This window comes from Lygodium microphyllum, chromosome 12, assembly GCF_053477565.2.
Source record: "Lygodium microphyllum isolate KBCC chromosome 12, Lygodium_microphyllum_v1.1.10, whole genome shotgun sequence".
In the NCBI taxonomy this organism is placed as follows: domain Eukaryota; kingdom Viridiplantae; phylum Streptophyta; class Polypodiopsida; order Schizaeales; family Lygodiaceae; genus Lygodium; species Lygodium microphyllum.
Window position 1 is genome coordinate 64,321,950 of NC_141146.1, and position 72,089 is coordinate 64,394,038.

Below are 72,089 nucleotides of genomic sequence, written 5' to 3' on the forward strand. Positions count from 1 at the left end.
CCGCTTCAGGCAGGTGCAATTTGACCTTGTAAAGGCTGGCCATGCTGCAGAAGGAGAGGTTACATCCATCAATCCTGTGTACGTGAAGGCTGGCACACCTTCTCCCACTGGATTTGTCATGAACATGCAACCATCTGAAGCAGAGGAAGGCTTTGATATGGGAGTCTCTCCTTTTGCTGATCTAGCAGCCTTGCATGCGAGGATGGAGTATGAATGGGCACCTGCCTGGAGGAACTTGTCTTAGAGGTTCACTCAGAAGAAGTCGTTACTATCCAGTCAGGGTATCTCTCTCATCACTACTGCAAATGAGTCAAATCCATGGTGGCACCTATTGAAAGAGGTTGTCTTGAGGGCTGGAGGTGAAGTGAGGGAGCCCGAGATTTTTCCTGCTACCACTAATAGCCGCTTTGTGAGGGAGAAAGGCATTCCATGTTTTGGGTTCTCTCCCATGGCTAATACACCTATTCTACTGCATAACCACAATGAGTTTCTGAACAAAAAAGAGTATCTGAAAGGGATTACAGTGTACGTTTAAATCATCAAATCCTTTCTGTCGTCAGATGAAAATGGAGCCTGGCCAGATCTATACATACTCAAGTGCATTGGATTGTGCCATCAAAACAGTGAAGGCAGAGGGTCCCATGGCAATGTACAAGGGCTTTGTACTGACGGTAATGAGGCAGGGCCCATACACAGTAGTTCTGTTCGTGACTCTAGAGGAAGTTCTATGCATACGGCATCTAAAGTTAATACACCATCAGATGAAAGCTCATCTCCCTGCAGGTCCACTTCATAGCATCCTTCTTCATCACCGGTTGAAAATGAGCTGCCATTTTTGTCTCCTTGCCTCCATATTTGGCCAAGCTTCCTACCATAGCTCCCGTGTGTCTTCCAAGAAAGCTGCCATCTCTCCCTGTGTACTTGAAAAGTAGGGTTTATTGTTGGAAAATGAGACTAGATTTGAGGGAAAGGAGAGAGAAAGGAAGGATCAAGAACTAAGCTCTGATACCAACTGTAATAAAGGGGACCTAAAAGAGAGAGAGAGAAGGAAGAAGACTGCAAAAGAGAGAAGAAGAGACTAGAGGAGAGAGAAAGACTAGGAGAAGAGAGAGAAAGACAGGAAAAGAGATAGAAAGAGAGAGAAAGAGGGGAGAGAGAGAGGGGAAGCCATGGGAGCTGAAGGTGAAGGTGAGGAGACAGATTTGTATTTATCAAAAAATGGTACCCTAATCAGGTTCTTGTACACCTTAAATACCCCATCATTGTAACCGGGTATTCGCATGTGCTAACCGCGTGTTAACCCCATGTAAGACCCTCTAATCCCATTCTTTACAGATGCTTTCAAGTTTGATGCTTTTGTCAATTCTTGCTTCACATCCTCGAAGGATACTTCACAGGGATCACTCCAAACAAACAGACAGTTAAAGGACAATAGATTCATCAATGGTAATGTCCTCTCAGCTAGTGCATTAATAAATCGTGGATAATATTCGAGTGACGATAGAAAGCTATGTACTTTTTTAGGAGTACGTGGTGGACTTATAGCGAGGATAACCTTTATCTTTTTAGGATCAGTTGCAATACTAGCCAAACTATATACATGGCCCAATAGTAATCCATAGGACACTCCAAAGATGCACTTTCTTGGATTGAAAGCATTGCATAACTGTCTACACTGCTCGAAACATTTTCTTAGAATAATCAGCTGTCTCTTCTTTGTAGTGGCTGCTCTCAGATCATCAATAAAGACTTTCAGCTCCTTTGGGGAAATATCACCAAAAGTTTTATCAGTCGTACCTTTCCATCTTTTCTGAATTCATAATGTTGATGGAGGATATTGGTCCACAATGACATGATCCACTAATATGCCACTGACATATGCTACCACCCTTGGGCAATTCAAATTGATCGTAGGTGTACTAGTTGCACCTTGACTTCCACCGATCAATGCCAAATTATTTTCAAGACCTAGACTCGAATCTAGGTTTTCCCTAGATACGTAGGCCGCTTGTAAGCGCAACTCTACCTCCTCTGCTCGTGTAATAGCATTGTTTATATCAGTAAGAGCAACACTACTCAACTGCACTTGGATATTGAAGTCTAATCTATGTAAAAAGTATTGCAGTTGGGCAACATGTGAAATAGGAATAGAGGTTTGCAATTTGTGAAACACCTCTTTTAGTTTCTTGGCATAAGCCCAAGCATTCTCATGAGGCTCTAGACGTGTCACCTTTAAAACACGCAGCCAATACTGACCACCTCTCTCAGGGGCAGACTCTCTTTGAAAGGCCACAAAGATGATGAATGTAATATCATGATGCTTTACCATTTTAGTTAGTGTCTTGGTCATTGTCAGTCTTATACACAAGATTGTGTTTATTAGTCCAAGTCTCAATCTTGGAACCTAATTCACTTGTGTAACAGGTCAAGTCTTGTTTATGTCATCATGAGCTTAATCTTCCTCTTCGATCCACCATAGCCACTGCCATGCTCTAGATCCCGCATCTTTTCACATGGTATTAGAGCTCAGTTGAGCATGGTAGTGCCTCTCTGGTCTCTTCTCACCTCTGATCATCTCTACCCAGCTCACATCCAACTTAGGACTTTATTTTTAACTTCATCTTCATCTTGACCTTGAGTTTGCTATAGCTAGCCTGATGTGATCACTGACTCAGGGCGCTTCATTGTGTTACATAAAACCATGAGATTGCTGCTTCGTCTGCTTGGCATTGCGTGAAATTCGTTGTGCTGTTCAGAATTGCACCCGTCATTGTCGTACTGTTGGTGCGCTGCGTGTAGGCCGCGATTCAGTGTGCTACCATGGGGCTTTGGTAGCCTATCTACCAAGCTTCATTCCCATATAAAAAGCTTTAAAAATGATCAAGTATCTAGCTCATACAGAACAAAAAACCAGGGCTGCCCAGAAACCCTAATTGCAGACTCCATAGCTAGTGGAACTCAAGCTTAAACTTTCTTCGTTTTCTTACTCCTCTTGGTACACTGAATTTACTGCCACTTTGATTTGAAGATTCCAACAAGGATTGCTCATCAAGGAGGGAAATTTGTGAAGACTTTGAAAGATTTGGAGACGGCATCAACACCAAGTTCTCCATTGCTACTGTCTCAAGCTCATTTTCCACTACATTCTCTTAGCTCAATCTTTGCCACTCAAAGATCTGCTGCAACACTCAAGCCTCTAACCATTCAAATCTGAAGGTTTAGCAAGCTCAATTGCTAGAGAAGATTTGGATTTGCAAGGATAGAAGCACTCAAGTTCAACAAGAGTGCAAGCAACAATCATCATAGTATCTCTTGATACTACATACAAAGTGTGCCTTCACACTACTATCTTGTGTCCTTTGACACACTCAAGATCAGCTCATTGCTGGTTACTCTTAGCCTTTTTAAGCTGATCCTCACTAATGAGAGTACCAAGCATGAATAATTTTAAATGGATATCTTGTTCGAAGAGTAACATTACTCTTGTTGCTCATTTCAAGCACATAGAAGATGTGCTTGTCTTACTTGCAGGGAATGATGGAGTTGTGAGCATTTAAGTGCTATCACTATTTGAAAAAATGCCTTCTACCTTGGAGAAAGTGCAAGAGTTTGAAGTCATTTCCACTGCCTCAAAGATGATACCTTTGCTTGAGGGGGACATGGACATGAAGACTAATGCAACTAATGCAAGCAAAGTCAATAAAGAAGAAGACTAGGAGAACCTAGAAGAAGAGGACCAAAAGATCAAAGTGGTGGACATTGAAGTTGCAAGCAAAGTGAATAACAAGTACAAGATCAAGCTGGACTACATCAACAAGAAGACCTGCAATGAATTGAATATCTATGTCAAAAGAAATGCTGAAAAATACAAGGTCCTGATGGTCCTTGACCCAATTTTTTACTAGACTTTTTCTTGCCTTGTAATGCCTAGCCCAAATGCCTTTATCATAAGCTTGTAACCTCCTCATGTAGCCTTGTACTACAGCCTCCGTACACTTTGTGAGGCCCCTGTTATAGCCTCCGGATGATCTCCATGTTTGTTGTACCGACACTTAGCCTTTTCTGCGACACCCTCTGGTGTTTTGCCATGCTTATGGTGTGCCCACACTTTGTAGGTGTTGCTTTCACTAAAGCCTCTACACACTTTGTACTTTCTGGTTGTGATTGAAGAGGGGTGTTGAGATTTACAATCACACCCACTGTGGCCTCTTTGTATGAGGCATTTTAGGCTTAGAACATGCAGGCAGACTGAATCCCATATGCACAGAAATGAGAACTGCTACACATCCAACAACTATAAAGCATTGTACTTGACTACCACTTTAATATATGATGAATGCAATATCATGATGCTTCATCATTTTAGTTAGTGTCTTGGTCATTGTTAGTCTTATACACAAGATTGTGTTTATGAGTTTAAGTCTCAATCTTGAAACCTCATTCACTTGTGTAATCGGTCAAGTCTTGTCTATGTCATCGTGAGCTTAATCTTCCTCTTTGATCCACCATAGCCACTGCCACGCTCTAGATCTCGCGTATTCTCACAAAAATCAGCATGGGATGTACTTGAGTGTATGTTTGCAACAAGCAAAGAGGCCAGGATATTGTATTTCGGTAGAGAGTTGGCCAATGTGACCATGGATGAAGGTAATAGCATGACAGAGCACCTTACTCACATACATGATTTGTGTGAGCAGCTACTCAATGTTGATGAGGTCATTCAGGATGCTAAATTGGTAAACATCACACTGAACTCTCTTCTAGAGTCATATCTTGGTTTCCACACCTCTTTGATATTGTCTTTGAGGGGTTGCAGCAGCCCCTTATATTTGTGGAGTTGGAAGGCCTCTTGTTGCAAGAGAAACATACTCGGAAGAATGTGACATTGTGTTCGGGTGATGTGGCTATGCTTTCCAAGTTCAAAGGCAAAGGAAAAGTCAAGAAAAATGTAAAAAATCAGCAAAAGGGTGATGCTGGATAGCCATCAAATAAGGTTTTCCAAGACATAGAAAATACTAAAAAGAAGGGAAAATGTAAACGCCCCGAACAACGTAGTATGCTTAACAATTATGATACTCACTTGTTTTCGAGATTTAATATAAAAGAGAATGAACACTTAAAGCTGAAAATGAAAATTACTCACAAAATTACAGCCATGAAAATGTAAAAGTAAATGGAGACAAGATTGAGGGTTGAAGATGGGGAACCCCCCCTCGAAGGAATGTATCTGCTCAACCCAAGTCCCTTAGGGAGGAGCTCAGTTACAATCAACTTGAGAGTAAGGAGAAGTAATTCTCACTCTCACAAGATCATGCAAAGATGTACAAACACACATGCGTTATCTAGTATGCAATGATAAGGACTGATTTCTTTACAGTATGAGAGAAGAAAGAGGAGAAATCAGTCTTTCTCCATCGTTGATCAGCAGTACATGGATAGAGCTTGCTTCTTGTTGCTAAAATGGAAGGAAGAGCTCGAGAAGGAGGTGCTGTAATGAATTTACAGGCTTGCTGTCCTGTAAAACAACAGTGATAGAAGAGGGAATATATATGAATTTGATGATGGAGAAGTGGGGGATGATGATGGGGATGGATGGGGCCAGTTTCTGGCTATCTGTGGGTGCTGTACATGAGTTTACAGCAAAGAAAAATGATGCTGAATGAAGAAAAACGAGCTCTGATTTATAGAAGAGGGAAGAGCTAGTACAAAAGGGGAAAGTGGAGTAGCACAAGACAAGTGTCGAGCCACATGTCATGAGATGTGACAAGTGATGGGACACTTGGAAACTTGTATAACAAGTGTCTTGACACTTGTCTTTTCTCTATGGCCTTCCTTTTTGGGCTGAATACTGTCAAGAATAGAAACAACCAAATTTAGTAAGCACAGTCAGAGTACAGAATTTACTATTTTTAGAATGACATTCCTATTTTTTAGGACTAGAATTTTTAGGCTAATTCGAGGCTCCTAAAATTTAAGGACCTCCTAAAATTTAGGGACCCCCCAATATGGGTGTCATATGAAAGCTTTTTCCGTGTACATCACAAAAATGGTATCAGAATCTTCATGTGACTTTCCTATGCAAAGAAATGTGCATTTCAAGCTTTTAGACCACACATGCACATTGTACAAGTATTTCATGATCATGCCATCTTGTTGATTGTAACTATCTGTTCTGGCGGATCTAGCCCACACTTTAAGGCATCAATCCTTTTTGTGTGCGAGTCTAACCCTGATATGCGTGAGTTCTGGTCACAGGCGCCCAATCGGCCCATATAGGTGGAAGTGTGAACTATCTTTTCTCTAACCCACCGTGTGGGTCCACCATAACCTGTGACCACTCATCAGTGGCTAACTCCAATGCACTTTTCTTTATATCTAATTAGTGCAAAGGAAACAAATTTAATAAATCATTATATAGACAAATTAATGAAAAAGGATACAAATTCTGTTTCTATAGAGTTCTGACAGCCCTCTGGCTTTTATTCAGTTGTCCTCAGCTGAAAAGCTTCTTGATATGACTGAAGAATATCTGGGTAATCCTTCATGAATTTTTCATCTACCCACTGTGCATCTGTTGTGGGTAGATTCTTGAATTTTAGTAAGAATTTTCGTGTCACAAGGCCACTTCTCGTAGTGCGATCCTTGTGAAACAAAATCTGTTCAGGTTCCAAGAGTTGCTCTGTTTCTTCAACTTCTGGGTGATCTTCAGTAATGGGTTCCTTTGGTTCTGGTCCTATGTAAGGTTTTAGCAAACTTACATGAAAAGCATTGTGTATTTTCCAATGAGCAGGAAGCTCAAGTCGATAAGAAACTTCATTTATTTTCTCAATCACTTTGAAGGGTCCAAAGTATCTACTGGAGAGCTTTGGAAAAGATGAATTTTGACCGGAACCTTGTTTGAGCCTGCTTTTATCAAACTTTAGCAAGACATATTGACATTTTTCAAAAGCCAAAGGTCTTCTTCATTTATCTGCTTGCTTCTTTTGTCGCTCTTGGGCAACTTTGATAGTTGTTCAAACTTGATCCATTGCTGTTTTTAAATCTGAAGCAAACTCATCAGCAGCAAAAATCTTATCTTTAGTGCGAATAATTGGAGGAGGAATTACTTTACCCTATACTATTTCATTTGGAGCTTTCCCTGTGGATGAGTGCACTGTATTGTTGTAAGCAAACTCCAATAATGGAAGATATTTCTCCCATTGTGAGTTATGCTCACTAAGATAAGCTTTCAACATATCCAAAAGAGTGAGATTCATCACCTCTGTTTGGCTGTCAGTTTGAGGATGAAAAGCTGAGGAGAACTTTAAAGTGGTTCCCAAATTCTCAAATAAAACACGCCAAAAGTTACTTGTGAATTTGGAGTCTCTATCTGAAATGATCTCAGAAGGCATACCATGTAATCTGAAGATATGTTGAATGAAAAGTCTTGTAGCTTGTGCGGATATCAATGTTTTATGATATGGAATAAAATGTGATTGCTTGCTGAATCGATCAATTATGACCCAAATCATATCATGACCTTGAGGTGTTCTTGGAATACCTGAGATGAAATCCATTGTGATAGATTCCCATGGATCTTTGGGCACTGGAAGAGGTTGCAACAATCTTGGAGTCTTCCACCTATCATACTTCGATTTTTGGCATACTAGACAAGCCTCAATGAACTTATGTGTATCTCTTCGTAATGTTGGCCAATAAAAGTAGCGCTCAATTGCATTTAGAGTAGCTGCCCTCCCTCTATGCCCTGCATAAGGGGGTTCATGATTTTCTTTAAGCACCTTTTGTCGAACAGGAAGAGTGACACAAAGGCGATTGTTCATGAGAAGGTAACCGTCTTTGATGGAATAATCTTGATGAGAACCTCCTTGCTGTAAATTTGACCAAATTGCTACAAAATCAGTATCTTCATCATAAGTATTCTTCATCCTTTAAAAATCTTCATGATGAGTCACTGTAATAGTTGCAATGTGAGGCACTCTAGAAAGTGCATCAACAACTATATTTTGTTTCCCTGGAGTGTACATAATTTGAAAATGAAACATAGACAATAAATTTTTCCATCTTACATGTTTCTCCTGCAAATGCTTTTGAGTCTTGAAATACTTCAAGCTTTGATGATCAGTTTTAATAAGGAATTCATTGCCTAAAAGATAATGTTTCTATATCTTCAAAGCATGAACCAGTGCTAAGAGCTCCTTTTCATAAATGTCATACCTTTTCTCCACATCATTTAGACGACGGCTTTCAAAGGCTACGGCATGGCCTTCTTGATTTAGCACTGCACCAATACAGTCACCGCAAGCATCTGCTTCCACCACAAATGGTTTTACCAAATCTGGAATGATAAGAACAGGTCCAGAAGTAAGAGTTGTTTTCAGCCTTGTGAAGGCTGCCTTTTCTTTTTTCTTCCATTGGAAAGAGGTCTTCTTCTTTGTAAGGTCATGAAGTGGAGAAGCCATATGTGTAAAATGCTTGATGAAGTGGCGGTAACAAGCATAAGCCAAGAAAAGATCGCACCTCATGTACATCATAAAGATGAGGCCATTCTTGGATTATCTTGATCTTTTCAGGATTCATCTGAATCCCTTCAGAAGAGATGACATGCCCAAGGTAATTTATTTTATACATGAAAAATTCACTCTTTTTACCATTAACCAAGAGTTGATTTTGTTGAAGTAATTGTAGAACAATCTCCAAGTGCTGATGATGCTCCTCTTCATTCTTGCTAAAGACAAGAATATCATTAAAGAAAGTACCGACATATTGTCGATGCTCTCTAAAGATGCGCTCCATTATTCGATTAAAGGTGGTTGGTGCATTGGTTAATCCGAAAGGAACCACCAAGAATTCATAAAGATTGTATGAAGTGCGGAAATCAGTTTTGTGTACATCTTGTGGTATTACCCTAATTTGATGATAACCACTCTTTAGATCAATGCGGCTGAAAACCTTTGAGCCTCCTAGACGATCCAAAATGTCGTCAATTTGGGGAATAGGAAACCAATTCTTCACAGTGATTTTGTTGAGGGCTCGATAATCAATGCACATTCTGAATGTGCCATCTTTCTTTTGAACAAGAAGAATCGGTGAACAAAATGGTGAGCTACTTGGCCTAATTAGCCCATGGTTGAGTAGTTCTTCGACTTGCTTTCTGATTTCTTCTTGTTGAGACGGCTCACACGGTATGGTGCTATATTAGGAGAAGAACTGCCCGGAATAATATCAATATGATGGTCTTCTGGCCTTTCTGGGGGAAGCTGATAAGGAAGATTTTCCGAAAAACAATCTTTATACTTTTCCAAGAGCTGAAGTCGCTCATAGGTATGGTGTCTCCAGAAACTCCAACTTGGATCTTGTACTTTTTGCCTTTGTTGGTGAGTTCTACCTTCTTTTTCTGAGAGAAGATGATTGAATCTACTCTATGATTCCAAGGTATGCCAAGAATCACATTGCAACTATCAAGGTCTTCGATACAGAAGGTATCTTCGTCACTGTAGCCTTGAATTTGAAACTTGAGCTTGCCAATGTAGGGTGTCACAGTCTTCACTGTGTCACCTTCATCGGCATTTAAAGCTTGGCGAACTTCTGCCGGAGTGTCCATCTCTTCATTCTTTAATCCAAGCTTTTTAGCTAATTGCAAGGAAATGACATTTTCATTCGCCCCAAGAATAGTGCTTGCTTACCTTGCAACTATCCCCAAGCTTTTAATAATTTGCGCATCTCTGGAGTATGAGTTATATTTGCAACTACATCATTGATAGCATTGATTTTCACTGGCGACTTAGGCTTGTTGTCAGAAACCTTGCGTTGTCCTTTGTTTGGACATTGCTTCGCTATGTGGCGTGTTTGTCCACATTTAAAGCACTTCCCTTCTTTCATGAAGCACTGCTTTTCTTCTTCGAAAAGTTGCTTTGCTTGTGGGTATAGATTGGAGCGAAATTGAGGAGCATTAGGAGGTGCATAGGGCTTTATCTTCTTTTGATTTGATGGCTGCTTTTGCCGTTGTTTTTGTCCTTCATTTGGGACTGAATACTTCTCATCATCAACTACTCTTTTCTTATCATTCTTTTGGAATGATTTGTTGCCATTGTGCTCCATTTCCCATGTCTCAACATGGTCAATGAGTTCCTTGAGACTAGAACAATGATAATGATTAAGAGCAGTACGAAGTTTAAAATGCAAACCTCCTTGAAACTTCCTAAGCTTTTCCGAACTGCTGATCTTCTTGAAATGTTGGACCTTCAAAAGTAGCTCCCAAAATCTCTTGGTATAGTCACCAGGTGACTCATTTTTCCTTTGCCAAAGCCGGTCCCATTCCATTTTTACATCTCTTTTGAAATGAACATGAAGAAATTGGCTTTGTATCATGCGAACAAAGGATCGCCATGATTTTGGGGCAGCATGATCATATTCCAACCTCATCTACCAAGTATGGGCTAAGTCGGTCAAATGTAAAGCTGTAAACTTAATCTTTTCTTTTTCTTTATACTTGTCACGACCATACAAAATTTGAAATTGACGAATAAACTTCAGAAGAAGATCAGGATTTCGGGAACCATCATACATATTGAACTTGATCTTCTTTTCAAGTTGAGATAGTGACTTAGTCTTCTTCTTCTTCTTATGCCTTCGTCCATGCCCGGATCTTGAGGTTGAAGATGATGAAGTGCTTGATGGGGATGAAGATGGAGACGAGGGTGAAAAATGTCGACGCCTTTGACGATGATGAGGTCTTCCACGAGAAGGGTGTGACTCTTCGTCACTAGAAGAGGGTCCATCAGAGTAGGCACTAGATGACTTTAAAGAAGAGGATGAGCTTCGACGCGATCTCTTTCTTTGTCTTGAAGTAGAATGGGACTGCCTCTTAGAAGTAGTTGGACTTCTTGATCCGCTCCTTTCATTGGTATGGCTTTGTCTCCTTGAAGCAGATGGGCTTCTTTCCTTGAATTCTTTGGGATTCTCAACTTTTTCTAGTTTGAGAAGTTGCTCACGGATTTGCTGATTCTCCTCTCTAAGACTTTGAATGGCTTGAAGGATAGCACTCGACTGATCCATTGAGACTCTAAAAAAAAAAAAAAGCTCAAGCACTCAATGCAAGGGTTGAAAACAAACAAACATATAATTGTAAGCACTACTAGTGTTGGGGTGAGGACCGAGCCAAAGCTCTGATACCACTGTAAACGCCCCGAACAACGTAGTATGCTTAACAATTATGATATTCGCTTGTTTTCGAGATTTAATATAAAAGAGAATGAACACTTAAAGCTGAAAATGAAAATTACTCACAAAATTACAGCCATGAAAATGTAAAAGTAATGGAGACAAGATTGAGGGTTGAAGATGGGCAACCTCCCCCGAAGGAATGTATTTCTGCTCAACCCAAGTCCCTTAGGGAAGAGCTCAGTTACAATCAACTTGAGAGTGAGGAGAAGTAATTCTCACTCTCACAAGATCATGCAAAGATGTACAAACACACATGCATTATCTAGTATGCAATGATATGGACTGATTTCTTTACGGTATGAGAGAAGAAAGAGGAGAAATCAGTCTTTCTCCATCGTTGATCAGCAGTACATGGATAGGGCTTGCTTCTTGTTGCTAAAATGGAAGGAAGAGCTCGAGAAGGAGGTGCTGTAATGAATTTACAGGCTTGCTGTCCTATAAAACATCAGTGATAGAACAGGGAATATGTATGAATTTGATGATGGAGAAGTGGGGGATGATTATGGGGATGGATGGGGCCAGTTTCTGGCTATCTGTGGGTGCTGTACATGAGTTTACAGCAAAGAAAAATGATGTTGAATGAAGAAAAACGAGCTCTTATTTATAGAAGAGAGAAGAGCTAGTACAAAAGGGGAAAGTGGAGTAGCACAAGACAAGTGTCGAGCCACATGTCATGAGATGTGACAAGTGGTGGGACACTTGGAAACTTGTGTGACAAGTGTCTTGACACTTGTCTTTTCTCTATGGCCTTCCTTTTTGGGCTGAATACTGTCAAGAATAGAAACAACCAAATTTAGTAAGCACAGTCAGAGTACAGAATTTACTATTTTTAGAATGACATCCCTATTTTTTAGGACTAGCATTTTTAGGCTAATTCGAGGCTCCTAAAATTTAAGGACCTCCTAAAATTTAGGGACCCCCCAATATGGGTGTCATATGAAAGCTTTTTCCGTGTACATCACAAAAATGGTATCAGAATCTTCATGTGACTTTCCTATGCAAAGAAATGTGCATTTCAAGCTTTTAGACCACACATGCACATTGTACAAGCATTTCATGATCATGCCATCTTGTTGATTGTAACTATCTGTTCTGGCGGATCTAGCCCACACTTCAAGGCATCAATCCTTTCTGTGTGCGAGTTTAACCCTGATATGCGTGAGTTCTGGTCACAGGCGCCCAATCGGCCCATATAGGTGGAAGTGTGAACTATCTTTTCTCTAACCCACCGTGTGGGTCTACCATAACCTGTGACCACTCATCAGTGGCCAGCTCCAATGCACTTTTCTTTATATCTAATTAGTGCAAAGGAAACAAATTTAATAAATCATTATATAGACAAATTAATGAAAAAGGATACAAATTTTGTTTCTATAGAGTTGTGATAGAAAATGCCATAATTTCAAGAAGCCCAGTTACTATATCGATGAATGTAGAAAGAGATTGGCCAAAGAGAAGAAAAAGAACTCCGGTTTGGCTATCCAAGAAAATCAGCCAGCAAATCTATTGATGATGATACTTCAGCCAACTTTGTAGAGGAGGACTATGCATTTCTCACATGCAGTTATGGTTCTTCAATGACTAATTCAGCATTTAATGTTGCTGAAATGCAGTAAACATGGTATTTTGACAATGGGGCGTCAAACCACATCACTTCCAGGAAGTGTTTGTTTATCTCTTTGCATTCAACCCCTGCTGGGAAGCATGTTACATATGCGAACAAGAACAGTTATGATGAATGTGGCATTGGGACAGTCACTATTATAGAAACAGATGGTTGTGATTTCATGCTTCTAGATGTCTAGTTTGTACTTGGCATTACAAAGAACTTATTTTCTATCTCTACTTTTAATAAGCATGGCTTTCAGGCTATCTTTGAGGATGACAAATGCATTGTTAGAGACAGAGAGATGGATTATGCACTTAGGCTGTCCGGCACCCTGCATAAGGGTCTATTTTTGTTGGATACATATGACAGACAGCCTTGCATTGCTTTAGCAGGCACTACTCTTTCGCCCACTATGCAAAATACGGAGCTATGGCATGCTTGCTATGGACACATGAGCTTTGGAAGTTTGATACCCTTTAGAGGTGTCATATGGTAGATGCATTACCTCTAGTGGAGACTCCACCACCTCATGCATGTGAGGGTTGTATTTTGGGCAAGATGCATAGGTTTGCCTTCAAAAACGATGGTGTAGTGCGTGCTGTCCGAAAAATGCACCTTATTCACTTTGATATTTGGGGTTCCATGAGGACACGTGCACTTGGAGGTCATCAGTACTTTGTTACATTTATTGATGACTACTTTTGGTATACATGGGTGTATGGGCTGAAGGAAAAATCCGATGTGTTCATGCATTTCAAACATCTTGTTGGAAAGCTTGAAGTTGAATCTGACTTAAAAGTGCAGACACTTCGCACAGATAGAGGGGGGGAGTACATGTCTCGTGCTTTAGAGACATATTTGCTTTATCATGGCATTACGTATCAAGCCACTATTAGAATGACTCCTCAGCAAAATGGTGCTGCTGAAAGGAAGAATCGGACTCTTATGGAGATGACTCGTTGTATGCTAAAAAGCAAGAGGCTACCTCATAAATTTTGGCTAGAAGGCCTTTAGTGTGCAAATCATGTGTTGAATCATGCACCCACTTGTTGAGAAATAGACAAATGATGTATGCTCTAGGAAGAGATGTCCTGAATCCCATATGCACAGTAAGGATAGTGGAGAAGCTGGAAAGCTATAAAAGCATGTACTTGGTTCACTTTTTAATGCAATGCTATTGTACTTTGTACTTAGAGTCTGTAACTCTATCCACTCAAGAATGTGTTTATGAGTCCAAGCTAATCTATCTTAGAACCTAATTCACTTGAGTGAAAGTCTGGGTCTAGTCATTAGTCTTTATGTCTCTTGCTTACGAGTTCAAGCCTCCATAGCTAAATTGTATTCAAGATCCATGTTTGTCAATATGGTATCAGAGCCATGGTGAGCTCAGTTTAGCTCTTCTCCTCTCCCTACTTCTCCAACTTCTCATAGCTCGGCTCCAGCTCAGGACAAGTGTTTGAGTTCATCTCCTGCTTTATTCTCACACACCTCTTCTTGGCCACCATAGCTAGATTGCACCTACCTTCAGTTGATCACATTGATTTCATCGTACAAGTGATTTCAGCTCAAGGTGTCTTCAGGGGAACTCTTCATCTACTCCCAGCGCAGCTCCCTATCACATCAAAGTGTGACATTGTTCACTGTGGAGCCTAGTATTACAAAAATTTGACCTTTAGGTCGTACAGAGATCCGTCTCCTATGTTGCGCGATCTACCCTGTGAGCATATGGCTTTTGAAGCTCACTATGCATGCCTACTCTCCATGCAATATCTTGTGCACAAGTTGAAAGAACAGTTGGCTGTTTGAAACCCTAGAGAAAGCCATAGCCAGAAACTTGAAAATCTTGGCAACCTTGTTCCTTTTCACTGCCATCATCAATAGTGATTTTGATCACTTTGGCATTACCTCTGAAGTCTAGAAGTTGTTGGGTATTTCACTCACGCCTCACTTATGCCTACGCTCACATAGGAGTGTCGGTGATCAGTAGGACACTGGGGCACTTTTTACTCTCAGTAGGAGAGTTTTTTTCCCCCAAACTTATGGTATTATTTCATATGTGCTTATGGCACACACTTACGGGCACTTATCGTGTTCGGGTGTGAACACCCCCTACAACCCTAAGGTTTAAGGGTTGTACCTTGTACTTTCAGTTTACACTCTTTCAGTCTATTGCATTGGGTGTCGTGCTTCACTCACACACTGTCTATTGAGTTTCTGTACTGAGCTTCAATGCTGTCTTATTCTCACATTTGGTATCAGAGCAACATTGGCTTTGTTCAGTTGAAGCTCAGATTCTCCTCAGCTCCACTCAGCTTTGGGAGCTTTTGTCTCTGTTCAACTCTGCCCAGTCAGATTCTCCACAACCTACAGCAGCTCGATTGCTTCTTGTGCCACATGCTAGTCTGCTGTACTGGCCACGCCCTGACAACATATACGTCAGTCTCACAGTCTAAAGCGTCAGACGTCAGTTGCTGCCCCGCCAGTCCAGTCTGCCACGCCACCCACAAGATGTCAAACCCGCCAGTGTGCAGCTCGCCAGTGCTGCCCGTTAACAGTCACTAGCGCTGCCTGCCTGCAGTCGTCACGTCCAGAAGCGCCGTGTGTCAAGCCTCCTGTCCGTGCCCTATGTCATGTCAGTCTGTTTGACGCCTCACATTCGCCCGTCGGCTGTGCCCCTGCCCTGCACCGTTTCGACCCTGCATCCACAACTCAGATGCCCGCTAGCTCGCCTGCAATGTCCTGCTCGGTAGTCCTCATGTCATTAGTTGCACACCCCGCTAGTGCTTGCCAGATGTCTCCTGTGCCGCTCGTCAACGGTTCACAACTGGTCCGCCTGCCTAACGATTGTACCCGCCTAACACCTGCCTGATGAATCTGCGCCAGTCAACCCGTGATTTCTGTGGTAAACATTATTTTTTTAATTTTTTAGGTCCAGCATAAATTTCTGGAAGCAGAGGTTCCTACACAATAGACACAGCATTCAAAAGCTTGTCTGAGACACATTGGATGCAAATTTTTTGACACAATCATAATTTTTTTTGGGGATTTTATGTTTTTTGAGGACATTGGCATATGTACTGCAGTTACAGTCATTGAAAGACTGTTTTGAATAAATTTGAGGCAAGAAATTTTGGGGATTTTGCTGGTACAGTGTTGTTGAACACTGATTGCACCTTGGATTGCGGGCATTAGAGACAGTTTTGACAGAGTGCACCTCTGTATACTGATTGCAGAAAGTTATTTCCTGCAAATTTTGGGAATTTTCAGATTTCGAGTTCGGTCTCGCTTTGACATTGCTCTTTTGCTTTTTTTTTTGGTAATTGATAATCATGGCCAATTAGGGAGGAGATGTCTTTACCTATGTATCTAAGGAGAAGAGATTGGATGGAAATAACTATTCACTTTGGTCCTTCATGATGAAGAATGTATTTGTGGTAAAAAAATCTTTGGGATTATGTCAGTGGCGAAGAAGCTAGACCTGGAGTTGTGGCTCTAGCTACTCCTCCTCTAGGAGGATGTGCACAACGGGTACCTCAGCCTACTCCACTTCAGCCACTTCCCCAAAGAACAATAGCTCAAAAAGCATGGGATACATGGGACGCACAAGCTTTGTTGTTGATTGCATTGGTAGTTTAGCGGTCAATTATTCCCCACATTCGTTGAGCAGCTTCTTCACGAGAAGCTTGGCTAACTTTGGAGCAGATGTTTGTAGGCAAAAATGAAACTCGCATATCTTTCTTAAAGAAAGAGCTAGAGACATTGAAAATGGATAAAGGTGATTCTATTCAGGATCACTTGAACAAAATTCAAGACTTGCAAGAGCAACTCATGAATGTTGATGAGTATTATTCAGATGCATAGATGATATCTATCACTTTGAACTCATTACCTCCTTCGTACTTGGCTTTTCATACGGCCTTAAACCTCACCATGAGGATTGTCACGCAGCCAATCACTTTTCTTTAGTTAGTCAGTTTGCTTCTAGAGGAGGAGCAAACAAGAAGAAATAGTGGTGTGGATGCTATAGCCTTTGGGCAGGCTTTTATGGCTAGACAGAAGGGCAAAGGCAACCAAGTGAAGAATGCTCCGTAGAGTTTTGGGACTTCTTGCATATCACAAGCAAATAAAATACAAGGGGGTATGCAAGCCAAAAAGGGCAAATGCCATTATTGCAAGAAGCCAGACCACTACACTACTGAGTGCAGAAAGTGCATTGCCAAGGAGAAGAAGAAGGAATCAGGAATGTCTGTTTCTGATGCTTCTTCCACTGCTACTGAGTCATCACAAACAAATAAAAAACAAGGGGGCATGCAAGCCAAAAAGGGCAGATGCCATTATTGCAAGAAGCCAAGCCACTACACTACTGAGTGTAGAAAGCGCATTGCCAAGGAGGAGTGAGAAATGTCTGTTTCAGATGCTCCTTCCACTGCTATAGAGTCTACGTTCTTTGTTGCAGACAGGGACTATTGCTTTTACACATGCAATTATGACACTTCTTGGGCTGATCGAGCATTTAGCTCTACTGAGAATGCAGGCACTTGGTTTTTTGACAGTGGTGCTTTGAGGCATAGTATATGTCACAGAGATTTATTTTCTTCTGTTGGTGCAGCTACAGTTGGCAAGTCTGTACAGTGTGCCAACAATGCATCATATCCTGTTCGCAGTATTGGGGAGATTGTGCTCACAGCCATTGATGGCTCTATTCTCCGCCTATAGGATGCTTTATTTGTGCCAGGCATAAAGAAGAATTTGCTCTCTATTTCTTCTTTGGCAGGTTGTGGATTGCAAGTCACATTTGATGATGACAAATGCATGGTGAGAGACAAAGAACACATGACTTTGGTCTTGACAGGCACTTTATGTCATGGGTTATATGAGTTGGATGCTCTTTCAGTTGATCAATCAACGTACTTGGCATCCACTCTTACTCCTACTATGATATAGATAGAGTTATGGCATGCTAGGATGGGGCATGTGAACTTTAGCAGCTTGATGCTTTTGAAGCGTACGCAGATGCTAGATGGATTACCTCTACTAGAGAGACCTCCTGAGCACTTGTGCGAAGGATGTATTTTGGGAAAAATGCATCGTTTTTCGTTTCCCCATGATGTTTCGTTTAGAGCAATAACCAAGTTGCAGTTAGTGCATTCAGATGTATGTGGGCCTATACAGACGAAGTCATTGGGAGGATGTTACTATTTTGTGACTTTTATTGATGACTTTACTCGCTTTTGTTGGGTCTACTCTTTGGTCAAAAAGTCAGAAGTGTATGATGCATTCTTGGCTTTTATTGCACTTGTTGAAAACCAGTCTGGTTTTAAAATTAAGACTCTCCATTTAGACAGAGGGGGGGAATACATGTCCTCTATGCTGAATTCTTTTTTGAAGCAAAAGGGCATTGCCCATTAGTACACTATTGCTTATACTCCACAGCAGAATGAGGTTGGTTGCAGAGATGAAGAATCGGTCACTCATGGAGATGGCCAGATGCATGCTGAAAGCAAAGAGCTTGCCACATAGTTTTTGGACGGAAGCTGTCATGTGTGCTTGCCATGTTCTGAACAGATGCCCCACCAAAGCTTTGAAGAAAATTACACCTTTTGAGGCTTGGAACAACCAAAAACCTTCTGTTGGACACTTTCATACCTTTGGGTGCCTTGCATATGTACATATTTCAAAGGTACTCAGAAAAAAGTTGGATGACAAGGCTGTCAAATGCATTTTTGTGGGATATAGCAGTGAAAGCAAAGGCTATAGACTCTATGATCCTGTTTCTAAAAAGATGTTTGTCAATAGGGATGTACTATTTGATGAAAAATCAGAATTTTCCTTGGCTGGTTTAGACACATATCAGGCTGCTCGTGATGTATTTGAAGGGCTACTGCCCATTACATTTGGTGATTCAGCTAGAGTTTCAGCAAGTGAACTCAATGTTCAGCCAGCTGCTCCTTTGGAAAATGCAGAAAATCAGCCATTGGCTGATCTGAATATTCAGCAAAGTGCTGAAACTGAAACTCAGCAAGAGGTTATGCACAGTCAGGAGGCAAGACAAATGCCTAGATGGTATTTACAGACTATGAAAGATAGTCATTTGGATGCATCCATGGCTGGTCGTACTAGAAGGCAAGCTCGTATGCATGATATTGCACATACCATGGAGTTTGTTATGGCAGCAAGCACCCTTGATGATGAGGAGCCTGAATGTTTTGAGGATGCACAATAGAGTGTGCATTGGATGGCCACAATGCAAGCTGAATTGGATTCTATCACTAAGAATCAAACATGGGATTTGGTGTCTTTGCCATTTGGGAAGAAAGCCATTGGAACAAAATGGGTCTACAGGCTGAAACATAATGCAAATGGATCCATTGACAAATACAAGGCAAGGCTTGTAGCTAAAGGCTATGCACAGGAGAGAGAAGGACTGGCCCTTGAAGATAGCAGGTTTCTAGTTCTCAGTGAACTTTATCGAGTTGTTATGAAGGGAGTAGACTATGACATCTTGCTAGATCGGCCGTGGGGATGAGGAATACATGAGTAATAGAGGACTAGGAAAATGGCCTCATATTCCTAGGCAACAAATCTGAGACAATGAGAGTTGAGATGGACACTTGGACAACCACGCTGGTCAACTTAGATGCCATCTTCTCTATCTTGAAGGCAAACACCCAAGCTAGGAAATTGTGTGGACCGTTGACGAAGTAAATTCCCTTCCTTGAAGAGAAGAGTGGGACTAGATGCACGTGCTAGTCACCATCAACCTGCCGTTTTTAGATGAGAAAGAAGATTATAAGTAGGATGCAAGAAAAGACAAGGAGTCCCATATAAGCCACTGCACCTCAAACTCCAAAGGGTAAGACCCTGCCATCAGTACCACTCTATATGATGGCTAAAAACCCTAACAGGTAGCAAATGCCCACCCCTTTCCTCATCCCATCTAACAGGCTTGAGCTCCAGGGGATTCTTGAGTATCTAAAGGCATTGACTATGAGGAGACATTTGCTTCTACTTCTCGCATGATGACCATCAGGTCTATGGCTGCTTTGACTGCTCATTATGGATGGACTGTGCATCAGTTGGATATTAAAACTGCATTTTTACATGGGGAACTTCATGAGAAAGTATATGTACAGGAGCCCATTGGTTTTGCAGTTGAGGGCTTGGAGCACTTGGTTTGCAAGCTGAAAAAAGCTTTATATAGTTTGAAACAAGCTCCTAGAGCTTGGTATGCAAAGATAGATGCTTTCTTGCTTAGACAAGGGTTCATAAACAGCTCATCTGAGTCTACCCTTTACGTATGTCCTTCAGCATTTAAACAAAATTTGCAGCAAACTTTTGACATGTCAGACTTGGGATCTTTGCATTATTACTTGGGCATTCAGTTCATACATGATGCTAAAGGTATTGGGTTATCATAGTCAAGATACATTGGTAAACTTCTTGAGAAGTTTGGCTTACAGGATTGCAAGCCAGTCTGTACACCAATGGAACCTGGACTTAAGCTGTCATTACATGATGACAATGATTTGTTGATATACACACATATGCTCTAGCAGTTGGATGTCTTATTTACTTATGCAACACTAGGCTGGATATACAGTTTGCAGTTTCAGCCATGAGTAGATATATGCATTAGCGATGCATGTCACATTTGCAAGCTGTTAAGCGTATTTTCCGTTATCTGCAGGGTACTAGATCTCTTGGATTGCTTTATGCCAAGGGGGAACCACTGCAATTACACGCTTACAGTGATTATGATTCACGTCACTCCACTAGTGGCAATTGTTTCTTTCTTGGCTCGTCTTGCATACCTTGGCTTAGCAAGAAACAGTCCATTGTTGCCACATTGTCATGTGGAGCTGAATACAAGGCAGCTTTCACTACCACAGTTGTATGGATTAGACTCTTGCTAGCTGATCTGGATGTATCTGTTATGGAGTCTACTCCTTTGTTCACTGACAGCCAGAGTGCCGTTGCAGTGGCATGGAGCCCAGTGTTTCATGCACGCACGAAACACATTGAGATACATTATCACTTTGTTAGAGACAGGCTACATGTAGGTGATATCAGCCTTGTCTATTGTTCTACCACCAGTAATGTGGCAGACATGTTCACCAAAGCTCTCTCGTGAAAAATTTAAAGCATTTCACAATGCTTCACTCTTCACTCTAGGGGGGTTTGTTGGATATTTCACTTACGCCTCACTTACGCCTACACTGACATAGGAGTTTCAGTGATCAGTAGAACACTGGGGCACTTTTTACCCTTGGTAGGAGAGGTTATTTTCCCCAGACTTATGGTATTATTTCGTATGTGCTTATGACACACACTTACGGGAACTTACCGTGTTTGGGTGTGAACACCCCCTACAACCCTAAGGTTTAAGGGTTGTACCTTGTACTTTTAGTTTACCCTCTTTCAATCTATTGCATTGGGTGTCGTGCTTCACTCACATACTGTCTATTGAGTTTCTGTGCTGAGCTTCAATCCTGTCTTATTCTCACAGAGGTGCCCTAGGAAGCTAAAAAAATTACGTAACAACATCAAGCCCAATATCAAGATCTAGTATCTATTGATACTCAACAAGTGCTTCTTGGCACTTAGGGTTTTTAAACTTAATCAAGACTAAATTATCTTATGATCTCGTTTCAACTGCTTCAAAGCCTACTCTTAGTTCGTTAATGATTTGAACATTTTTCCAATTCCTTGTAAGTCTCAATCTCATTGTAAAAGGACAGACACTGCCCGAGTGTCCTCGTGGTAAGACCTCATTCCAAGATGACTGAATTGGAGCATATAGCAAAGTTTAATGGTGAAGGCTTTTATGCCTGGAAGGAGAAAACCATGTACCATCTCATGAGGAAAGATCTCCAGGATCTCTTTGAGGAAGATGATGCAGATGACAAGAAAGAAGATGCTAAAGAGGAAGATGTTGCAGAAGACTAGCCTAAAACAAAGGCATAGAAGAAGATGAACAACAAAGGTCTAGGTATTATTGCTTGGGGTCTATCCGATGATGTATTACATCATATTTCTAGCATTAGGGATGTAATGGGAAAAACTTGACAGGATCTTTGGCACCCAAGCAAAGAACTCAAAGGTAAAATTACTCATGAAATTTTATAAATTGGATGTAAAAGACAATTTCTCTATGACTGTGCACATTAATAAGTTCAAGAGTCTTAAAACTCAGCTTGCAACTCTTAAAAGGAACATTGATGAAGATGAGGCAATAGCAGTGCTACTTGCCAGTGTTAATCATGAACCATATGAGAATCTTGTTTCAACACTAAGTAATGTTCTCAGTCTCTCACTCAAAGATATTGAGCACTCTCTCCTTGATGAAGAGAACAAACAAAGGAACAAGAATGCAAAAGATGATATTTCATCATCTAGGGAAAAACTCTTATATACCAAAGGAGCTATTGGACCTAAAGGAAGAGGTCAAGGATTCAACACCGATAACAAAAGTCGGATGACATGTCATTATTGTGGTAAGACTAGCCATATAGCCAGTGAATGTTTTCACAAGAAAAGAGCACAGTAGATGCAGAAACCAAAGCCAATTCATGAATGAAAAAGAAGAAGAATAAGAATAAGAAGATGCTTCCTCTACCATCAACAACTTTGACAGATTGTTCTAAGGAATTTGTTCCCATAGTGGATCTCTATGTTTCCCTTAGTGGATTTGCTTTGTAAAAACCCTTGCCAAAGATGTAAAGTTTCAAGCTTTAACTTGACTAGGCTGCCTATGAGCTAGTCTCCCAGGCCATGTTATCATGTAGGGGGAGCAAAAGCCAGCAAGTGTAGGGACTCATCATTTAAGGGGGGGGGGGGGGTGTTGAGAAATAGACAAATGATGTATGCTCCAGGCAGAGATGTCCTGAATCCCATATGCACAATGAGGATAGTAGAGAAGCTGGAAAGCTATAAAAGCATGTATCTCGTTCACTTTTTAATGCAATGCTATTGTACTTTGTACTTAGAGTCTGTAACTCTATCCACTCAAGATTGTGTTTACGAGTCCAAGCTAATCTATCTTGGTACCTGATTCACTTGAGTGAAAGTCTGTGTCTAGTCATGAGCTAGTCATCAGTCTTCATGTCTTTTGCTTACGAGTTCAAGCCTCCATAGCTAAACTGTGTTCAAGATCCTTGTTTGTCAACACCACTAAGGCACTGAAGACGATCACACTTTTCGAAGCTTGGCATGGCAAGAAACCCAAAGTAGACTACTTTCGGGTGTTTGGTTGCATAGCCTATGCACATGTTGCGAAAGAGCTTCGTGGGAAGCTTGATGACAAGGCTGTAAAATGCATATTTATTGGCTACAGTTTGGAGAGCAAGGGCTATCGCTTGTATGACCCACGCACGAAGAAAGTCTTTGTTAGTAGGGATGTTCTATTTGCTGAAAGTGCTGCATTTTCACATGATCAGTTTCAAATGCCAGCCACCCATGACATTGGTGATATCTTTGAGGGTCTTTTGACACTTACTTTGGAGTCTGTGCCTGCTGTAAATGGCAGGATAGACTGAATAGAGCAAGTTTTTGCTGCACCATATGCTCCCGAACAGTAGGGTATCGATGATGGTTTGGCACATACAGTGGAAGAAGCAGTACAGCCTGGAAGGGCTACTATGAATGGAGCCAAAACAGTCCCAAGATGACTGTTACAAACTCTCCAGGAGAGTAAAATGGATGCTTCTATACCTCAATGCACTAGAAGGGTTGCTAGAAATGCAACGAATGATGCAGGGGGGGCACATTTGATTGATTTTGCGGAAGTAGATGATTGTGATGAGCACGTGTTTATAAACTCACTATTGGATGATGATGAGCCTACTTCCTTGGATGAAGCTCAGCAAGATGTAGATTGGATGCATGCCATGTAGGATGAGTTAGACTCTATTGCCACTAACTCTACATGGGGATCTTGTGGATTTACCACCTGGCAAGAAGACCATTTGCACAAAATGGGTTTTTAAACTCAAACGCAAGGACTTGAATTCAGTTGATGTGAACTCACCCCCATTATTAGTTCTCAAGCATTTAAGCTTTCTACTTGTCTGAGTGATCACAAATGCATGAAAAGTTTTAAAAACAGCAAACACTTCACTTTTCTTTTTCAACAGGTATACCCAAATCTTCTTGGAAGAATCATCAATAAAGGAGATAAAATATGCAGCACCACCCAACGATTTCACAAGCATACTACATACATCAGAATGCACTAAGTCCAAGACATTGGACTTACGAGAGACACCAAAGTAAAATGAAATTTTTATTTGCTTTCCAAACAGACACGCATTACAAAAGTCAAGTTTAGAGCCTTTTCCATCGACCCTCTTCAGAGAGGTAAGGACATCAAGTCCTTTTTGCTCATGTGGCCTAATCTCTTATGCTATAACTCCAAGTGGCTGCAAATTTCAGCAACTGCAAGAAACTGTCCATTCAAGGCTTTACAGTTCCAACAATACAAAGTGCTCTTCTTGGTTCCTTTTGCAATTAGCATGAAATCCTTTTTTACTTTCCACAAACCACCACCAAACAGTGTAGTATAACCATGCAAGTCTGGTTGACCCCAACAGATAGTAAACTCTTTTTAATGCCAGGAACATATTTGACATCGTTCAACACAAGCTCTTGCCCATCGTCTAAGGACAAGTGTACAGTGCCAATCCCATCAATGCTGCAAGCATGGTTATTTCCAAGATACACCTTTCCATAATTGCTTCCATTGAACATAGCAAAACACTCCAAGCAAGGAAGTACATGGAAAGAGGCACCAGAGTCTACAATCCAAGTCTGAGTGACACCATCATCAACTGACCAAAGTGCATCAATCACATCAGCCTTGGTAATCTGCATAGCCTGCATGTGACATACAAGGGCATTATAATCAACTGCACATAATACATCAGCCTCTGTATCTGAAACCTCCTCTATGATCACATTAGAGGCCACATTGGCCTTTTCTTTGCCTTTGGTTGCCTTAGATGCATCTGTCTTATCTTGCTTCTTCCTTTTATCTCCTACATTCTTCTTTCTCTCTTGTTCCTTCTTGTAATACTTGCAATCAGGTTTCTTGTGGCCCTTCCGACCACAGTGATAGCAAGTAATGTCACTCTTTTCCTTTCGTTTGCTCTTGCTATTGTTTCTTTGTCTTGCATTTGTATTTCTCTTTTCAGCCCTGCCTCTTACATTATAAGCTGAGTTGTTGCTTCCCCAATAGATATACATCTAATTTCTTCATTCAAGATAGAACGCCTCACCTTATCATATGAGAGATTGGGATTATTGCTGAGTGAAACCAGCAAGGTGTCCCAAGAGTCAGATAGTGTCATGATCAAAAAGATCGCTCTCAACTTATCATCAAAGTCCAAATTTGCATCTTTGAGCTGATTTAAAATCCGTGTAAATGCACTCAAGTGCTCAGCTGCAGGCTTTGACTCATCTAGTTGCATATTTACTAACTTGCGCATCAAATGCACTTGATTAACAGGTGTGGTGATCTCTTAGGTAGTTTTCATCTTCTCCCATATTGCATAACCTGTATCTAAACCCTTAATGTCTGTCAAGATGTCATTAGTGACACCCATCTTTATGTAAGCCAGAGCCTTTTTATTTACTCTGGTTCACAATTCTTTAGGAACAAAATGCCTTGCCTAAGGTCTTTTCAAAGGTGAAAGCCATGACCATCAAATTGTTTGATTTCCATCAAATTCTTGATGTCTGAACTGGAAGAAGTTGCAGCCATTTTATCATGAACACAAGAGTAAATGCCCCTAAAATGGAAAAGCACAAGCTGAACCAGCGAACACCCTGTTGTTCTTCCCCAACCAAAAATAAGTCTGTGCTGTTTGTACATGAATCAACCACCACACGGGCAAAAATGCAGAAATTTACTAAATTCTGCACAAACCCCCAAAATTTCAAGTCCAAAATTGCATAATTGTCAACCAAACCGAACTAGCTGAGTAAAATTTTACCAATATATGAAAAGTCCCAAAATTTTGGAATCCTATGCCAAGAAATTTTACTCAAAAGAGAAAGATTATGACAAATTTGCCAAAATCCCCAATTCAATTGAGGTCACCACACACAATGTTTGCAATTTCTGACTTGAATATCACTGCTAGACATAGACAGGGTCAAATCTGGAAAAAGCCCCAAATTTCAGGCTCAATTTTGCACAAATTTGAGATTTGTGCCTCCAACGCGTGAACTCCCGCCAAGTGTAAGTGGTAATTGAAAATATTAAAAGAAAAAATTTTGATTTAAAAAAACTTGACGTGGGGGGTCCGTTGACCCGTCAAGCGGGTCGCGTGACTTGTCTGTCGGCGACCCGGCCATCAGTGCCCATTGACGCGTGCACCTGCTACCTGGTCCCCCCTCTTGCGCTTACTGTCTCGTTAGCCACAGCGCACGCCCGATGGTTGTTGCCCTGGCTTGGTCGCCTACACTTGCTGACATTGTGTGTTGTGCCCAGTGTCCTTGTTGGACACTTTGCCCGTGTTTCTTATCGCTAGCATTGAGCCCTTTTCACGTTGTGGATCTCTGTCGAGTGCGTGGTTGCAGGTCACGCCTGTTAGTTTCAACGACAAGTGACTGTCAGCTTGTACCTTCAGCTCTGATACTAGTTGTTGGAGCTCGGCTGAGAGTGATAGAAGTTCGAGAGGAGTGAGCGTGAGTGTGACAGCTGGTGAGAGAGAGAGAGAGAGAGAGAGAGAGAGAGAGAGAGAGAGAGAGAGAGAGAGAGAGAGAGAGAGAGAGAGAGAGAACAAAGTGTAAGTATGATGTGATATGAGTGTACCAACAATGTGTTGGTACACAAAGAATAAAATGTATTTTTCATGTGTACAGCTAAATAATGTGCGTGTACTATACACAAAGGTTAAACTAAGCCTTTATTCCAACAGTCTCATCCAGAAGCTTCTCCTTGATGAAGTGATATTGGATCTCTATGTGCTTCTGTCGGGCATGGAATACAGGATTCCGTGCCAAGGCAATGCAACTCTCATTGTCGCACTGCAAAATAGTAGGATGAGTCCGAGGGCAACTAAGCTCCTCCAACAACCGTGGAAGCCACATAGTCTCACATGTGGTAGAAGAGCAACCTGACACTCTACCTTAGTCGAAGATAGGGCTACTGTGGGTTGCTTCTTGCTACTCCAAGAGATAGCACTAGCACCCAAGGTAAAATAATAACTTGTAGTAGACCTTTGATCCACGTCGCCAGCCCAATCCGAATCACTCCAACTTGCAAGAACAAGATCAGAAGCACCTGTACCTACTGGATAGGAAATCCTGAGGTCAGAGGTCCCCCTCAGAAGTCGAAGTATCCTCTGCGCAGCCTGCCAATGCACCTGTTGAGGTGCACTCATGAACCTAGCCAAGAGACCTACAGCAAAACATAGATCAACCATTGTGTTGAGGTGCCAAATCAATGATTCAATCAGTTGATGATAGCAGGTAGCATCTGCCTAAGCAGATTCTCCGTGTGAAGTGGCCTTTTAGTTTGGATCCATAGGAGTAGAAATGGACCGACAATCCTCCATCTCAAAAGTCACCAAGAGCTCCTGTACATATCTCTGCTGAGAGACCCAAAAAGAAATGGAAAAGTCCTAAATCCGTCATCTCGAACTTCTGATGTAGGGCTGCCTTCGTTTCTTTGACCTTTTGGGCATGATCACTTGTAACAATCAAGTCATCAACATACAAAACAAACAACACACGACCGCCCTCGGAAGCGTGCACATAAAGCTACGGATTGGCCCTAGAGTGCCGATAGCCCAACTTGGCCTGGAGAAACAAATCAATCTTCTTGTTCCAAGCACTCGGAGCTTGCTTCAAGCCATACAAGGCCTTTTTCAACTTGTAAACCTTTCCATTTGAGGAACCAAAGCCAGGAGGTTGCTCTACATATATCTCCTCCTCCAAATCACCATTCAAGTAGGCCGACTTCACATCCAACTGAAAGATAGGCCATCTCCTATAACCAGCCAAGGCAAGAACATCATGAATAGTCGCCATGCGAGCAGTAGGGGCAAAAGTATCATGGAAATCAACACCTGGGCGCTGTGCAAAACCTTTAGCAACAAGGCGAGCCTTGTGCTTGTCCAAAGAGCCATCACTATGGTACTTGGTCTTGAAGACCCATTTGACATCAATCACCTTTTTATGAGAGGGACGAGGCACAAGGTACCAAGTGCCATTCCGCTCAATAGCCTCCAACTCATCTTCCATCACTTTTCGCCAATGATTAGACTCTAAAGCCTCCTTCACTGATGTAGGCTCTCTATCCTGCATAACACGGGACATTAAACAATAGTTAGAGCAAACAAGCTTCATAGTATGTGCCTGGTGCCACAGTGACCTCCGTGGTCCATCTTGCGGTTGCCACTCCTCAGGGACTTCCCTGATCCTTGAATCTCGGAGTGTGTCATGGGCCCAACGAGGAGGAGACTGAATCTCGCCTTGGCGCTTTCCCCCTACTGAAGTTTTTGGAAAGTCCACAGCCAATGGAGGACCAATCGGTGAATCTGGTGGTTGGGTACTAGGCTTCTCATCCGAAGAAGAGTCCTCAAGAGATAGAGGCTCATGAGGAACAGTCATTGGGGCCCAACTATCATCGGGATTGTCAAGTACAGGGTGATCCTCACCCCCCTCTAGGGCTGGAACCTCCATGAACCGAACATCATGGCTCGTGTAGATATCCCGCTTAATAGGATCATACAATCGGTAGCCTTGAGATTGTGAGCGATAGCCCACAAACACTTGTCTTCTGGAAGTTGCTTCAAATTTGTCATGTTGTGTCTTTGGGATGTGAACATAAGCATCACACCCAAAAACCATGAAACAAGAAACATCGGGCTTTGATTCAAAGCACGTCTCAAAAAGAGTCATACCAACAATAACGGAAGTAGGGGAATGATTAAGGATATGAACTGAAGTAGCCACAGCCTCAACCCATAGACAGTGAGGTATCTGACGATGCTCCATCATAGTACGGGCCATCTCGATCACACTGCGATTCTTCCGCTCCAAAACGCCATTCTCTTGAGGGGTGTTTGTATTGGCAAACTCTTGTGATATATGCCACGATTTGCACAAAACCGAGCAAACTCATTATAAACAAATTCTCCGCCCTTATCCGATTGTAAGGTCTTCAGCTTTCGCCCCGATCGGTTCTCCTCAGAGAGCAATCAATCCTTGAAGTTGGAGAAAGCCTCTGACTTCAACTTCAAGAAATAGACCCATATCATCCTGTTGTAATCATCTACAATGAGCATGAAATAAAAACTCCCTCGAAGGGATTTCGTCCTCATCGGTCCACAAAGATCAGTGGAAACAAGCTCCAAGGGTGCCAAAGACCGCCTCGAAGCCTTGCTGGGAACAACATCACGAGTCTACTTCCCACGGATGTAGGATACACAAGGTTGCTGACTCACCACAATATTTGGCAAACCTCAGTGGAAACAAGCTCCAAGGGTCTTGAAGACCGCCTCGAAGCCTTGCTAGGAACAACATCATGATTCTGCTTCCCACAGATGCAGGATACACAAGGTTGCTGACTCACCATAATATCTGGCAAACCTTGAACAAACTGGTCCTTAGATGCCTTCCAAAGGTATCTATAATCGAGGTGACCAAACCGAGCATGCCAAAGCTCGTACTCAGGTTGGGAGGTAAGAGGAAGAGAAGTCAAGGCAAAAAAACACTGCAACTTGTATACTTCATTCTGCTCATAACCTGAAGAAAGAACCACTCTCGATCCTCGATCAAGAATCTGAAAATAATCTAGATCAAATTCGACCAAGAGGCCGAGGGCACAAATCTTGTGCGTCGAGAGAAGATGATACCCCAAAGATGGCACATAAAGTACCTCAAATGCATGGGGCATCACCACACCCATCTGGAATAAGATGCATGTTGCCCCGTCCTTGAATAGGAATAGATGAACTATCTCCAATAAGAATCTGATCATGAGAAGGCCGCAAATGAGTAACACTTGTTGAAGAACGAGTCATGTGCCTAGAGGCGCTATTGTCAACAATCCACTCCCGAGTAAATGGGGCGGTCAATGCAGCATCAGAAGTTGGTAGGGTCAAATCCTCAACCACCTCCAAATGGAGGAAAGCAACTGATAAGGGAGTAGCCATTGCTTCGGAATCCTTTGAAGATTTCTCCTTCTTTTCCTTCTCCTTCTTCTCCTTTTCAGGGCAATCCTTCTTCAAGTGGCATGTTTTGCCACAAACGTGACAAGTAGACGCCTTGTCTTTGTCCTTCTTAGATTTGTCTTCCTTCTTCTTCTTTTGGTTCTTCCCCTTCTTCTGAGAGGATTGACCAACCAAAGCTTCAAATTTTGAAGCATTGGTTCCTTTGAGTTGCTCCTCTTGGTCCAAGACCATAGGAACCAATTCTTCCCATCGAAGAGTCTCAGACCTCTCTGAAGCAATCAAGGCGAAATAAAAACCATTGAAATGAGGCGGTAACTATGAAAGAAGAGTTATCGCTATATCTTCAGAAGTGATCACCTTCCCTACGTTTTGAACCTGCATCTAAAGCTACCTTAGCTTGTTGATATGCTTTCGCTTGGATGATGACTTGTTGATGCTCATAGTCCTCATTTGCACTTCCAAAGAAACTCGCTTCATGACGGTCATCTGATTATACATCTGATGCAACTCCAGCCATATCTCCCTAGCCACCGTCAAATGCTCTATATGAGAGATAACAGCTGTAGTACACGAGAGAGATAAAAACGAGTGAATGTGAGCGTTGAGTTTATCCCAATGTGCCCGAGCCTTTGCCAACTCTGCCTTCTCATCACTAGAAGAGAGTTTGGACTCATCTCGCAAAGAAGGACGATTGATAGCCTTTGTAACCAGCTGCGTCAAATCATAGGACTCCAATATGGCAAGCATCATGACCGGCTAGATGCGATAGTTCTCACCATCGAGCTTTTGATATAAAGGAAGAGCCGGTAGGATGGGCACCTTCCAGTCCATGATAACCTAAAATTCTATCTTAGCCTCGGAAGACATCTTCACCTAAAATGCGTGTACAAAACACAAAAAGCAGCCCCCTCTGACTTTGAAAATACAGCTTGCTAGGACTGAGGTTCGCTCATCTGGTTCCTTCTTCACTGGCGGGAGGCGATGAAAAGATAAAATCTGCACCTGAAGGCCAAAAACGCAGCCTTCTTCCTTCTCTAACAGCAAAAACAGCAGTAGCTTCAATAAATCTTCTCTTTTCTCACACGCCCATGCTCGCCTCAGCCTTGTTTTGATGCGCAACCCACCTGCTCACACTTGAATGCTGAAAACACAACCTTGTGTTGCGCTGAAAACTCCTCTTCAGATAGGTCCACCTTCAGTGCTTTGATACCATGTCACAGTGAAGTAATGCAGAAGTGAATGATCATGACAGAGTGAACAGAGAGAGAAGAGAGAGAGAGAAAGAGATAGTGAAACACAAAAAATCTGTAGTGAAGAATGCTGTATAAGGATGTAGAATTATACACGGGTGCTGAGAAAATATATGGGTATGTCTACACCTCGGATCTCGATCTCCGTCAGCCTGGAGAGCAATCTCCGCAATCAACAGGCTGAAATCTGTCAGAGACAATGCACAAAGATTGCTGGAAAGTCGGCCTATGTATAGGATGAAAGTAAAGCCCATAAATGATCAGGTCTGTTGCATTAGATGCAGTCGGACTGCTGTTGCAGTCCGCCTGACTACTGCCACGTGGCAGCTTGCCACACGGCACTGTTGACGTGGCCGTGCCTAGAAAGACTCTTAATAGGTTGATGGCGTACGTGCATTGACTATCGTGCTAGTTGGACTGTTGTTACAGTCCGACTATTGCCACGTGGTAGCTTGCCACATGGCACTATTGACGTGGCCGCACCTAGGAAGACTCTTAATAGGTTGATGGCGTACGTGCATTGACTATCGTGCTTTGAATAAAATCAGCATAAAGAATTGGTTTGCAATACCTTTGATCCGTGATATTATGGATATATTGCAAGGGGCAGCCATATTTAGCCATATAATTTTGAAAAATGAGTATCATCAAATTCGCATTAGACTAGAGGATTTGCCGAAGATAGCTTATCACTTTGAGTTGGATGCCATGAAAGATCAGCATGCTATTGATTCAAACTTTGGGAGTGTATATGATCAGCTTTGCAATGGCTAGAGACATGAGCACTTTGTGCTCAGAGATGGGATTTTGATGATGCATGGATGATTTTGTGTCACAAATCAATTGAGGCCTAAATTGATTAGTGAGAGTCACTTTCTTTGAGACATCATGTTGAGTAGTTTGTTAGGACATGCATCATATGTTAGAAAGTGAAGTATGATAGGAAACGATGTTGGGTTTATTGCAGCCCTTGCCTATTTCAGATAGGCCTTGGAAGAGCATTGCTATGGGGAATGATGGGATATGGATAATTGTTTGTAGGTTCAATTAGCAAGTCCATTTCATTCCGGTGAGGAAGAAGATAAAGGTTGATCATATGATACACTTATTTTTGCAACATGTTTTTTAAGTATCATGGCATGCCGGAGTCGATCAATAATGATTGAGACCCTTGGATGACCAATTTATTTTAGAAGGAACTGTTTGAAAATATGGGTATTATGCTGAAATTTTCTTTGTCCTTCCATCCACAAACAGATGGTCAGTCAGAAGAGGGAAAATCTACAGTGCTTAATCTCTTGAGATGCCATGTATTTAAGCATAAGTTATAGTGGGAGCAATATTTGCATTCGGTAGAGTTTGCATATAAGAATATAGTGCATAGTTCGACTGACAAAGCTCCACTTGAGATTGTGAAAGGTGGCAAGAAAGTGTCCCCTATTTTGCACACAAAGGACAAGATCTTTGAGGCTGATCGGTATGTAGAAAACATTGATGCAACCTAGGCAAAGGCTAAGTATCCTCTGAGAGATCTCAAGAGAAGCAAAAGAAGGCAATTGGTCGCCATAGACGTGCTTTGCAGTTTGTAGAGGGAGATTATATATTGTTGTGTTTTGAAAAGACAAGGCTGAAAAAGGTAAAAGGTAGAGAGAGGTTGTATCCAAAGCTAGTGTGAGATACTATGGGCTCTTTTAGGTGTTGGAGAGGATCAACGATGTTGCTTATAGGCTGAAATTACCTCCACATTGGTGGATACACAATGTCTTTCATGTAAGCTTGTTGAGGCCTTTTCATGGTGATGTGCGTGAGGATGTATCTACTCAAATTCAGGGAGGTTGAGGAGTTGGATGAGATTTTGGTGCTTGAGCAGATTTTGGTATATAACTAGAGATAGATCAAAGGTAAAGTTTCTAGAAGGTATCTGGTGAAGTTATAGAAGTATTCATCAATGGATGCTAAGTGGATGGAAGAGGATGACTTGGCAGACTATCCTTGGTTGTTGCAGCTTTACCTTGAGGCTTTTTAGTCAGAGCTGACTTTGGATCGGGCTCAGTCAGGTTCAGTAGAGTATTGGTTCAAAGCATTTCGTGATGCTCAAGGGGGAGATAGCACTTCTACTCCTTTAGTGGAAGCTCTTGTGTATAGTGGATCTCGTGTGCATTTAGCATACATCAAGGGTATTGTGCTAACAATATGTTTGCCATAAGGTCACTATTTAGTGTACTAGTCATTGTAGTTGGGGCATGGTTGACATTCCAACTCTGAGACTATATATTTGCACTAGTATGCATCAGTATGCATTAGTCTATGATCATTAGAGATTGATTATAGGTCGTTGGTTTTCAGTGATGATCATTAGTTTTCAATTGTATTTAGTTGGTTGTGTAGATAACATGTTTTAATAGCATACCACCTACTATTGCTTATCACTCAACTACCATTGCTACTCTCTCCTACCACCTACTACTTGTGTCCTTTGCCTACCTCTCGCCCTTGCCTCTCATCAACTGTAACCAGCCTTCCTTCCGTGGATAGGTGGTAAATCCGTGATTACAACTTAATTATAGCAGCAAACAATAAATACAAATCAGAAAATACAAATTTACCTATTGATCTAGGATAATGCACACCCGATTGGTCCCAAAATTGGCGCCCCTTTTGGTATTTCTTTAGCTTTATTGAAGAAGAAGTTGATTTACAATGGGATTCTCCCGATCCCCTTCGCAATCCAAACTCCCCTTGTTGTCCAAAGTGACCAGTAAGTCTTCAATCTGATTTGCCCCTTGATTTGGGCAATCAATTGGTTTTCACCCACTTCATAGACGATGGAAATGCCCTAAATTCAATGGCTGGCTAGTCCTCCACCTGAATTCAGCTGAAATTCACCTTCAGCCTTGAAAAATCCAAGTCTTAGAGCTTTCAATTTTTGGCATGCTTCCCGTGGTTGCTACTAAACCCCAAATTTTGCTGTAAATTAGGGTTTACAGTAGAGAAATTTGCAATTTCTTAGCCTTCAAGGGTCTAAAATGCTGAGATCTTTGGAGCAAGGCTATGAAATAGTTGGGAGATGAGAGAGAAAGTTGTAGAGAGAAAATTTAGAGTTTTGTCGCAAAAAATGACTAAAAATCAGTCAAATGTAGGTGTTGCCTTGCCACAACAACATTAAATGCTGTCACCTACAGCTGAAACATCCAAATCAGATGTCACCTTGTGCCTAGATGCAATCGCCGAGTTGTGGAGGGTCCAAATTTGCAATTGCCTTCTCAAAACTCACTCATGGCTAGTTGTAATGGCTGAAAATAGGTTGGCCATGGCTACTCACAGCTCTCCTACATTTTCCATAGCAAGAGTGATCTCGTTTTTCCTCTTCTTTAATCTTTTACTAGCTTGTATGGGCAAGTTTTCCAAGTGGCAACCTTCCCAAATGGTTTTTCCAACATTATGTATCATTAAAAATAAAATTTTACTCTTTAATTATTGAAAATTAATCTAATAATTATTTTGGTGTCTAGAAAAATAATTTGACTAGCCAATAATTAAATTGGCTAGGCATCTTTCACTCCCGTGTCTCTCTGTGCCATTTTTGATCATTAGATCGGCGCTAGGTACCATTAAGCACCACATCTCTAGTGTCACCAATTGGCTCTTATGGCCAAATGAATGAACTAGGCCAACAATTGACACCAAATACCACCAAGTACTTGTGCAATATAGCTTATAGTAACTTTTGCCTTTGACATCTCGTGATTTTCTCGGGTCCCAGGCTTGTAAATTCACTCTAATCCCAGTTGCACCTCACATGTGAAAAATTTACTTAATCGTGTGGTTAAAAATTAATCCACATGTTAAGTGCGGTTTCAAAAATACATGTCCTTATGATATCAATCACCATCTCCTCCAATTGCACACTTTTTTTCTTTTTTCTTCTTCTTCTCCTGCCAACTTGTGGCCTATGGCATCTCGGGGCATAGACCTCCACATCCAATCCACCACCTCTATAAGGCTCGCCAAGCTCCATATTTTGGTGAGAGAAGGGTGTTTAGGGTTTTGCACAGAGAGAGATATTTTTAAGGGGGTTATTATTTTTGGGGCCATGGGGCTTAGTGTTTTGGTAGAGTGTTCTAAGGTTTCAACATTCGTAAACCCTTGCATTTCTTTCATAATGAACTTCAAACTATTATTAAATTCAATGCAAGTCTACATTTATGTCTCTTATGTTTTTCATACAAAGAGTTAATTACCATATTAAATATCTATTTAAATTAATGTTCTCAATCTTACGTTCTAAATGGTTCATTTCATTGATGTTGTCCATGAGCCTACACTCATATGAATGGTTCCTATGAACATGCATGATTCATGCCTTCTCATTTCAAAGTCAAAACATGTATAAAGGCATTGCAAACCCCATGGCTTATTGATATAGTGCCACAATAGCTAAGGATCCTTGCCAAGGTGATTTTCAACAAATGTGGAGCTGTAACACACACACACACTCTCTCTCTCTCTCTCTCTCTCTCTCTCTCTCTCTCTCTCTCTCTTTCGTAAAACACACACACACACACACACACACCTCTCTCTCTCTCTCTCTCTCTCTCTCTCTCTCTCTGTGAAGCATATACACACAAAGCTGCCCAAATCCTCCCTACAAAATCCTAACACTTCAATCTTTATCATCGAGTATAAACACATAATAATATGAGATGGTATGCCACATCCATAAAGACTTTAGGGATGCATGGGTAAGGATCATTTTAGGGATGTTGGGGCCTTACTTGGAAAGGGAGACTTTTTAGCTAAGCAAGGGAGCGTTTTGGGGGTCTTGTGGTTTTGAGGAAATGTTGGAGATGATGAATTTTGGGATGCTGAGTTACTTAGGGTTTTGGGCATAAATATTTGGGTTTTAAGGGGGTTAGGCTCTTCTAATGCTCTCCTTCTCATCAAGTTAGGATTTTTAGTTCATATTAGGTTTAATGGAAGTGATAGGTCTTGGTAGGGCAAGGCATAAGGGAGCTAGGGTTTAAGGCTCCTCTCTAAAGTTTTGATAGGGAGGATACTAATGTTTCAACATGTGAAATATGCCACATATGTGCCTTCAAATAGGCCCGCATGCGCCTCTTTAATGGGCATTGGAGATGTAGAGAATTAAAAAAGAGAATTGACTCATGACAATAGAAATTAAATCATGCCATCTTTGCAAGGCAATGTGTATTTTCTAGAAATGGCATTGAATTGCCAAGTCTTTGCTCACTATTTTTACTTGTATGACAACGTGCCACAAGACTGGCCTCTTTGCCCACATCAGATACTTTATATGTGTACTTAAAAAATTGGAGATGTAAATATGATTATTCTACTAATATTTGCACAAGTAAAAACCAAAATTTTACTATTCATAAAATCTCCATCTTTGTAATAGCTTTTGAAGTGCATCTACAAGTGCTAAACTTTATTCATGACTAGTAGATAGCGAGGAATCATCAACGGATCATCAAATCCTACTAGTATAATCCATGGTAGTCAAATCCTTGTATCTAGCTACTCTTTTTAATGTATCCAATCTAAATTTTAATAAGGCTAAGCCTTATTTTAAAATTTTAGCACAAATCCCAACGTTATTTCTTTCATCTTATGTGCAAAATAGTCATAATACAAGATCCCAATATCCTTTCAAATATTTGGAAATTAAAGAAATATGAGCATGAGAGTACATCATGATTGGAATATTTAGGGTATCTTAATTATTAAAAAAATCCCTCTTAGGAGTTCAACCTCAAGTGGCCCATCATTGTGTCTCACACAAAATTTTCCTCTCTTAGTGAGTTCTCAACCTGGAGTGGCCCATGAGTCTCTCTCTCTCACAAAAGAAAACCAGTATTTGTGGTAAAACCATTTGTTAATGCTCAATCGATGCTTTGTTGTGGTTATTTTGCCAGAATAGATGAGATATACTATTGAGAAATGTATTTTGTGGGTTCTTGGCAGTAGTCTTGGATTCTTCATGAGTCTTATGTTTTTTATATGTTGGCTGAAAATTTTTAGCAAATGTTTGGTATCGGCATGGTTAAGTAGCAATGGCCAATGTTGTTTTTACTATGATGCCTTTTGGGAAATACTAGTGGAGTATGTTTTACGTTGGCACATTACAGTGCAATCGAGGATGATTGCAAGGATTTCAAGGGGGTGGTTTGGCTTGAGGACATGAAATTTTATTGCTTTGCTTAGGATTTGATTAAAAGTTTATCAACTTGCACATGCGAGATGCAAGTTAATTATTTTACAATGTGGGACCCAGGACCTTGGGATATTAATTAATGCCAAAGGAAAACGTTGTAATAAGTTATGTCTTGACAGATACTAGGTAGTACCCATTGTTAGAACAATTAATTAGCCATTAGTGTTAGTGGTGACACTAGGGAATTGGCTTTAATCAATTAGTTAATTCTAGTTCCAAACTAATGAGTACTAAAGATTACTTGGGTGATAAATTGGCTTAGCCAATTTAATTGTTGACTGGTTAGATTATTTTTATTGGCTCAAATGTAAGTATTAACTTAATTTTCAGAACTTAAATTATGAAAACTAATTTAATGGATTGGATAATGTTGGAAATTCAGTTTAGAAGGTTGCCACTTGGCAAAACTTGCCATGCGAGTTTGGGAAAGCTGAATTGGGGCAGAAGGGAGAAGGAAATCTTGTTTTTGCAGTTTGGGGCTTTTTGTTTCTATGCATTGGCCTCTCGTATCCTCTAGATCCTCCACCATATTAAAGTCACCCTCTGCTTTGCTCTCTTGCCCCCACTATCCAATTATTGACATGTGGTAGTGTCTCCTGTCTCCATGGCCATTTGAAGGCATAAATGGCCAATAGACCACTAAATGCCTCCTCCACTCTTACAGAGATCCACATGACTCTCCTTGGAATCAGGATACCTCAACCTTGTACCAATTGGGCCTACTACTCCCCAATACATATGCATACTCAAGTATGTATCTCTGTTGATTGCCATAGCTGTTGGTTGGACTTTTGGCAATGCTAGCAGTACCTATTTTTCTTAGGGACATTTTGCCAATCTAGTTTCAATAAGAGGGAGGACTTGAGAGGTACTTTTCTCCACGCTACCCGAAGGCAGCTTCTTGTTCTTCCCACCCCTTTGCTTCCCCTTTTGGGGGGGTTGAAACAAGAGCCCCCTTTGAATGTGGCAAAGGGGATTTCTTGTGAACCTTATCAAGCTATGTTGAGAAACTCAAAGACATTCAAGTCCATAGATGATAGGTAGCTAGGGCTATGAGATGATTTGTTGCATGAAATTGAGGTATTTTTTGGGAGGCAGCTTATTCGAAAGCAAAAGTGACTTGATTGTCATTTGACTTTGGTGGGCCAACTTTGGCAAATTTAGCTAGTAAATACTGAAAATTTGCCAACTTGAGTATCAAGGCATTCCTCTCAACAAACTTGAACTCTTGGAGCTGACGGTTGATCAATATATATCGGATACAATTTCCAGTCACATAGTGGTTGACTAAATGTGTCCAATGCTTAGAGATAAGGTCTAAATGTTGAAGTTGTGAGTGAAACTTGGGCACGATATCTTGCAGTAGCTCGACAATACCTTGGCATTATTGACTCTTATAAGGATAGGTTGTAGTTCCAACCCTTCAATGAAGTCCCACGAACCTTGAGTGTCCAAGAAATGTCCCACTAGTTTGACCAAGTTCTAAAGTTCAATCCATTGAAATGGGTCTTGTCAGTAAGTGCATGCTTGTATTTTCCTAATCAGTGTTTCCTGTTTCAGTTGAGGGTTCTGGTTCCGCACCAACTGCACCAACGTAGATATCTGAATGACTTTGTATACTCCTTTGAGTTGTAGACTTAGTTAGTGGACTAATATGCCAAAATGATGTGTGAGGTGAATCACATGCGCAGGGGCTCATTTCATGTCAAGCTCTCTTTAATCTTTGCCTCAAGATAGACATGTATTCCTCTTCCGTGAGAAGATACATCCTACTAGGTAGAAGACTTTTGTCTTGAGGAAGCTCCACCTTTTCCATTGTGGGAGTGGAAGAGAATGCCAATCCCTTGAAGCCAATGGCATAGGCTCTCAAGGAGATTGCTTCAGTGAGGATGTGGAGGACATCTCAGAATGTGTCCCTTGCGCAGTTTGGAATGCCAAGATTTTCTCTTTGCAAAATGTGAGGATCTTTCAGAGCATCTTTGCTTTGATACCATGTAAGAAATGGTATAGCAAACGCAAGATGTGAAGTGTACAATAACACATAGAACACAATTTGTAGAATGCTGAATGAGAATGAATGAATCAGAAAATATGAATGATTGAATCAGGGGGCCTTGAGAATCCACATGTCTAGGGCTGGGTTAAAGTTGTTTGAGAGTGTTCTTGGAGTGTGTTATATGTGAGATGGATCCTAAATGCAGCAATTGTCCACTAGTGGCTTTGACAATGTCGGTGAGGTGAAAATGGCACCAGTAAAACGCAGACACAGCAGCAGAAAACACAGGTCAGGCTGCGTCATGTCAACACTCCAGGCAATGTCAGGAGGCTCTGATAGCAGGGCAACCCATACTTGGAGAAAATGCAGCCTTTGAAGACATTGCCTGCTGGAAACAGCCTGTAAACATAAAAATACAGGTCTCATGTTCAACAAGCTCGATGAAGTTGTGGACAGCAAGGCAGCCTTTTGATTAGTGAGAATGGATGTGAGAAATTGCTCCAAAACAAGTTGCCTGCTGTGAATGATGTCACCAGGCTGTTTGCACTCTCTAGATGAGCTCGTAGCATCTGGGATAGGTAATGGGCAGTGGGCTGTAGCTTGTTGGAAATGGTCCCCAAATAGCAAAATGCATGGGTCAATCAAATGCTGATAGTTTGGATGAAGTTGGCGCCAGCAAGAGGGCCTCTGATCAACAAGAGTATAGGTGAAAGAGCACTCCAACAAAGGTCACTTGTTGTGAATGATATCGCCAAGCAGTGTGTAGTTTCTGGATGAGCTTGTAGCAGCTGGGACAGGTCATGGGTAGCAGGCTGAGATAGATCCTCCATTGATGGCAATGCCCTCCAAACAGGTAGCAAGCTGAGATGGAGCAGTGAACAGTAGTATGAGGGTTGAGGGCTGATGGCTTAGGGATGAGTGTGATGAATAAGGGATGAAGGATGCACTAAACAAGTGACTCTGTTTATAGAGATATCAGTGCATTTGTTGTACTGTTAAAAATAAAGCCATTTAGTGTAGATAATGCAACATTAAATGCTTTTTGGGGCTATTTTCAGAAAAACTAATTGGGGATTAATGCATTGTAATTTCTTTTTGTGAAATAGAGCAAAAGAGGAGTGGATGCATTTCATTGATTGGAGCATTAGTAAAGCAGATGGAGGTTTAGGATTTTGTCTAAGCTCTTCAGCAAGGATGAAATGCTTACTAGTGTTGCTGATGGCTAACTCTTGTCAGATTGTAGTTGTTTGGGAAATGCTGATTGCATGTGTTTCTATCACCACCACTGAAGGGGTTTGTTGTCCACTAGTAGCGCGGAGATTGATTGACTGGAGGCAAGCAAACAAATAAATCCCTCCATAGTATACTAGTCATTCCTTTTGTATTTGAATCTGATTAGTTTCTTTCTCACCTTGTTTTGATGTTCGTTTGATTGCTCATCCACTATCAAATATATATATGTTCTTTTATGCACAAAGTTTTAAGGTAAAGAAAGTGTTGTACGAAAACCCTTGGCTGAGGAAGTTGATTTTGAGGACTCATACTTTGAGCATTGGATGGTGTTGAGTATGTGTAAAATACTCCAGATCTTTGACAACAATATGGAGCTGTAAATATTAGGGAAAATTTTTAGTTTGCTTAATCCATTAATTAAGTTTTTGTGTGTGTGGCATTCTGGTTACGAGCAACTGTTGAGGTGTTGGGTACCTTTTTCTTGCTGTTTGTTGCATGTGGCTCACTCATGCATATAGTCATATGTTTGATAGTCCTTATCCTTAGAAATCTCATTATCCAAGTTTTGAGGATGAGGTTTATCAAGCATATCACTCTATGCATCTTGATCTTTCTTTCCTTCCCTTGTGCTCTAGTTGCTTCCTATCTCAATAGTCACCTGCACCTTAGGCACATTGAATCTAGGCATTTGTGTAGCCCCAACAACACCTAGGCTGAGTTATAGAAAAGCTATACCTATCCTTGCACTATCCAGTATCCTCTAATGCCTTTTCTCTACTCTTATGGTATAGCTATCCCCTTATTTGTGACCTTCGTCCATAGCAAGTGAAACATGAATAAGTCAAAGTTGAAACCATGGCAATAGACTACACATATTTTGATAATGTAGAAGGTGCCCAAGACCTCAATGGTTGCCTACAACCAATATGCCAAACACACACACACACACACAATGAAGTGATGGAATAAGCATATTAAAAGATTTCTTTGATAATCATAGCTTCATATTGTTGTTAAAGATTTGAAGTACCTTGTGTACACTTGAGACCATTTAGAGTATAAGGAGTCCTCAAAATCAGCTTCTTCGGTCAAGGAATTTCCATGCGATACTTTCTTTGCCTTGATCTTTCATGCATGAAAGATTTATATACATTTGATAGTAGATGAGCAATCAGATGGAAGAACATGGAAACATAGTGAGAAAGAAATAAATCAAGATTCAGATACAAAAGGAATGCATAGTGTATTAGAGGGGTTTTTAGTTTGTCTCTAGCCAACCTAGTCTCCTTTGCCATTGGTGGATAGCAGACCCCTTTAGTGGCTATTGTAGAAGTACCCTCGCTGATGCAAGTTCTCTAGGTCTTCTTGAGTCATCAATATCTTGTCAATACACATACATGTGGACACTTTCTCACTCAAAATCTAGCTTTTACGAGCATGGAAGCTTGTATGCAAAAAGAAGAAACCCTGCCTTGAAGCCATGTCATTGTCCAAGAGATTATGGAGGAGATAGAGTATGTGAAAGACAAGCAAACAAGCATGAAAATTGGATGGAAGTAGGGCACTCTTAGTTGGATGTTTGTATGCTTTTGTAATAACCATTGAAGGGATCTTCTGTCCACTAGTGACAAAGAAGGCTAGGTTTGCTAGAGACAAACAAAAAAGCCCCTTCTTAGTACATTAGTCATTCCTTGTGTATGTGAATTGTGATTAGTTTCTCTCTCTAACCTTGTTCTAATGTTCTTCAATTTGACTACTTTGCAGTACACCAGTCATTCCTTGTGTATGTGAATTGTGATTAGTTTCTCTATCTAACCTTGTTTTGATGTTCTTCAATTTGATTACTCATTTACTATCAAATTTATATAAAGCTTCCATGTGCAAAGGATCAAGGCAAAGAATATATTGTAGGAAAATTCCTTGGTTGAAGAAGTTGATTCTGAGGGCTCCTTAAACTCTGAACATTGGATGGTGTCAAGCGTGCACAAGGTATGTCAAATCTTTGACAACAATATGTAGTTGTGATTATCAAGAAAAAAATTTAGTTTGTTTAATCCATCGATTAATTTTGTGTATGCGCATGTGTATGCGTGTGTGGCATGTTGGTTACAGGCAATCGCTGAGATGTTGGGCACCTTTTTCTTGATGTTTCCTATATGTGGCTCGATCATGGTGGGCTGGGGGATGATGGGGCAGGATATGGTGGTAGGCCTCTCCCTTGTAGGTCTTATATCTTCACTTGGTCCAGTCTCAGGTGCACACTTCAATCCTGCCATTACTATTGCCTTTTCTGCAATTGGGCAATGCACATGGTCACAGGTATTTTGATATATAATCAATAAAGCAATCAATCATCAATAGTATCTTTTGGTCACATCTAAATTGTGTATGTTCATACATGTGCATGATTCAGGTGCCTTTGTATGCGGGAAGTCAGCTCTTGGGTGGCACTTTAGCAGTGTGGGTGGCAATGTTGTTGTATGGAATCAAAAGGAATGGGGTGGCCTTAACTTTACCTAGTGGTGGATGGGAGCAATCTTTCTTGATGGAGATAGTACTGACCTTCAGTCTTAGTTTTGTAGCTACTGCCACGAATCATCTTTCTAAGATTGTAAGTGTTTTTTTGAGGGGTGGTTTTGTGCTTCAAACTTTCAAGTACTCATGATTTCCTTGATCACTAGTATTGATGGGAAGTAAGACTCACTTCAACTTAACAATACAATGTCAGCACTCAAGCGCTACATTGTGTGTGTGGTTTGTTGCCACGGTTTTAGCTTGGATTTTGTCATGTTTCCCTTATTGTGATTGGAAAGTTGTGAATAAGGGGGTAGCTATAAGATAAGAGTAGAGAAGAGGCGTTGTAAGGTATTGGGTAGTGCAGGGTAGATATAACTCTTTTGCGATTGAGGCTAGGTATTGTTGGAGCTGCACAATGTGTCAAGGCTCAATGTACCTAAGGTGTGGGTGACGATTGAGGTAGGAAGCAATTGGAGCACAAGGGGTGGGAAGGGAGACCAAGATGCATAGTCTAATATGTTTGATAGTACTAATTCTTAGAACTACTATCACTTGCACCATGGTCTTCTTGGTGCTTGCTAGAGATGGTGTTGGTTGGAGGATTTAGGGTTGCTAGAGCTTGAGAAAACTTGCAAGACTTAGTGGCTAGTTTGGTGGGTCTTTGTGCCTAGCCTTACCATGCATTTCTAGAACTACATTTTGGTAAGTAGGAAGATTCAAAGGTTGGTGAACATCGAGAGTGTTGGGAGTAAGGGATGGAGCTTAGGGCTACTGAGGGGAAGCCTATGGAGGGGAGAGATGATTGACATGTTGGCAAGAGTTGAATGACTTAAAAAAACTTAGAGGACTTGTGTTGATCACTTGGGCTTCATTTCCAACTCAAAATATGTGTCTTGAGCTACATTTTTATGAGTAGGAAGATTCAGAGGCTAGTGAAAAGTGGAAGTGCCAATAGGGATGGATGGAGCTTGGGTTTGCTGATTGGAAGCCCATGTATGAGAGAGATGAGATGGTGGGAGTTGGCAATAGATGGTAGGCAATGAAATTGATGTTTAAACCTAGGGAGAGGGAGCAGTGGGTCGACAAGGGAAGGGAGGGTGGTGAATAGTGGGAGTATTGGGAGGGAGAGTTGGAGATTGGGGATGATAAGGGGGATCTCATGAAGATGAGATGCAATGATGGGAATTGGCCCGTGTCACTATAGGACACGGGTGAGATAAATCTCCAAGTGATGGGATTAATAGCTTGTAAGTTTCGTGCACATGCTAATGTAGTTAGTAACTCGCATAAAAGTGGTAATCTGTGCTAAATACCATTCTTGCAATCTTTTCGCATCCTTGTGTGAGATCAAGGCATCACATATCAAGCACTATGGCTTTGCATGGGTTATTGCTTTTTGTATGTGTTAATCTCTTTCACACATGGATGGTGGATACATGCCTTTAGCCTTTGTGCTGGAGTCTCGAGCGATTGATCTTGTCCACTTGGGGGAATCTTCTCATCTGTATCCTATAGTAAGGAGTGGAGTTGGCAAGAGATGGGTAAGTAGTCAAACATATATTTAAATCTAGTGAGAGAGTGGTAGGTTGGTAGGGGAAGGGAGGATGATTGGCTAAGGGATGCATAGGGGACTTAGGTTGGTGGAGGTTTTGGGGGGGGGGGGGGGGGTCGGCGAGGAAAGGGAAGGAAGAAGTGGGACCATGGGGTAGAGCACTATACATTGAGGTTTGAGGGAAGGGATGGTCTTCCATGGTGGGGGTGGAATAGGGTGCCTAGGGATAGAGAGGGGGATAGCAATTGCTCAAGGGGGTGTTGAGTAAATGGTGAGGTAGGCCATATGGGTGAGTAGGCTATACAACACATGGAAGAAGTGGGGGACTATATAGGTGGTGAGTGTTGAGCTAAAACACGTTTTTAAGCTAATTAGCATTCTTAAAACAACCCCAAAACACACTTAATTAATGAAAAACCCTAAAAAGGGGAGCGGTCCGAGAGAATTTCAGTGGTCCCCCAAAACCCTAATTCTTTGGGGCACCCTTCAACATCTATAAATAGGCAGGTTGCCCCCATTCAGCCTTATTCCTGTTTGTGCAAGCTTCACACCCTTGAGTGCAGATTTCAGCCATCAGTCCACACATATGTGGTTGTCTAGCCCTAGACACTGTTGCCACACCTTTTGCTTCTGCATTTACTCCTCGAGTGTGTAGGCGAGAGCTAGGAGCCCATCTCCATCATTATATGACCTTCTGTTGCTGCATTTGGACCTATTCTACACTTGGCAGCAGTTGGCGACTGCATCCACATCTTGCGTTTGATGTCATCTTCCCAGGCGACAACTGCCCACCCTCTTCGTCATCTCTCCAGCTTGTGCTTGGTGCTCTCGGTCCTCTTGAGGCCTGTGTTTGTTGCATTCTCTCCATCCTACACTCCAATTGGTGGTCACAGACTTGGGATTTGTCTCTGGTGGATGTCACTTTTCGACACACTGCTCTGCCCTTGAGTAGCTGTACACTCTTACATTCATTTGTAGTATTCATTTACTTTAGAGTTGTGTTCTTCTTTCCCTTCTTTTGTTTGTGTTTAAGTTTTTGTGTTTGAGTTTTGAGTTTTGCGTTTAGGGTTTGAGTTTTGCTTTTTGTGTTTGTCTCTTTGTGTTTTTGTCGTGGTCGTACACTTTGTGTTTCCTCAGTGCAAAGCCTAGCAGTTTTCTTCACATGGTATCAGAGTAGATGCTCTTGTAAAGAGTATCTTGCAGATATTGTGGAGAGCTAGTCTTTGTGCGAGGCACACAATACAACTTGTAACCGAATCACAATGTCCTAGACGCCTTCCTCTCCAGTTCCTATGATGTCCTATCAGGCTTCTCCATCACTGGAGGCCCTCAGACGGCATTATGGACTCGATGAGGAGAACGACACTCCACTTTCACCTTCACCTTATTTTTCTACTCCTATTCTAGATTTCACTAACATGACAGAGGAGAAATTTACTATTGCAACAAGTACGATAATGTTTATCCTCCTATAAGCTTTGCTACCACATTTGGGCCGGTTGGTGAGGCTGGCCACCTCTCCGATCATGGAGGACATACGGCATTTGGAGCGTTTGGCGATCCAACTTCATCATTTCATTCAGGTCCAGTGTCAGGTTTGTACAATCCTTTTGAGTTGAATGACACAAAACCCTCGCCTGTTTCTTCTTTTGAGGTGCAGGATCCGAATGGCTTTGCGTATATGAACTCTAATAGAGGGGGCTCATGAAGCAGACGGAATTCAGGTACCTCTACCCTTGATCATCTCTCTTCATCCTTTCAAAATCTTGGATTATACTCCATATCCGCTTCACACATACTAGGGGTTGGATCTTCCATCTTTGCTCTTGTTGAGGGCGCGACTAGTGGAATCATGAAGATTTGCAGCAGGGGAAGTGTGCAGGTGAGTGAGAGTGAGAGTGACAGAGAGTGTACGAGCTGATTTCGGTGTACCAACAATGTATTGATACACAAAGAATAAAATGTATTTATACTTAGGGCTTGTAAGGATGCATTCACACGTACAACATAATAATACACATGTACAATACATGGAGGTGAATGAAGGACCTTTACATCCCAACAACCTCCCACTTAAAGGTCTGAAGTGAACCTTTAACCAACTCCAACTAATCGTATGCAATGCTCATGCCGAGCCTTGCTTAAACTTTTAGTGAGAATATATGCAGGGTTGTCCTGTGTTTTGATCTTGGTCAATGTGATTAGACCATCTTTCAGAATTTTTCTGATAAAGTGATATCGCACATTTATATGCTTTGTGCGTGAATGATACATGGCATTCTTAGCCAGATGCATGGCACTTTGGCTATCACATTCCAACATTGGAGTACTCATAGACATGCTGAGATCCTTTGCAAGTTTGCTAAACCATATAGCTTCCTTAGAAGCTTCAGTAGGGCTGATATGTATTGAGCTTTAGTAGTACTCAATGCTACGATGTTTTGCAACTTGGAGCACCAAGAGACGGCCCCGTCAGCAACTATAAAGACATATCTGCTAGTGGACCTTTGAGTGTCCAAGTCACTTGCCATATTTGCATCACAATAACCCTGTAGACTAAGTGCACCCTGCCCATAGCAAATACACTTTCTTTGTGTATCCTTTAGATATCTAAGAATACACTTGATATCCTCCCAATGTGTTTTGCTAGGATTTGACATAAAACTGTATCTCCATTGCATGAGCAATGTCTGGACGAGTATCAACCATAGCATACATAAGAAAGCCACAAGCTGATGCATAAGGGACTCCATAGCATTGGCTTCGATGTCATCTTTTGGGCTGTTGGCTTTCTTAAGCTTAAGATATGGAGGTAAGGGCACCCCAAGAGGCTTAGCTTCAATCATGTTAAATCTGTTCAGTACCTTTTCAATGTACTTCTCTTGAGATAAGAACAACAAGTGCTACGTTCTATCCCTGCGAATCCTCATGTCCAATATATGTCCTGCATTCCCCAAATCTTTCTTGAAGAAAGCTGATTTCAGCTGATATCTGAGAGCATCCAAGCTAGTCTTTCGTTTCCCAGCTAGCAACATATCATCCGCATACAAAACAAGTATGACGGGGTTGCTATCTGTATCATTTTTCATGTACACACAATGATTTGCATGGCTGCATGTAAACACATGAGAGAGCATAAAAGTATCAAACTTTTTGTACCACTGCCATGGTGCTTGCTTCAGCCCATACAAGCTGCATTTTGGTTTACACACCAACTGCTCTTTTCCAAGAACTACAAAGCCCTCGACTGTTTCATGTAGATTTTCTAATCCATGTCACCATGTGGAAAAGCTGTTTTCACATCTATTTGGTACAACTCTAAGTCCAATACAACAGTGAGAGCAAAAAACACACGTAGAATGGTCATCTTCACAACAAGTGAGAAGACCTCTTGGAAGTTAATCCCTTCCTTTTGTGCATACCCTTTGGCAACTAGTCTTGCCTTGTAAATCCATTTGTCTGGAAGAGGCTATTTTCCTTTGGGCAACAACAGAAGATCCCAAGTATTATTAGCATACAGAGATTTAATCTCTTCTTTCATAGCTAGCTCCCACTTACTGCTGAATTTGCATGACTTGGCCTCTTTGTATGTAAGAGGCTCACCCTCATCTGTAAGCATCACATAGTGTAAAGAGGGGTCATACCAATGTGGCTGTCTTCTTAAGCGTGTAGACCTGCGTACCCAATGATCTACATTCTGAGGAATCCGATCTACATCTGGAGGCATGTTATTTTCAGCATTTATTGGCTACTGTATGCCATTTTCAGCATGGTGTTCATGCTATACAGCACCTTGATTTTCATTACCAACACCTGCATTTTCATAATCAACAAGTCTATCTTGTTGTCCATGACCTCCTTGTGCTTCTATTTGTTGTTCATCATCATCTGCCTTAAAAATAACCGGTTGATCATTAGTTTCAGCCTGTGGCACAGCATCATGAGGCGCATCATTTGAAGTAATAGATGGTTGCAAATTCTTAAATTTGACATTTTTCATGTCTTTATTAGAGGCTAAAGTACTTTTCAGCAACTTTGCCTCATTAAACACAACATTACGGCTGCGAACAATCTTCTTAGACTGTGATAACCACACTCTATAGCCAAATTCACCCTCATTACCATAGCCCATGAAAATGCCTTTAGTGGATTTCGGGTCAACTTTATTCCTTAGCTCATCTCTAACATGAACAAAAGCATCACAACCGAATATCCGTAAATGGTTATATGAGGCTAATTTGCCAAACCAAACCTCCTCAAGAATGCCATTATTTAAGGATCTGTTTGGAGTGCGGTTGCAAATGTGAACTGTGGTTTTAAGTGCCTCCCCCCAAAATTCATGGGACAGATTAGTAGTGGATAGCATGCACCGCACTCTCTCACATAAAGTCCTATTATATCTTTCAACCACCCCATTTGAAGAAGGGTTGTAAGGAGTTGTAAGCTCCCTCTTGATTCCATGCAAGTCACAAAAGGACTTAAACTCGGTAGATGTGAACTCACTCCCTTTATCAGTTCTCAAGCATTTAAGCTTTCTACCTATCTGAGTGGTTAGAAATGCATGAAAAGTTTTAAAAACAACAAACACTTCACTTTTCTTTTTCAACAAATAAACCCAAATCTTCCTGGAACAATCATCAATAAAAGAGACAATATGCAGCACCACCTAATGATTTCAGGGGCATACTACCTACATCACAATGCACTAAGTCCAAGACATTGGACTTACGGGAGACACTAGAGTAAAAGGAATTTTATATTTGCTTTCCAAACTAACAGTCATTACAAAAATCAAGTTTAGAGCCTTTTCCATCAACCCTCTTCAAAGAGGTAAGGACATTAAGTCCTTTCTGGCTCATTTGGCCTAATCTCTTGTGCCACAATTCCACATGACAGTCAATTTCAGCAACTGTAAGAAACTTGCCATTCAAAGCTTTACAGTGCAGAGAATACAAAGTGCCCTTCTTGGTTCCTTTTGCAATCAACATGGAACCCTTTTTCAAATTTTCACCAACCACCACCAGATAGTGTAGTGTAACCATGCAAGTCAAGCTGTCCAACAGATAGTAAACTCTTCTCGATGCTAGGGATATATCTGACATCTTTCAACACAAGCTCTTGCCCATTATCCAAAGGCAAGTGTATAGTGCCTATCCCATCAATGCTGCAAGCATGGTTATTTCCAAGATATACTTTTCCATAACTGCCTACATTGGACATAGCAAAACACTTCAAGCAAGGAGTTACATGGAAAGAAGCATCAGAGTCTACAATCCAAGTCTGAGTGACATCATCATCAACTGACAAAAGTGTATCAATCACATCAGCCTTGGTAATCTGCATATCCTGCATTTGACATACAAGGGCATCGTAATCAACTGCACATAATACATCAGCCTTTGTATCTGAGAGCTCCTCTAACTACACTAGAGGCCACATTGGCCTTTTTCTTACCTTTGACTTCCTTAGATACATTTGTCTTATTCTCTTTTTTCTTTTTGTCTCCTGTATTCTATATTCAACCAGCTTGATTTTCAAATCATCCCCTTCCTTAATAGAGAACTGTTGAAGCTCAAAGTCGAGATTAATGCTTGGAATACGATCTCGGGCCGCATAGCGGTCAAGAAGGTGGCTTTTTCAAACATGGACATCATTTCAGCCTAGTTATGGACAGCCAAGGACTTTTTCAAACATGGACAAGTTGGCAATGTTTATGGTAGCAATTATGCGCCAAGTGGGAGCTTAAGAGTGCTGACTTATCCACCATTCAATGCTTCAAGATCTCAAAGCAATTTCAGGACAACAAATAGTTCTAAAGTTAATTTCAAACAAGGGGACAACAAGCCTAAATCTATTTTAGTCAATATGAATCCCAAGTCTATTTCTATGGACCTCTATAAAGAAAGAAAGAAAAAAGGCTTATGCTTCAAATGTGGGGAAAAGTATATACTTGATCATGTCACAAAGTGTGTATAAAAAAATGCAAAAGCTAAGGTTCATAGTATGTTAGTTTTTGAGGATTCTGACGATGATATTGATGAGGCTAATGCAACTGTACCTACTATTAAAATTGATGATTTTAAGGAAGAAGTTGAGCAAGAGTACTTTTATGATCCGGTTGACTCTTTTTCTTTTGATCTAGGTGGGAGTGTTCCTTTCGACCTAGGTGGGACTTATGATGAGCCACTTACTGCCACTAGTTGTTCCATTTCCATGGATGCTTGGACAGGTTCTAAGAGCCCTGAAACACTTCGTATAAAGGGTAGCATTCATGGAAAGGCCATGTTCATTTTGATAAATAGTGGTAGTATACACAATTTTGTGAATAAGTCCATTATGGACAAGCTGAATTATCTTTCCACTGACTTACAACAACCCATAAGAGTTCAGGTAGCCAATGGTGAAGAAGAAGTCATTACCTAAATATGCCCACAGATTTTTTTACAGTTGGCTGAAAATTATGAAGCACAAGTAAACTTGATTATCTTGAAAATGGGGCCTATAGATATTGTCCTTGGTTGTGATTGGTTGATGACATTAGGGAAAATCACTATGGATTTCTCACAACTGTATATGGAGTTTATCTATGATGGAGAGCTCATCCATTTATAAGGAATTCCTAGTAGATCATATTTTCAACTTATCACCATTCAATAACTCAAAAAGGAGTATAAGAGTTACTCATAGATATTTATTTTGCACTTGAATAATGAGATTGAAGATCAATCCACAAATTCAGCAAGTCACCGAACCTCAAAAGCTCTTCTTGAGGAGTACAAGGATTGGTTTGAGGTGTCTACTTCATTACCTCCCAAGAGAGCAGTAGATCATCCCATTGATTGGGAGCCCAACTCAAAGCCAATCAATAAGCCACCCTATATATTGTCCAAGTGTGAACGGGAAGTAGCCAAGCAAATCAAGAAGCTTCTTAAAATGGGATTCATTGAACCTAGTTCTTCACCCTATGCATCTCGGGTCTTGTTAGTTAAAAAGAAAGATGGATTTTTTAGGATATGTATTGAGTACAATGATCTTAACAATATCACAATGAAGAACAAATACCCAATACCCAGGATTGATGATTTGCTTGATGAGCTCAAGGGGGCTAGATTCTTTACGAAGAGTGACTTGAGGTCAGGGTATCATCAGATCCGTATGCGAGAGGGTGATGAAATCAAGACCGATTTTAGAACTGATCGAGGGCTCTATCATTTCCTAGCGACGCCATTTGGGCTTACAAATGCTCTAGCTACCTTTCAGAGTCTGATGAACAAGATTTTGCAGCCTTTCCTCATTTAGTTTGTCTTAGTCTGCTTTGATGGCATTTTGATTTACAGTAAGACCCTTCAGGACCATCTATCACATATAATGAAGATTTTTGATGTATTGAGACATCACATACTCTTTGTTAAGGAGAATAAATGGTCTTGCATGCAGACTGAAGTGGAATACTCGGGACATATTGTCAGTGAAAAAGAGATCCAGGTTTAGCCCAAGAAGGTGCAGTGTATTAAAGATTGGCCAACACCTTCGACCACTACTTTACTTAGAGGATTCCTTGGTCTATGTTCATTTTATCACCGATTCATCAAGCACAAGTGATTGTTCATGATAGGGATTCAAAGTTCATGAGTAACTTTTGACAGGCGGTATTCACATCCATGGGTACTAAATTTGCTCCCTCTACGGCTTATCATCCACAGATTGATGGACAGATATAAATGTTAAATTAGTGGTTGGAGACTTATCTTCGCTATTTCTGTTATGATGTCGAGAATTCATGGAATTATGGGTTAGACTTGGCTGAGTTTACCTACAATAATTTCACTCATGCTAGCATAATAGTTTTGCCCTTTGAGGCTATGTATGGCTCTAAGGTATCCTTACCTACAATCATCTTTAATGAAATAATCAATCCTCACGAGAAAGAAGAATTGGAAAGAATACAGACTCTTCTTTAGGACTGTAAGATGAATCTTAGGAAAGTCCAAGACCAAATGAAAATATATGCAGATGAGAAGAGATGACCTTTAGAGTTCCAAGAAGGAGAATTGGTTTTGTTGAAGAGTTTTGTTGAAGGTGCCCATGTCTTGGTATTTTACTTTGAGAGATGGATCTAACAACAAACTTGCTCATAGATCAAATGGAGAGATTTACCACCTGAGGAAGCTTCTTGGAGGCTTGATCCCATATTAGATGAGTTTCCTTTCTTAAGGGACACATTGGTGGTTGAAGCTTACTGATTATGGAGCCAATTATGGTGCAGATAGGGACCTGACAGTAGACTATTTTAGAATAGTTTTTATTTTGTCTAATTTTAGAATTATGCCATCTACATAGTATCAAAGTAATCTTCAAGAGCTATGTTTTGACATGTGGCACACTTCATTTGGATACTTCTACTAGAAGTTATGGCAGATTTGGTTCAGCAGGGTCTATTTATACAACAAGCTGTCTACTTCATTTTGAGCTCATCAATTGAAGACTTTAGGGCTCCAAGTACTTTTGAAGTATTCTTGATCATGTATATAGTTGAGGCCTACTTCCATTCCTTTATTTCAGTCCATATGTTTCTTATCTTTTATTCATTTTCCCATTTGTAAAGTGGAAAACAAAGTAGTACTTTGCTCTATCCATCATTTTTCCAAATCTTTGTAAGTTTGTTTTGAGGGCATAAAACCCTTGGGATGGAATGGATTGTAAGAAGTTAGAAAGAATAAGGATTTAAGGTGTAAATAATAGAGATGCCATGTCACATTGACATAGGTATAAAAAGAGGGAATATGTAAATTTTCTCATCTTTTGACACATTAATACATTATTGTCATTCTTCTCACTACCTTGCTCTCAGCTTCAATGGCTTCTTGCTTCTTTTTGTCTTTCTCTCTCCTATTCTAGTCTTGCTCTCCTCGTCACTCTCTTTCTCTCTCTTTTGCACTCCTCTCTTTTGCAGTCTTCTCTCTTTTTCTCTCTCTTCAGTTCACTTCTTGACAGAAGAATGAGAAAAATAACTTCACCAAGGCAAAGGATCTATTTTGAGTTCATCTTGATAAACTCTTTGAGGAAGTGGTATACCTCGGGGTGGACAAGCCCACCCTTGTAAGGTGTGACCAATGATTTGTGGTGCTTAAAGTTGTTGGGCCCCCATTATGAGAAGAAGCTAGGTATGAGTATGGGGATTAGTTGGGTCTTAACCTTTATGCTAGAAGAGGTCTATATGATCAAATGGGAAAAAAAGTCAAGCCTATGAGTTAGATGGAGCAATTAGATTGGTAACAACTAAAGGCATGCTAAGTTGACTAGCAAGGTGTAGAAGTCATCAAGGCACCCTTTTTTGGGTGTTAGAGGTTGTGGATATGGCCCCTAGCTAGGGACTCCCAACTTCTAGTGTTCAAGGGCAACACTCTTAATTTAATGGTAAATGACTTATTCCCTAGTCAACTAGAAAAGGTTAATAATATAATGTGTTAGTCATGCTAATCTACCACCGTCATGGGCTATAAAAATGTGACCCTTCATGAACCACGATAATCTATTTGCCTAGTTAGAGATCATCTAGCAAGCTCTGAGTTCTTCACCTAGAATCTATTTTTATCACCATCTAAGCTTCATTGTGGATGTGCAAGAGTGGACAAAGGTCATCATTGCATCACTTTTTTTGAAAATATGAAAATTTGGAAGTCCTAAAGTCATATAGTTAAATAAATTCAATTTACATAAGCCCACGAATAAGGTTATTGGATCTCTTATTCTTTTTTGAGAGACTTGCATGATGTCATCGAATCTATACCAAGTTGTACAATTCCATCGATTGTGTGACTTGTGATATTTCTATCCAACTACTAGGTTTGAATGTATGATATTTTACCTTAGAAGCTATGACCCTTATTTAACAAGTTCTCTATTAGTTCGTTCCATGGTTGCAAGATGTGGACTCAATTAAGTTGTCGAAAAACAAGTGTAAGATCATTTATGATAGTTTAGAAGAAATTCTTAGATCATGTTACCTATTGTATATTCAACTATGGATGTAGGATGGCATACAAGGTGTTGTTGCTATTGGGTTAACTGTTGCTGCGAATATCCTACTTGGAGGGTATGTAGATTTAAAGTTGATAACAAATATGCATTCTCAATTTAAGATTACTAATGGAACATGGCGACATGCTTTATCTCTCATCTCCAAATTGCACTTACATAATATAGAGTCCTTTTTATAATTTATATCATTGAGCTTTTATCGTGTGGCAGGAGTATTTCGGGAGCATCAATGAACCCAATTAGATCACTAGCCCCAGCAATAACTCAAAGTAACTATCATTGTATTTGGATATATCTTATTGCACCAATTATAGGTGCCATTTTGGGTGCTCTTTCTTACACATCCTTACAAGCTAGATGTATTAAACGTGAGAGACCATGTACAAAATTTGAACTTGCTATGTGAAAGCACAATAAAGTTATCTTATAAATCTCAATACTAAAGCTAAATCAAGATTTTTAATGTGTCTTAAGAAGAGCTTAATAATCAAGTTATTTGTGAAACCACATCATTTTCTTACAAATATCAGTACTTTAAGTTAAATCAAGATTTTTGGCCTGCCTTAGAAATGTTTAGTAATCAAGTTATTTCTCGTTATTTTTGAAAGGTGGCTTGAGTTTATAAAATTACGTTTGATTTATTGAAAGAAAGTAATTTTTGGCACTATATGAGCTATCATTTTCTTGTAGAGTGCAGGAGTTCACAATATGAAATGTGCCATAATATATTGGCTTTGACAAATCTTAAAAATATATATTTTGCTTATGTTTTACTTCTTATTTTTCATCCATGTAGCCTTAAAAGAGGAAGGCATGGTGGTGCCATGACTATAAGTCATGATATTTGGCACTCGCGTTGGTTATTAATTGAAGTATAAGAGTCTCACAACTATAAGATGCCAAACAAGATAATTGAAGAGATTACAACATTGCAAGAGAGCTAGATCATCCTTAGTAAGGTGACTTGGGTACTTAACGGTGTTCAATTTCTCAAATTGTTAAGAAGACGAATGAGGGGTGAGAGAGTAGAGTACAGAAGAGAGAAAAGAGGAGAGAGAATGAGTGAAAAGAAAAGAGAAAGACTAGAAAGATAGAAGAGGGGAGAGAGAAACCATGAAAGCAGTGAGCAAGAAGGTAAGATGAAGAGAGAGTAATTGCAGTAATATAATAGCTTTTTATATTCTTTTATACTCATGTCGGTGTGCTAGTTTATCCACCATTCAATGCTTTTAAGTCCTCAAAGTAATTTCAGATTGGCCAATAGTTTTAAAATAGATTATAAGCATGTAGACAACAAGCCTAAAAATACTTTAGCATTTGGTAATTCAAAATCTATCTCCATGGACTTGTATAAGAAAAGAAAAGAATATGTAAAATTCTTAATACGTTGTTACGCGGGCGATGATCGAGAGCAAGTCTCGTTCACAACCTGATAATGAGACATTAAGGAGTGCTGGTTGGGGAAATTGACATTATCCGATGCACAACACAACACAAGAAATTTTAATGTTTCGACAAATACTACACGAATCACACACAGTACCACACGCCAAACAAACAATTCCTCTCATAGCTCAAAACAGCTTAAAACTTGAATGTAGGCATAGCATCACTTTAACTCAAATTTCAGAAACACCAACAATCTGAAACCAAGTGAATTGTATTTTCATACCTTGAAAGCCTTGAGCCAACGCACGGCACCAAAACATCCAAATTCTTTGCCTTCACAAGTTAGCACAACAAGAGTTTGCTCTCTTGCATGGGACCCTCCTTTCACATCTCTCACAAGATACAAGAAGAGTCCAAGGGGAAAGCCCTTGGCGCTTCCTTCTCCTCTCTTTATATAGATCTTTCCAATTCATATGTTGGGTGTGCTTTTCTAAAAGGATAAGTGACTTTTTAACGTTTTTCTTAATTGCGAAGCTTTCAAGCTTTTACGCTCTTCCAACTTTATGACGTGAAAGCTTTTTGCTTTCTGTATCCTTTCATGGCCACCCTGCAGCCGCCATCACTACTGAGAATATTCGCCCTCATTGTTCGCATGTCAGAGCGCCGTTTTGCGTGGCCTTCGAATTTCTTGCATCTTTAGTGGAAAATACTAGTCGCTGTTAGCCTTTCTCTGGTTCGCTTCGTCATTGCTTGTGCCAAGCGTGCTGAATAGAACTCGCAGAAATATTTGGCATGCTATTAACTGACCTCCATCTTGATCTGCTTACGCAGACTCGTGCCATCGGCATGGCGCCATTATTATTGCATGCGTCATCGCTTTCCATCGTTATTGCTGATTCTCTGCTAATTACTCCGCCATTACTATTCCTTAATCAGCAAAATTGCCATGTTAAATTGCTTTCCTAGAGGCTCCCTGTCCTCGTGAATATGGTCGCCAACCTTGCATTTTAGAACGTCATGTCATCCGCACCGAAAACTCTTGCGAATCACGTGTGTCGAGATCCGAGGATCTGAATTCGTAAAGAAGGGCTGGTCTCTTCAAGAACAGATCGACACAAGGCCGAATGAATTGAGTGGTCTCAGAGCGATGAGAGATCGAAAACCCACCCAGAAATCGTCTTGTGCGAGCTTTGACATCAAATCATGGTAGAAACGAGATGCCTCTTCTAGGAAGCTTTTAGAACCATCGTGTAGTAGAGTTTTTGCTTGTCTCTATGGAAAGCGCTATTTGCATGACATCCTTGTCCACCACCACTCACCCAATTCATCTAATGCCTAAAGCCATCAATTTGTCTGTAGTGAAGTTGCCAAAGTAAACACTCCACTTCATGAGCCTCATCAAAAGCATGGTTTGTAAGTAAAATGCACTTTGTAACAATCTTGGATGCTGCTGCTCAACTTTTGCACATAATGGTGAAATGGTCCTTTTGTCGAAAGCAAAGACAAAAATTTAGATTTCAGTTCTTTCACCTTGATTCGAGCAACCTTGGAAGAACATCGAACGTCACTTGCACTTTGGCATGTTTCGATTGCTGCATTATAAATGATTTTTCTACATCCTTTGATTTGGTTTGTAAGCTGCTATGCTCAATCTCAAGCTTCCCTTTCTCCTCTGCCCACTCTTCTTGCAGCAATAAGTTGTTTGATGTGCTCCTCAAGTCTTCAATAAAACTGATAATTTCCTTTATATGTTACTAGCTTTTGTTCATGCAATGTGCCCTAAGAAGTATATGCCTTGGAATAGAACTTCATGCTCATCATTCATGATTTTGATAAATGTGCAACGTAGGATCCGTGCTATGCAACCAATCAATCAATGTTCACATGAAAATTATGTATGCACTTGAAGATTTGTCTAGCCTATCTAGATGTGCTCGTGTGCCATGCATAATACAAACAGAGTTCTTTGTTAACTTTAAGTTTTCTTATCCTCACCTCTCAATTCTTAGCAAGAAAATATATCATATTCCGCTCCACCCAAATTCTCACGATCACTGAAGAACATAATGGTCCTCAAGATGTTGACCAGATATGAACAATCCATCTCACAATTGACGACGTTTTTCACAACCCTCTAACTCACCCAACCACCTTACACACTCAACCAGAAGTTCCTAATTTGGTGATGAATATCCCAAATATCATGCATGCTCAATGAAGGTGCTCTCTCATATGCACGTGCAACTAGGATTTGCTGCATATAGCTGCAGCGAGCCTCATGCCGTGCTAGTGCTCAACAATGGTGCGAAATGTGCATAATCCCAAGCCATGGTATGGAAGAATTTGAACAATATAGGAGACGACCCTTGAGTGTAGTGTATCAAAAAAGTGCAACGTGAAGTGCTCATGAACCTATAATCCTTGTGATATGCAAGAATCTCAGCAAGAAAACAAACCTTGTTCCGCAATGTTCGATTGCGACTAGCAATCTCCAGCTCAAACCTGTCCAAAAACATACCAAACTCGACCAAGGCTATCAAGTTTCACACTCTACAAATCAAACAAAATGATATAAACAAATCCCAAACCTAACTATAGTTTGACTAGGGGCTTTCAGTTTAAAAAAAAAACACTTGACAATGTGTTGAAAAATGTATAAATGATCATGTAATTAAGTATGCCTATAAGATTGCCAAAGTGAAGGTCCATACTATGCTAGTGCTCAATGAGGATTTAGAGGATGATAATGATGAGACAAATACACTTATGGCTTCTATTAAAAATGAGGATATTGGGCAAAGACATTTTTATGATATTGTTAATACTTTTTCTTTTGACATTGGTGGTAGTATTCGTTTTGATCTCATTGGGAATGATGGATCATATATTGCCATTGTTTTCTCCATTTCAATGGATGCATCGACACTATCAAGCTCAAATACACATCGTATCCAAGGAAGCATTAATGGAAAAAATGTATTCATTTTGGTTGATAGTGATAGGACTCGTAGCTTCATAAATAAATTAGCCATAGATAGGTTAAAGTGTTTTTCTATTGATTTACAGTAGTCTCTTAAATTGTAGGTTGCAAATGGAGATGAAGAAATCGACAATCAAATGTGTCTCAAAGTACATATTTAGTTGGTTGAAAACTATGGGTAGCAAATGGAAATAATTGCCTTAGATATGGATCCCATTGAAATTGTGTTAGGTTGTGATTGGTTGATACCATTAGATAAAATTTATATGGATTTTTCTCAACTATATGTGGATTTTATCAATGGTGAAATTCTCAAATAATTCAAGAAATCCATGACAAAACATATTTTTAGGTTATTATAGCAAAGCAAGTCAAAAAAGCGTTCAAGAAACACTCCTAAATCTTTATTTTTCATCTTAACAAAGAAGTATCAGATCAGTCTAAAGAATCAATCTTAAATTTAGCAATGAAATCTCTTTTGTAACCTAGGGACCTCAGCAAATTTTGGTTGGTCGAGATTTCCCTTTGTCCCAAAGCATATAAGCCCTGTTCCTATTGTGGGAGGCCAAATGGGGCTTCACCAATACCTCACAAAGGGATCTCAAAACCAAAGGAAGGAGTTGCCAAAGATATGCACGAGAATTAACCACCACCCATATTGGGCATGCTTGCCTAAGCACATCCTGAAACTCATCCATAGGCCTTCGTGGGACCATATGTACTAGCTGGCTGTCCATGAACAAAGGGATAGATTGCATAATGCAAGCACACATATCTGGAATATGAAAAAGAATCTCAAAAAACCCCTTTGGTCCATCATAAATCTCTTCCACGAGAGGGGCCTGCACTTGCCCTATAACATTATCATGATACACATCACCACTCACAAGCATGGACTATAGCCAAGCACAAATCCTAGAAATCAAAGGAGTCCTTCCTGTAAAATAAAGGATGGAAGAATACTAAGATCTTTTCCAAATACTTATAGTATTGTCTCCTGAAAGATAAGTTGACCATTCAATTGATTTGAAGCCTCATTGTAAGCCAGAAATCATCCTATAGACTTTTAAAGTGTGAAAGAGAGGAAGTTGCTAAGCAGATATCAAAGGATTGTTGGAGATGAGATTTATAGAGCTTAGTTTCTCACCTTATGTATCTCTAGTCCTCTTGGTAAAGATGAAGGATGGATCATTTAGGAGGTATATTGACTACATGGATCTTGATAAGATCACAATTAAGAACATGTGTCCCATTCTTAGGGTGGACGATTTGCTTGATGAGATAAAATGAAAAGAATATTTTTACAAAATAAACTTAAGGTTAGGCTATCATCAGATTCGTATGAGGTAGGGAGATGAAGTTAAGACTACCTTTAGGATAAATTGTGGACACGCTCATTTTCTAGTAATGCCATTCAGATTAACAAACACCTTAACTACCTTTCAAAGTCTCATGAACAAGATTTTGTACTCCTTTTTGTTTCATTTTTTATTTGTGTTCTTTGATGATATAATCATCTACATTAAATCATTACATGATCATTTGGTACATGTGAGGAAAGTATTTGATCTTTTGAGATATCATAGACTATTTGCTAAGGAGTTCAAGTGTTCATTTATACAGACTAGGATGGAATATTTATGACATCATGTGAGTGAAAATAGAATTCAGGCTAATCTTAAAGAGATACAATGTATTAAAGATTGACCTACATCCACCACCACCACTAGCACTATTACTACTACTACTAGTGCTACTGCTACTGCTACTACTGCTGCTGCTCTTCATGGATTTCTTGGTCTATATTCATTTTATCGGATATTTGTTTGCCATTATGTGACTATTGCAGTATCTCTCACAAATAGGCTAAATAAGAAACCTTTCTTTTGGGGTGTTATAGTGGATTGGAGTTTTAATTAGTTGAAAGACTTACTTATCTCAACCTCTATTCTTGTTTGCCTTGATTTTTTCAAAGAAACTATTTAGTATGACCCTAGTGGATGGGACATTGGAGCAATTTTATTATAGAAGCATGGGGTAATAGTCTTTGAGAGTCAAAAAATCAATGACAAAGAGATGTCAATGAATGTCTATGACTAAGATGCTCGCCATTCTTTATACAATCAAAAAGTGGCACCATTATCTTTATGAAAATTGATTTAGGGTGAAACATGATTATAGTGAAAGGTAAAGCCCGAGTAGAAGCACACAAGCGAAAGCAAGAGCAAAGCAAGAGTTGTGGCAGAGAGAGAGAGAGAGAGAGAGAGAGAGAGAGAGAGAGAGAGAGAGAGAGAGAGAGAGAGAGAGAGTATATGTGGGAACTCTAACAATCACAATGTGTGACATACATTTTCTTATTTAAATGTAACTGAAAGAATAAATAATGGAGTGATAGTGATGGATGTCCACCACCTACACTGTATAGGTGTGTGGGTATTACCAGCCTAATGAATACATAGGCGGTTAGGAATAGGCACCTTTACCTCCAACAACCTTCCACATAAAGGCAAATGTGTCTCTAGTGAGAAGAGAACATGAAGAAAGTGACAAAGTATAAATATACATAAAGTACAATAGGATAAGAAATAGATGCCATCACATCCTATGTTCATCATCTTCTTAAGAAATGCATAATGTTCCAATGAGAGACTTTTAGTGAGTAGATCTAAAGGATTCTCGTCAGTTGAGATCTTGACAAGATCAACAAACTTGTCATCTACTACCTCTCTAATGAAGTGATGTGCATCTCAATGTACTTTGTCCTCGCATGGAAGACAAGATTCTTGGCCAACTAAATGGTACTTATAGAATTTGAATGTAGTGTAAGGACCACATCAGTAATACAAAGGTTTGCAATCAAACGGCCTAACTAGAAAGCCTCCTTGCAAGCCTCAATGACTATAATATACTGTACTTTTATAGTAGATAGGGATGCACATTTTTGTACCCTAGACATCCAAGAAACAATGCCTTCAGCAAATGTGAATACATAGCCATGGACTTTTTATTATCTCCATATCTTGCATAATTAGAGTTAGTGTATCGCAGGACCCCTGTATCTTGGCCAATATAACAAATGCACATATATGTAGTGTCCTTAAGGTATCTCATGATGTCTTCTATGACATCCCAATGTCGCTTGCCAAGTGTAGCCATATAGTATGTCACAACTCCCATTGCAAATGCTATATCAAGATGAGTGGCTATCATGTCATATGTCAAACTACCCATTGTAGATGCACAAGGGATCTTGGCCATCTTTGCCTTCTGCTCATCACTTGGCCTGACTAACCTTCACATGAGAAGGTAAAGGAAAACCAATAGGCTTAACATCCTACATATGAAATTGTTGAAGGAAATTTTGGATATACTCCTTTTGTGACACCTAAAGGAGTCCCTTAGAGTAATCACGCATGATACGTATCCCAAGAATATGCAGGGCTTGCTATCCTATGTCCTTCATCTTAAAGCTCTTCTTGAGCTGATTTTTCAAGGCATCCAACTCATCATGAGCACTCCTAGTAATCAACATACCATTAATATAGAGTATCAAGATCATAAGGCTGCCATCATTAGAATTTTTCATGTATAAACACAGATCCATATCACTATAGTTATATCTCTCAGAATGCATGAAAGCAGCAAACTTGTCATACCATTTCCTAGATGCCTACTTAAGTTCATAAAGGCTCTTTTTAAACTTGTAAGCTAGGTGTTTCTTACATTTTTTTCTCAAGCCCTTAGGTTGTTGCATATAAATCTCATCATGCAAGTCTCCATGTAAATTTTTTTTCTTGACATCCATCTGATAGAGGTCCAGATTGAGCTGTGCAACCAAAGCCAAAACCAAGCATAGGGTAGTCATCTTAATAACAAGAGAGAAGATTTCATCAAAGTCAACACCATGCTCTTGCATAAAACCCTTAATAACCAATTTGGACTTATAAATTGGCTTGGGGCATCCAAGGGTCCTCTTCTACTTGTACACCCACTTGCATACCAAAGCATGTTTTCCACTAGGCAAAGGAACCAAATCTGAGGTATGATTTTTTGGTAGTGAGACATACTTTGACTGCATGGCCCTCTCCCAAGAGTGACTATCATCTCTTGTGCATGGCCTCATCATAGGTAAGAGGATCACTAGTGTATGCTACCATAACATAATTCATAGAGGGTGTACATTGATTAGTCTGACATCTATCTCTAGTAGACCAATGTAATATGTGGAGCATGTACCTCCGGTCTAACATCATGGTCTAGGGCCACTAGAGTATTAGCTGCTGCTATAGACTATCTAGTTGGTTGTAAGTAACAAGAGGCTTCTCTTGGAATATTACATTGCGTATCTCAACGACTTGCTTATGTTGCTTATTAATTTTCTCCTCATGGAAAATAATATCATGTGGCTATGGGTGACCTTTTGAGCTTGTGGATCACATAGAAAACAACCCATCTCACTTACATCCCCATAACCAATAAATGTGCATTTTACAAACATGATCTAGCTTATTGTGCTTATCCTTTGGAGCATGGCAGAAAGCCTCGCAACCAAAGATATGCAGATGAGCATATGATTGAGATTCTCTAGACCATACCTTTGTAACTTGATAGTCAATAGTAGTGCATGGGGATTGATCAATCAGATGTATGGCAATAGTAGCAGCCTTAGTCTAAAAGTGCTATGGTAAGCATGCCTAGCTAAGCATACTACAAACTTGCTACTGAATCATCCTATTTATATGCTCAGCCATACCATTTTGGGGTGGAGTGTATGGGGCGGTCAACTAACACTTAATACCTCTCTTATCACAAAAATGATCAAAGGCTTTAGATACATACTTGTCCCCATTGTCAGATCATAGGCATTTCAATCTATATCTAGACTAGTTCTCAACCAAAGTAAGCCAACACTAAAATGTAGCCAGGACTTTTGGTTTTTTCTTTATGGGATATGCCTAGACTTTATGTGAATAATTATTAATGAAAGCAACAAAATACTTTGTACCACCTAATGATTTGTCCATTAACATCAGAATGAATAAGAGTTAGAGGCTCACCCATGTGTCTAATGCCTAACCTTCTATGCGAGTTAGAAGTCTCGTTGCCCTAAAGACAATGATCACAAGAATCAAAACACTTAAAGGGGAGAAAGATATTGTAAACATGTAAGCATTCTTATTTTCTTTAGTGACACGTGCCCAAGGCGGCGATGCCATAATGATACATGTGGTACTACATCCCCTACTAAAACATGGTTGATAGACCCAAATACAAGTAAGGGGTAAAGAGTGCCAAACTTGGCACCTTATGCCAAGTCAAGCTTCCCATGGTAAGATTCCATGAGAAATCACCAAAAGAGGGAGTACAACTTGCATAATCCATCTGTCCTAGGATCTTAATTAAAGTCAAAACATGGTGTACATCATGCAAAGTAAACATACTACCTGAAGAAAACTATAGCTAGACATCTCTAATACTAACAATATTCAATATAGGTCATTACTCAATCTGATAGATCCTATCATGTTGTGATAGGAGTTGAAGCACTCTCGATGAGGAGGTGACATGAAATGAAGCCCTTGGATCAATCAACCAACATTGAGCATAGAGGGATAAAGCATCAGTTAAGTGCAAAACATCAAGAGAAGTTGCAAGTATGTAGTCATAATTAGAATTAGTCTACATGACATTGATAGAGTGCCCTAAGATAAAACACGTTGCTATAATCAATTGCAGCACTATGCTAACAAAAAATTGTGAGAAACCAAGAAAGAAAGACTAGGAACAACTAACCGTAAAGCTATCATAACTCTAAAGTGTCAATAACCAAACATGTGGTAGGCATAGATATCATATACATAGAAGATCTCAGGGTGAAGATAAGAGAACTACCAAATGCATAACCCATTGAGAAAAGATCAATACATAACCCAAAATCATATAAATATAATTGCAAAGTAAGTGATCAAATCAGCCCACTATAGGGTAATCGCATCTAGTACATATCAAGGGAGAATATACATGAAGTATTCCATGGTTTCAATGAAAGTAAGCTCTATCAAGAGATAGGCTATGAAGAGAAGTTGCAACGATTTCTTACATTAGGGGAGAAGCTAGGGGATGAGGAGATAGTTGCCATGTTGCCAAGGTCATTGTCTACTTAAGAGCTTCAATATAGTACTAATGAAGATGAAGAGCTGGAAAGTATCACTACAACACAATGAGACTATAGCAATGTTTCTAGTGACATCATTAGTATATCAAAAGATCCTTCCCCCTGTTGCTAAAAGCATTACTATAAAACCACTATTAGCATCACTATTAGTGTCATATCTAGTGATGCAAATAGTAGTATTGCAACCATCATTATTTTCATCGGTATTAGCATATATTGTAGTGACAATAACATGTATAGACAAAAAATGGTAGTCACATTGAACTAAGAACGATGTTATGGCACATTTGATTGAAAACCAATCTTGCCATTAAATTTAAGAGTGTACATTATTTGATAGATTATAAACACTTTAAAAAATAAATAATTATTGACTGAATTTCATACATTTTACAATTATGATGTGGATAGGGTAGAACTACAATGAGCTAGAGAGACTATCAATCTTACTTAATTTAAGCATGTACAACAAATATAATAATAATAATAATCATCATCATAAATAATGATGGCACAAAAGAAAACCAAAGTTGCAAGCCATAAGGCCTTATATGGTGGAAGGAATAAGATAGAGCACAAGGCAAAAGAGACGGGGTTTCTCCAAGCAACCAAACTCTAGTGGTTTGCAAGATATGCTATAGTTAGTCACTATTTGAGAGCTCATCTCCGCATAGTAGATCATCAAAATATTCTACAACATAACCAAACATTAATCCAAATTGAGATGAGATTTAATGATAACTATAAATTTACTAAATTATCAAAAGAGACATGACATAGCAAACCACTTCTTATATAGAGCTTGTCGATGAGGGCATTCAAATCATGCTATTTTGCATATGTTTTTTTAGGCCTAGTGAAACCTAATTTGTGATGGAGTATTGTAGCAAAGAACATATAATAGCATTGTTAGAATTAGATTAGTACTATGATCAATACAAAAAACAATAAATCCTTAATGACAAATAGAAAACTTACAAAATCCTCCAAGTAGATTATGTGCGATAATTGCCAACTAGGTTCTATGGCTACCACTACTAAGTTGATGCATGGCTACCTCTAGTTGTGCCCTTGCCACTTGTTGTTACTGCTACCACCTTTATAGAGAAAAAGTGGTCTCCTCCCCGAGTCTCCTTGAATCCTCCCTATCTAACTATTTGGTCTTCTTTCTACCATACTTTGTAGTCTTGTGTGCATTTGATCACTTATGGGACATATATGTGTGTATTTTCTCCATTATCCATCTTAGGAAAAATTAGTAGCAAATGGTATTGAGAACTCCTCATGAAAGGATGTTATCACTCAATTGTTGCTAGTCCTAGTATGCTCTTTCATACATCCAATACATTGTGCTAAAAACATTGCTAGCATAACTCATGGATACATGTAATGAGCGTCTTTCCCTCATCATTCATGAGTATAACACTAGTAGCCTTGTCCACCAACTTGGTGTAGCCTAATGGACAAGGTCTAGCATATGTCCTCTCCCACCTAGGAGTATGCTACTCAATATATCTAAGAGAACCATGTATATCAATCATAACTATCAAAGTGCCACTAGTAGATAACTGAGAAAATCTAGGTGTTACGGGAGAGACAAATACTTATGGGTTTGGAAAATGTGGACGATTAGTGACCATGTGATTGATGAGAAGGGGACACATCATCTATATTACCACAAAATCCACCAAACCCACCCTCCACGGTATCCTAAGAAGAGAGAGAGTACCAACTAGCTATGGGGTCATATCATTTATATGCCCACAGTGTCCCCCCTCCCCTCTCAAAGCCACCTCCGACACATCAAGGAGTACTCACAGGATGAGGACCCTTAGTATTTTGAGGAGACATAGTCTCCGCTTCTCCATTGCATCCATTGGAGATACAATCTCCACCACTTGAGTGAGGCATAGCTAAGCCTCAATTTGCAGTCAACCTAGAGTATTGGTTATGCTTGCTAAAGTTGGATGTGTCAAAGTGTACCAAGGTAGAACGTGATGATGTTGATTGAAATAACTCAGCATCTGCTCTATCTCTAAAATGGACTATTTGATTTAGAGACATATGTGCAAAAATATGATGTAGCTCCTTATTTGTGTATTGTTAGCTCATAATGCCTTGTGTGGTGACCCATGCAATCAAAAAGAGATGTCAATCCATTCAATGTAGAGGTGAAAGAGAAGTACAATAATAGCATATATATGGACTTATGCAAAAGATAAAAGATATGTAATGAAATATCAACATAAGTGACTTATCAATGATTGTAATAGGAATCTATCATAAACACAACCTCATCTATGCCTCCATAACTTCATCTTGGTATAGTTAAGTATACACCAGAAGGTCTACGCAAAGGTTTCTAGAAAAAGAAGAGTCTAATTTATTAAAGAGTTACTACATGATTAGCTCCTTCACTAGTCATGCTAGATTTTTTGAGCTTGTCTCGTCCACTTATTGCAAGCCCTCCACTTCCTGCAAGCCTTGGTCCTTTAGTTGTATGCTCTTCTCCTCCATGTTAGGGACATTCCTTTCATCATACACTAGAGCTATCTAGGTGTTATAGGGACAATATACAACCAACAAGGTTATTGTGGGTTAGATAGTAGATTGCTTGTGTGGAATAGTCAATAACCAATCACTATTAAAAGGTCTTTGTGGTATTCAATTAATTTATAAATAAAAAAAGTATTTGCACCTGTTGATAGTGACTCAAGAAGACAAATAGGACTTGCAACATTCCACTTCTTCTTAGAATCTACCTCCAAGAATCCAGATGACCATCACTGAAAGGTGGTCTTTCCACTCCTTCCAAGGTAACTTTAAACCATTGCACATCAAATATGATAATGTAAAAGCTATGATAATCTACTAAAACCACACTACAAGTTGCTAGTTTACTCCATCTTCTCTACTAAAATGTTTGAATCTATGGTTTACCATCAAATTTCCTACTCAAACTTTACCATGGCACCACAATTGTCATCAAGCATAATTGATCGGGAAACTCTACTAAAAAATGTTGCCCATGTGACCATGCGACATTGTAGACTTTGTGCTATGGGCTAAAGATTGGGATTAGTTATCACTTATACTTGGTGGATAAAAAAATGATAAAAGTGTACATTTACATTTTGACTACACCCCCTAGAGAACTCCCACTCCTCTCATGTGACTACGTCACCTTCATGTGACACTTTTATTAATGCCTTGTGTAACCACCTCACAAGCACGAACCATGGTAGTTTTTCTAGATCCTTGGGATGTTGAGTAGGTTGCAGATATGTACTACAGTGAAAATTTGATAGCTCTACCTCTCCTTAAATTCTAGAAGCCTTGTACTATGAAGCCACTTCTTTATTGATACATGACACAATATATAAAAATGATTTAACTTCTCCTCCATAGTCTATCCCTCCCCTTCTCTATCCCATTTCCATTTGCCATATCCCCACCTAGTCAATTGTCATCCTTGAGGGTCCATAGTCATCTATTGTCTATATCCATCATCACAAGCGACTTAGAAATGTGTGCCAAGGCCTTTGACACTAGTCACTTTAGCTATGCTACCCACTAGATGAGCTTATTGTCACACAAAGCCCTTTATGGTCTTCATGAACTACTCCAAAATAATATTGATTGGCTATGCAGTGGCCTTGCAATCTCCACTTCATCCACAAGATGTACTAGGAGGTGGGTTTCTATGATGAGTATGCTTGTGGATTAGTATTTCTAAAAAAGAAAATACACTATTCCCTACCTTATTGATTGGATTGAGGATGTCCTTATCTCCTTCTATGAGATCCACTATAGCAACTCTACCAACTACTCTAACAACTTGTAAATGCCTAAATATATATATGGAGTGAGGCAACTCACAATCGCAATCAATAGTATGACCTATCACAATTCAAATGTGTTATCTATCATAGGTCAATGCCTAATAGAAAACATAATATGTACTTAATCAAGTAAATGGCTATCTTGACCTCCCACTTTTAAAGCTAATCATGGGATTTGAGTCATATTACTTGTTCATCCTTGGTAAATGTGGTCTTGAGAGAGGAAATCAGATCTATTGGTATGTGCTTCTCAGAATCCAAGGAGCATGAGGTAATTATACACAACCATTTGAGCTTGTTTGTGGCTAATATATCTCCATCTTACCTATCTTTTTCAAGTTTTAACCCTGAAATAATCAACTTGATTATAAAAGGGTATGTTGGAGAAATCACCATCAATGGAGGCTCATTTACTTGAGGCCTCTCCTAAACCCAAAAAGTCATATATGGTCCACATAAGAATGGCTCTTATATTGGTAGAGTGCCTCCTAGTATGCTTGCTCATGTCTTATACTATCCCATAATACCTTACCCTCAACAATCAATGGATAGAGATAGACATCTATATACTTGACCTTATATATCTAGGCACAAGCAAGCTCAGGATTAGGTATCTTTTTTTGCTAGAAATCCATTAGCAAAATGTTATTGTTAACAAGGACTACTGGCCATATATTGCAACAGGTCGAGTGCAATCTGAGTGGATTCACATCGTCCAACCATAGCAAGACCAAACCGAAGATTCTTTAAGTCTTTTGAAAACCCTAGAAATTTTGAATTGACATGATGATATCCTTGCAAGTTTGCTAGTATACATTAATACCAACCATGGATCTATTTTACGCATGCCATGTTGTCAAGCTTGATGTGCTTGATGTTTGAAACATGTGATAGATGTGTGGTATGAGTGGAAATCATTTGATAAGCTTGATGTAATCCAACTATGAAATCCATACTGATGAACTCCCATTTTATCTATGGAATGTCAAGTGGCTAGAGCTTGCCTGGCATTTTGACATGCTCAGCTTTCACCTGCTAGCAACTTAGGCATTCAATAACATATTTGAGTACATCATGCTTCAATATTTCCTAGTAGTAACTTTTCTTGACTGTATTAAGAGTCTTTACATAGACAGGGTATCCTGAGAATATGGAGTCATGGGGTTCCCATAATATCTTCTTTTTCAACACTTGATTGAGAGGAATGTAGAGCCTTGTCGTGAAATAGACAAGTCCATCATTCACAATGAAATTTTGGTATTTAACTCTGAGCTTAGGATAGTGTCCTTAACTAGGATTTCTCCAAACATTAGCTAATACTTAGGATCCTTGTCTACCTCTTCTTTGGCTAGCTCAATGACTGGATTGCTAGGCATTGATATCATGGTAGTTGAAATCTCTCCTTTAGATGGCTCTTCCATGATAAGTGCATTCAGAAAAGCTTTATGACCTAATGCATCAACAATCACATTCTCTTTTCCAAGTCTAAACTTAATTTCAAAATCAAATTCTTACAAGACTTCAATCCACTGACGCTGTCTCATGTTGAGATCTGGTTGAGTAAAGATCCATTTGCGACTTTTGTGGTCAGTGACCAACGTAAACTTCCTTCCAAGCTGAGTGTCACCAAAATTTGAGAGCATGGATCACAACTAACAACTCAAGATCATGGGTGGTGTAATTCCTTTCATGGATTTTGAGCTTCCTTCAGAAATAGGCTATTGGATGACCTTGCTACATAAGCACACAACCTAGTGCAAGAGAACTTGTGTCTCTTACGACCTCAAACTCTTGACTTAGGTTAGGTAGCTTTAAAATGAGTGCTATTACCAAAATTTTCTTGAGCTACTCAAAATTGGCTTTCTCAATGGGCATCCACACAATAGCAGTTTACTTTTTTAGCAAATTAGTGAGAGGTGTAGCTATCAGGGTGTAATTTTTGATGAAAATTCTATACCATCAAGTTAGCCCTAAAAAACAAATACTATGAATTTGAGATATTCCATCAGTCTTTTAAAAAAGGCGCACTTCTTTTTCTTCGCATAGAGCTTGTGTATCCTCATTGTGTCTAACACAATGCGCAATTGCATCTCATGGTCTTCGTCTCTCTTGGAGTATATTAGGATGCCATCAAAGAAGACTAGGACAAACTCATCAAGCTAAGGTCAAAAAATTTCCTACATTAATTTGTTAAATGTAGCAAGGGCATTAGTTAGATCGAAAGACATTACAAGAATTTCAAAATGACCATATCTAGTATTGAAGGCAGTTTTGGGGATATATTCTTCCTTGATTAGACAAGATTTCTTTTCCATTAGCAAGTTCCACAAGCAACCTAGATGTAGGTAGTGTGTCTATACCTAATTTCTTGGCACACTTTGGTGACATGAACGAGTGTGTGTTTCCATAGTCAATCGGAATTCTAAAGGACTTACCCTGATATTTTGCTAGTGTTTGAATCACTAAAAACTAGTGATGTGGGCCTTATGGAGGGTGGTGTGAAGTGATGCCCTCTCCATACCAGCTTCCATAGTTGGGTTTCCCTATTCTTCAAGCTCTTTATGAATTACAACATATGCTTTTCCTTTTGGAATTGAAGCTTGGTTATGACCTCTGTATTGTCCCTGGCGAGGAATTTGGCCAAGCTTTGGGCACTGTCTTTTAAAGTGGCCTGGCTCATTACAATGGAAACATCTAGGTACTCCTGAATTACTTCCCATATGTACAAAGTTTCTGATTGCATCTGTTTTGGCCCTCTTTCTTTGACTAGGTGATCTTGGGATCGCTTAATGTAGCCCCGTGAAGTTTCTTTGTTTTGATTTCAAAGCCTATTATTCATTGCCTTTGATGAATCTCCTGAACAAGAG

At 40.0% G+C, this 72,089-nt stretch overlaps 1 protein-coding gene and 1 pseudogene across 2 annotated transcripts; both read left to right on the forward strand.

Moving 5' to 3' along the window:
* LOC148027855 (uncharacterized) overlaps positions 1 to 796 on the forward strand; it is a 942-nt pseudogene extending 146 nt beyond the window's left edge.
* A 41,565-nt stretch (positions 797 to 42,361) lies between these two features.
* LOC148027856 (aquaporin NIP1-1-like) lies at positions 42,362 to 55,275 on the forward strand. 2 transcript variants are annotated; one of them, XM_087688950.1, is made up of 5 exons: positions 42,362 to 42,715; positions 42,839 to 43,045; positions 43,140 to 43,337; positions 54,830 to 54,891; positions 55,047 to 55,275. In XM_087688950.1, exons 1-5 carry the CDS (start codon positions 42,695 to 42,697, stop codon positions 55,240 to 55,242), a joined length of 684 nt encoding a protein of 227 aa, XP_087545076.1. In that variant the 5' UTR covers positions 42,362 to 42,694; the 3' UTR covers positions 55,243 to 55,275. The 2 variants fall into 2 exon arrangements, with proteins under 2 accessions (XP_087545076.1, XP_087545077.1); XM_087688951.1 differs by lacking the exon at positions 54,830 to 54,891 and having other exon boundaries at positions 55,047 to 55,217.
* Positions 55,276 to 72,089: the final 16,814 nt, after the last annotated feature.

What these genes read in the sequence shown, in the direction of transcription:
- LOC148027856 (XM_087688950.1), top strand. Translation starts at nt 42,695, where the DNA reads ATGGTGTCAAGCGTGCACAAG. An exon ending in TGGTGTCAAGCGTGCACAAG is followed by an intron (nt 42,716 to 42,838) that starts GTATGTCAAATC and finishes TGTTGGTTACAG; the next exon opens with GCAATCGCTGAGATGTTGGG. An exon ending in CGAATCATCTTTCTAAGATT is followed by an intron (nt 43,338 to 54,829) that starts GTAAGTGTTTTT and finishes CTATGGATGTAG; the next exon opens with GATGGCATACAAGGTGTTGT.